A 72,089-nucleotide genomic window follows, 5' to 3' on the forward strand; every position below is an offset into this window, starting at 1 on the left:
TTTGCTTTCTAACCTCCCATTTCTTTTGCTCTTTGTTCCACTCTAGTACCCATGTAATTGCAGTTTCGTTAACCTCTCCTCCGATAAGGGACCAGTTACTCACTAGAGTACACCATTTAGGGTTAGTTTCCTTTTTGTCTTCAGCCTTACAGATTCTAGTCAAAACATGGTTTCCCACAGCTACGTGGGTCAGTTCCCCTTTTCCTCACTCCCTTAGCGAGGTTATGTCTTATATTTGCAACAACAAAATTCGTCTGTCACAGTCTGCATTCTATCCCGGGATCCCCTGACATCTTAGGTGATTTTTTTTTTAATTTGCATCCCTTAAAATCCACTCCTTGTGATGTACATTTGTACGGGTTTTGACAGATACACGTTTAGAGTGATGCGTCTATCACCCTAGTACATGCAGGGAATCCCATCCCTGTGAAGATTCCTTGTACTTTCACTTTATAGGCAACCACTCCCAAAACCTCAAAACCACTCACCTTCCTCCCACCCCTACAGTTTTGCCTTTTCCAGAATATCCTGGAATCGTACAAAATCTTGAGCCTTGTTTCACTTAGAAAAATGCAGGTAACTGTGACCCGTGTAGTTGCATGGATGAAGAACTCATTCCTCATTTGTTTCTGGGTGCTGTTCTGTGGACGTACCACAGTGTGCTCATCCATTCCTCCACGGAAGGACATCTTGGTTGCCTCTGGATTTGGACTCCTTCACTTCATCACATCTGTAAAAACCCCCATTTCCAGGTAAATTCCCGTTCTGAAGTTCTGGAAGGACATACCTTTGTTTTGAGGGAGGAGGGAGCTACCAGTCAAACCAGTTCTCCCAGTTTTCCCAGAACAAATTAAAGCAGAAGCACAGCAGTCAGTTTGCCACTTAGAGGACTGCTCTTTCCTAAATTATTATGCTTTTAAAGACAAATTTGTTGTGATATTGGATATTCACTGTAAGTGCCTGAACACAGGCAGTAAATTCTTTAAAATAAAATTTAAATCCTGGCTTAATGAACTCTATGCTTTACATGTATATTAACATTTTACATCAACCAGCCTGTGCTTTTGCTTTCACATGGTTTAATCTCATTGGAATGGAATTCTGCTGATCAGGAAACTGGCTGAGTTGTAGGTGCTTCTGGGGCCAGGGACCTAGAAATCACAGTTGTTTGTATTGAAGTTGTCTTGCAAACACTCATGTCTTCCCAGGGTCTGTGAATGGGAACTCACTAGGAAACAGGGCCTTTGCAGATGTGATGAAAGGAAGGGTCTGAGATGAGGTCCTCCTGGATGAGGGTGGCCCTACATCCACTGACAGGGTCCTTCTAAGACACAGAAGAGGAGAGACACAGACACAGAGGAGAAGCCCTGTGAAGACAGAGTCAGAGATGGGAGGGATGCGGCCCTAAGCCCAGGGACGCCTGGAGCCCCCAGAACCTGGAAGATGCAGGAAGGACCCTCCCCTGGAGCTTCTGCAGGGAGCACGGCCCTGGGACAGCTTGACCTCAGATGTCCGGTCCCCAGGATGGGGGAGGATGGCCTCCTGATGTTTAAGCCACCTGGTTTGGGGTCACCATCTGCTGTGGGCACCACAGGACACTCATCTACCTGGATGGAGTGGACAAAGACCAGCTAGCATTGCCTCTGGGCCTCTGGGAAGGACACAACCCTTGGGTAGGTGCCTCCTCTGGGCCGCCACATGCCCTACCGTGGACATCGCCTGCAGTGAGCAGAAAGCCACGAGGACCATTCACCAGCCTGATGTGAACTCTCTCCATAAAAGCGTTTCCAAGGGTCGCCCTGAATGTGTTTTGCTACAACAAGCAAATCCACGTGTCTCCACTGGGTCTTTGCTGGTCTTTGCTCCTTTGGCCCTATAATGTGATTATTGGTTTCACTTCCAAATCAGACCCATTTCCTCTCACATGTGGGGGTCTGGGCACAAACCCTCTGTGCAGGGCTCCAAGCTCTACGAGACAAATAGTCTACTTCGCCGCCAGAAAAAAAAAAAAAAAAGCCTGAACTGCTTTTCTTGCCTTAAATAAAAAAGTGCTTATTCACATGAATGTCAAGGGGGGAGAGCTGTTATGATCACACCTACATTTTTGGGCTCGGGCTAAGCCGAGAACATCTCTGAAGAATCACAATAAATCCAACCCAGGAGGATGGATTCCTTAAAAATGAAATTGGGTACTCAGCTGCTTTCCATTATGGGTTTTCAAAAAATAAATGGTGTTTCCTTTGGTTGTTTATGGGCTCATGGAGTGTAATGGTTGTAATGATTAATACCGAATTTCTGAATTTATTCTAAAAAGGCACTTCATAAATATTGAACAGCGCTATTATTTGCAGGTACCTCCATTTATTTTATTAAAATGGAAATTCAGAAATCATCAATAAAACGATATTGTGCCTTTTGAGATGGCCCCAGAGAGTCAGGAGCAACGTTTTTTAACCCTACCGTCATCACCTCCCCACTGAGGTACGTAGGTTGGCTGACTTTGACCCAACCGGCCGTGCGGTTCCTGGTTTTGGGGGGGATGTGTGTAAGCTCTACTTGTATGGATCGGGGAGCGATTCCATCAGCAAGTAGACAGGAAGAGTGGTATCCAGAATGAGACCTGTTTGGGTTTTAATTTTCCACTGAGGAGGAAGAGCCTGCAAGGTTTCATAACAGGCAATCCCAATCGGACCTGATTTGTGGGTATTTTATATCTTGAGAACGTTCCCAGAAGGAGGTGAGCAGCAGGTACGAGCAACCCTTGTAAAACGTTGTCGAGGTGGAGAGGAACCTGTGCCCTGCATGGGACACAGACCAGCTGTGTGACCCTGAACTGGGACCAGGGTCCTGTCTGGAAACATCAGGCTGCTCACGGGGTTGGTGTGGGGTCTGAAGGGATAATGTGACTGTAGACAATGTCTGGGGGTCTGCCATGAGCCAACACCCATCAGGTATTTGTCATCACCACCATTATGACTGTTGGTCAGCCTCTGGCATGAGCCCAGAATGTCCATGTGGGGGAATCCCTACTTCTAAAGAGAAGTGACACCAGAACCTTGGAGATTAGTGAGAGCTGGTGATGAGACAGACCTTGAAAGACCCCCCAAAAAATTTTAAACACCAAAACTGTTCAATTTTTTTTCCTTTCTCTCTCTCCACCCACCCTCTTAGAAACACACCAGCAGGAAGTGTAGAAATGGGAACCCTCGGGCACTGCTGGTGGGAATGTAAAATGGTGTAGATGATGTGGGAAACAGCTAGGTGGTTCCTCAAAAAATTAAAAATACATATGACCCAGAAACTCCAATTCTGGGTGTAATTCTAGAACAATTGAAAGCAAGTCCTCAAAGAGGTATTTGTACCCCCATGTTCACAGCAGCATGAGGTAGACCATGGGATGCCCGGTGATGTTGAGTTCGACTTGGGCTTGCTTGTTGTACATCATGCATTTCCCCCATGAAGTCACGTTTGAATGCCCCCAATTCCAGGCCAACAACTGGTGATGGAATTCCTGGTGAACCCATGATTTTGCTTGAGAGTAATGAAGACCTTCAGTTTGAAGAGTGAGGGGTGACAGGACCAATGAGCAGGAAATGCCTCGTGTGGATGCAAAGGTAACCATTGGAGATGAAGTTGCTTCCTGCAACCCTAGGGGACAAAGGTACACCTAGGGGACAAAGGCACACCAAAGCAGACAGAAGTCATGGCAGAGACAGAAAATTGCAAATGGCGGCTCAATGGATCTAGGGAAAGTCTAACATGCTACAAGCTTTCCCTTGTGGTTTTACAGAGATTCTAGATGAAGTTGCCTCCTGCAAACCCTAGGGAACAAAGGCACACCTGGGATGGACCAAAACAGAGAGAAGTCACAGCAGAGATAGAAAATTGCAAATGGCAGCTCAATGGATCTAGGGAGAGCCTAACATGCTACAAGCTTTCTCTTCTGGTTTTACAGAGAAAATCAGAGAAAGGGATATTTCTGTGCCAAGACGACAACTTATGCTTTAGGATGGTGTCTGTAAACTCCAGCTAGGATGTGTGGGATGTCCCTGGAGAATTTTGGAAATAAACCCACCTGCCATGTATGACGTGGTTGGGGGACACTGGATAGAAACTGGAAAGAAAAATAATACCCTTGAGAAGAATTTTTTTTTCAGGCACGACGGGAGTTAAAGTAAGTAACGCTTTAAATGTTTAAGGGCAAAAGTGACTTTGTGTTTTAAAATTTTCCTGGGGGAAGGTAGGAGAATTAGGCATCGCCGCAGACTGGAGGGTTTTATTGAGTCAGAAAATCAATAAATACTGGGTATAGGCTGGTGACGGGGTGAGCTATTAGAATACAGTTGAGATTATCCGGAAAGATCCTCCTGGATGTAGAAAATGAAATTAACATGGGGCGCAGCCCCTGGGTATGAGTCTCTCGCAAACTCTCCGCATGTAGATTAATTAAGCTGGCCCAATGTCTCTGCCCCCTGGACGGCTGTGGTTCTTAATATCTTCCTTAAGGATTCTACATATTTTGAGGGCTCAAACCTCTCTCTGTATATGCAGGGTTTTTTGAGTTTTTGTTTTTAACTGAAGGGGAAGAATGTTTATTCACATGCATATTTTTTCCAATATATCTTAAAAATAATTTATTGACATGAAATTCATATAAAAAGAATAACGACTTTAAAGTGTAAAATTCAGTGGCATTTAACACTTTCATCATGTTGTGCAACCACCACCTCTATCTGGTTCTAGAACATTTTCATCCCCCCAAAAAGGAGACCCCGTCCCCAGCCCCGGTACAAAGAATCCACTTTCTGTCTCTGTGGATTGGCCTGTTCTAGACGTTTCCTGTAAGTGGAATCACACACTGTGTGTCCTTCTGTGTCTGCTTCTCTCACTGAGCATCGTGTGTTCAAGGTCCATCCACGCTGTAGCCTGTGTCAGTGCTTCAGTCCTTTTCATGGCTGAGGCATATTCCACTGTGTGGATTTTTGCTTATCCATCCATCGTTTTATGGACCTCTGAGCAGTTTTGTCCTTTTGGCTCTTGTGAATAGTGCTGCTATGAACATGGTGTACACATTTTAGTTGACTCTCTGCTTTCAATTCTTTTGGGTGTCTACGCAGGCATGGAATTGCCCGTTCATATGGAAATTCTACATTTCAGTTTTTGAGGAACGTACAGCTAGATCTTTGACTGTTACCTCTCCAAGGTGAGCGGAAGATCATGTGCCTACATGAGTCTACTTAATCCTTGATTTCCCCAAGCTGTCTAGCAGGAGGTGGTGCCGTGACTGGTGGCAGGAACAGGTGACCAAATGACCGAATGACCAGAGCGGGTGGACAGCGTGGACAGTGAAGGACTAAAAGGGAAGGTCTGGGTGTCCAGAGGAGGCAGCTGGTCAACCCCGGATGAAGTGGGGATGTGAACCAGGCTCTCCTCCACTGCCTTCTTGTAGCCACTGGGCCAACGGAGAGGGAAAACATCCCAGAGGCAGTTAGTTGCTGGGACAGACCCAAAGTCAAAATTTCTATCACGTCATAAAACTCGAAATCATGTTTTCTTTTGTGCATTTTTATTTCTTCCCCTGTGCCAAACTTGAGCCGTCTCCCCAGCTCCTGGAGTTTCACTTAATTGCGCAAATAAGAACACTTCCTGGGCAGACGGTTTCCTTTTCCAGATTGGTGTCGACACCCGGGGAGTACAAACATTTGCTCTGACCCGCGAAGCCCCACGGCCGCCGGGTCGCTTCGTTGGAAGCCCCTCACCTTCGTGACTCTGCCCGCCTCAGCACCAAGCATCTCGCTGTCATTTTCGGACGTCTTAAGCCCTGCGGTCGGAGGTGGAAGGAGTACCCGTGAGGCTGAGGAGGAACCTTTGGCTTTTTACCCCTGGAACATTACCAATGGTTTCTCTGGAGTCTCACGCCTGGAAATGGTCCATGTCGTCCTTGACTTCGTGCAACGTCACTTCCAAAGACTCACCCCTGACGATGGAACACTTCGAACACAATGGAATGTTGGGGAACCTAGGCAAATAAGGTAGCCAAGACAGCAGGAAAAAAGAGAGAGGAAAGGAGAGTGAGAACACACTCGAAATACCATTTTCCTTCAAGAAGTAGAATAGCTGACATTCAACGGATCGGGAACTCTTTGATGGCCAAGTGTAGGACCTCCTGAGTGATAGGATCTCTTCTGTCTTGTTAGGTCACTTTGAGGCTGGATACAAGGTCTAATCTGTGGGGATATTAAGTGCAAGGGCAGGAATCTCCCAGCTCTGATGGGAAATTACCTTTCAGGATGTACGAGACCACAGTACAGAGGAGACCCCCTAGATTTGGACCCACTTCTCCAACTGTTTCTGCATTCTTGGACAAGTTACTTTCCCTTCCCAGTCTCACTTTCCAAATCCGCAGAATGGGACCATAGCAGTGTCCTCCGGGGTCTGTGTGTGTATTAAAAAGATGATACAGACCTCTCAGAAGCTCTTCTGCCTCCAAAATCCCTGTGGGACCATTGATCATACAATATATAGATGGAGTAGCTCAGACTTTTGTGTTGGTTCCATTTTTTTTTTCATGAGACATAATTTTTGGTGACTTCTCTTGCAGGGCACCCCTGAGGCATTCAGGCTGCAGTAAAGGGGGTCACCTCAGAGAATGTGACAGGATAAGGGATCTCCAAGGACTGACAAGTGTAAACAAATGGAAAGTCCACCCAAATTAGAAAAGAATAGATGTATTCTGGAGCCTGGGGTAAAAAGAAGAAAGAAGAGGTGGAGGAGGCAGAGGAGAAGAAAACTAGCCCCCAGTATCTCACTGGCCCCCAGGTGCTGTGCATTTCTGTTAACTGACCTGAAAGATTTCTTTGTCCACCCATTCAGCCCTCTTCTAAGTGTCAGCTATTTATTAAATGCCCGCATGGTGTAGGGCTCCATCCTGGAGGCTTTGAAATCCTTGTCTCTCCTGGAACTTCTCCATCCAGTGAGGGAAAGGCAGTTGAGGAAGCAGGCAGATGTTACAAAGGATCCCAGGGGCTGGGATGGAGCAGTTGGAGGTGTAACACAAGCGGATAAACAGAGCATGCTGCCCACAGGTGGCAGCCTCAGAAGCCGCGATGGGGAACTTGGGCTCTGTGGAGAAGACAAGGGAAGCCGTGTGTGTAGTTTCCACAGAGCAGTGCTGTGGTCCTGTGTGTGTTGGAAGGATCTCTCAGGTAGGTGAACTAGAGCCAGTAAAATACAAATCCAGACATGATGAATAGGATAAGTGGACGGCGGGGACAGAGGGGAAAGCTGGGTTCCTATTGCTCTCATTTTTGCTTTTGCTTTTGAAATAATCACCACGTCCAGGCAAGTGGGAAGATGGGCCAAAGGACCCCCGGGTGCCCCTCCAAGAAAGTGGATTTCACCCATTTAGGGATATCATTGCCATACGCTGGGGGTTGTTTGCCCTCAGGAGGCTGATATTCTGGCATTGGAAACATTATAAAAAGATGACTGTTTATGCCATTTCGTTTGACTTGTTAGAACATTTACCATGATGGTCAGTGTGAGCACCTCAGAGAGAGGGGTGTTGGGGGGTGCTGGATTCAGATCACCCTCCCCCAGCACACACACTTCCAACAGCATCTTCCCAGTGTGGGCATGGTCCCATCTTTACATACTCTGAGTTTTGTCTTTGGGGCTTGAGCCACAGTTTCAGAAATGGAGAGGAACCTTGTGTCTCTATGGTCTGTGGACCCGGGGTCTCACACAAAGAAGTTGAAATGGGGGCTTTCAGTGGGAAATGGGTTTGGTGGGTGTAGTGGGGTGAATGGTGTCCCCCTTTCCCAAGAAGATATGTGTGTGTGTCTTGAACCCTGGAGCCTCAGCATAGGACCTTATTTGGACATAAGGTGTTTGCAGATGAGATTAATGAAGGGTCTGAGATGAGGTCCTCCTGGATGAAGGTGGCCCTACATCCAATGACAGGGTCCTTCTAAGACACAGAAGAGCAGAGACACAGACACAGAGGAGAAGCCACGTGAAGATGGATTCAGAGAGGGGACGGATGTGGCCAAAAGCCCAGGGATGCCTGGAGCCCCCAGAAGCTGGACAAGGTGGAAAGGACCCTCCCCTGGAGCCTCTGGAGGGAGCACAGCCCTGTCCACACCTTGACCTCAGATGTATGGTCTCCAGAACTGGGGGAGGGTGGATATAGGATGTTTGGAGTTCCCCAGGTTGCAGTCATCTTATACAGCCAACCCAGGACACTCCTATAGCAGGTATTTTGAAATGCAGAACCATATCTCATGAGTCCACCAGGGCCCCAAGCCGTGTTGCATCTGTGGTCCATGCGAGTCATCATTAGGTGAGACGGTCCACGTATCTAGAGCTGACCCCCACCCAACATCCAAGCATGGGGGGATGTAGTTCCCAGGCTCCCGTCCATCTGGAGAGGCTGTGTGGACGAGGTAGGAACCATCTCCAGGCGGTTTCTCGCTGTCTCCCTGACAACAGGGAAGCCACGAGGAACTGGTGGACCCATGGGGACAGTCACACCTGGAATTCATAATGAGCTCGAGACGATACAGGTTGCCTCATGACCCCTCTCGCCACACTTTGAAATCAACACCCTCCCCCCGTCCGCCGCCAGTGATGCAAACCCACTTAAATCTCTCAGCCATGCCTGCGTCATCTCAGGCTTCAAAGTCCATTTTAATGAGCCACTTTGTCCACGCCCCATCTGAAGAGGAACCCATGGAAACTTCATGTGGAAACACTGTTTGCAAGTGTGTTTCTTTACTGACGTGCCAGTTACATTCTCCAGCTTCAGAGCAAGGAAAATAGCTTTCAAGGGGGAACGGCTGGAAGATGGCTTCTTTCTGTGGTTGGCGGGTATATCGGAATTTGAGACAAATGGAAACAAATCACAGTGTCTGTCCGCTCTTTCTGAATAAGTTTTATTGGGGGCGGGGGCACAGAGGCTTCTTGTGATAAAGACAATACCGCATGGAGAGTACATGGAGTGAACGCTGTGTTCCGGAGCCCCAAACAAAGAAAACCTTTTACAAACCCCCTGTGTCTAATTTCGTTTTAGAAAATTAGATACTCGGAATTTTGCATAAGATAACTGTATTACCGGGATGCAATTTGGTCTGGGTTGCTGGCTTTAGTGCATGCGGCTGCTTAATAAAAAGTGTCAGTTAAAATGAAAATACAGCTTGGGTAATTAAATTTAATTGGATCTTGTCACTTTAAATCGTCTTCGTTTTTGAGGGGTTCCGCAGAATTGCAGCTTCTGGTTTGCTAATTTCTTTATTGCAAGCTGCTGCCGAATCTGACCCACCTCTAATAAACTGAGACCTTGCTTTTTCGGGGGCTCTGAACCGTTAAGGCGACAGCAAACAAAAGGATGGGGTGACTTAGGGCCGGGAGGGAGGGGCGGTACCAGGGGGATAGAGTTACCTGTAGCTTATTGACTTTTACCACCAGCTGGAAGAGTGTAGTTGTTACAAGAGCAGTGCAAGTCCCATGGCTGCACAAAGGCACTGGGTTTGTGGAACAGGCGTGATTACCATGGTGCAGGAAACATAATACCCAGGGATGTTCTCTGCATACGCTGTAGCCACCACGTAGTAGTGCTACCTGCTCAGAGCTAAGTACATAAGGGTGTATGAGCTTCCCTCTTATAAGGACTTTTGTGTTAGGCTAGTCCACCGGGATTAACCAGGATGATCCCCCATCTCAACATCCTTAAGTTAATCACATCTGCAAAACGTCCTGTGCCCACATATTTAAGAGATCAGGGGATTAGGATCTGTATATCTTTAAGGGCCGTTATTTAGCTGGCCACAGATAGTATAGACATTCCAGCAAATATGAGGAAACTGGTGTGTGAGATCCACAGGGGGGTGCAAACTAAAGTCTTTATCCACCAGCTCAATGAGCCCTGGCTGCCGCCTGGCATGCTGACTGCATCGCCTGCTGGTCCTGCAAGCCAGCTTGCAGGGCGAGTCCTTTTGGCCCCAGAGGGATTCTGTGTCCTTGCTACAGGGCCCTAGACTCAGCATCCAAAATCAAGAAAGCTTTACCCGTGAGGGAAGGATTGAGGCGTATGTTGTGGCTCTGGAATCGTGACCATTAAGAGGGTTTGCAAGACCCCTTAGGGCTGATTCTCCTTGAAGGTAGCTGGCCAAGTCACATGTGAGAGGCTTGCTGACCCACTGAACTCGCTTCAAAGCACGCGGCGGACACTGTCCAGTCTCAGATTCCACATTTATAAGGTGTGAATCTTCTGCCTTTCCAGCTTTTCCCATGAGAAGGGGACTTTCTCTTATGTTTTGACTGGGAGGATGCAGAGTGTGGAGACAGTGCTAACTTACATTGATTTTTGCCTGCGTTTGTTTTGGAAATGCCTTTATAAATGCAAGGCTGACTGTTACACTTTTATTATCTCAAACGACCCAGTGTCAGGGCCTCCTTGGGGCTTTCGTGGAGCTATTGGTGTAAGGATTGCCACATGGACGGTGAGATGCAAGCAAAGGTGACGCTGTGTGGTTCTCACGCCCACCTGGGCCCCACCTGGTCTGCAGGTGCTTGGGATGGTGGCCACGGGGCCCAAGCATGTCCTTCCTCCTCCGTTTCTTGTCACCTCCTCTACTTCTACTTGATGTGTCTTGACTCCCCAGAGAGCAGAGCCAGCCCAGTTGGTCATCCTCCTCGGGAAGGATTCCAGCCTCTAAGAGCTACACCTGCCTTGTGCACAGGTGAGGCATCTCCTGTGAAGGTCACATCATGTTTGCACTCCTGAAGCTGTGCTTCCCATTAGTCCCAAGTCTTCCCCCGTCTTTGGTGGAACCGAGGGCCCTGGATGATGGACCTTGGTGGCCCTGGACCAAGAAGCTGTGTTAAGGTAGAAGGCTGCTGCACTGGTGGTGGGCAGATGGGGCTGTTTTCTCAGCCTTAGAAGGAAGGTGTAAGCTGGAGGGACTTTCAGATTTGAAGGCCAATGATTCTGACTAAGGCAAGACACTGGTGGTCCTTTTCTGGGTGAAGACGCACCAAGGATCCCATTATCCTTAGAGATGTGAAGACGGACTTGGACTTGGATGAAAACCCTCCTTCTGGGCCTGTGATGGGGACTGAGGGTGTCATAATGACGCATGTCTTGGCTTTTTCTGGGATTCACCATTTCCATGAGGACATCATGACATCTCGTAGCTAGTTGCAGTGACCCCGGATCTACTGATCAGATTCTGACTTCCCATCCTGTGTCATTTTTCCTGCAGATTCACAGCTACATATGGAGGTGTTTCTGACAGCCTGACACAGCCTGGCTCATGTAAACCCCTGTAATTTATAATGGGTCTCAGGTTTAATATTGCATCTTTCCTCCCCTGTCCTAAATTGTCAATCACTTTAATGACATGCAGAAAAAATAACAAGCAAATCTTAGATGACATTCTTATCACTTATTTTAATACAATTTCCTAAATCAAACACCTCCCTAACGCCAATAAAAAGAAAACCCAAATGTATGCTTCATGAGCAATTGAAGAAATACACTTAGGACAACACTACAATACAGGTCGACTTATGAACCCTTTAATTTTATACAGACGAATTTCTGTTCCTATTAAGAGTTTGAATCTGGGTCCATATTACTGGAAACACTATTGGAGTTGGGAACCATACCTAAAAACACTGATACATTAAATCTCTGGGCTGAGCTGTGGTTTGCTTGGGCCCTTGCAGCTTCTATGGTTCAACACGGTGACTCTCGAGTTGAAACTATTTGTTCAAAGATGGTGTTATGCAGAGGATGGTGTCCACCTAAAAGGTATGCTGAAGTCTTAATTCTGGGTACCTGTGCATGGAGGCTTATTTGGAAATTGTGTCTTTGCAGATGTGATCACGTGAAACTCATCATCATGGGCACTAATCCAATATTGACTAGTGTCCTTATAAGGAGAAGGAGGACAGTGACTCAGGACGGGCACCGTGTGCAACCACAGAAACTGCAAGTGTCTCAGGAAGTAGCAGCTCAGCCCAGAGATGTAACATATCGGTGGTTTCAGGAAGACAGAGGCACGGATTGGAATGAGGCGGCCACAAGCCAAGGAACGCCGATTCCCAGAACCCCAGAAGTTAAGCGAGATGATGGAACAAATGTTCCCTCAGAGTCTCCAGAAGCAACCAACCCTGCAGATACCTTGACCTTGGATGTCTGGTCTCCAGAACTGGGAGAAGAAATGTCTGTTGTCTTGATCCACCCACTTTATAGTATATTATTTTGGCAGCTCTAGGAAATTTATACAGATGGTGACTTTTTTTTTAATTTTTTTTATTTTTTATTAGTTTCTGCTTTATAACAAAGTGAATCAGTCATACATATACATCTGTTCCCACATCCCTTCCCTCATGCATCTCCCTCCCTCCCACCCTCCCCATCCCACCCCTCCAGGCGGTCACAAAGCACCGAGCTGATCTCCCTGTGCTCTGCGGCTGCTTCCCACTATCTATCTACCTTACGTTTGGTAGTGTATATATGTCCATGCCTCTCTTTCGCTTTGTCACAGCTTACCCTTCCCCCTCCCCATATCCTCAAGTCCATTCTCAAGTACCATAATTCAAAAAGAGACATGTACCAAAATGTTCATTGCAGCTCTATTCACAATAGCCCGGAGCTGGAAACAACCTAAGTGTCCATCATCGGATGAATGGATAAAGAAGATGTGGCACATATATACAATGGAATATTACTCAGCCATAAAAAGAAACGAAACTGAGCTATTTGTAATGAGGTGGATAGACCTAGAGTCTGTCATACAGAGTGAAGTAAGTCAGAAAGAGAAAGACAAATACCGTATGCTAACACATATATATGGAATTAAAAAAAAAAATGTCATGAAGAACCTAGGGGTAAAACGGGAATAAAGACACAGATGGTGACTTTTGTTTGCTAAACTGTAAGTTTCTGCATGTTCCGAGGCAACTTAAGCATCAATGAGTGGTGTCTGTGAAGGACGCCCAGCAGCCATCTCCAAGAGAACACACTGTGATATAGACTGAGACCCTTATGGGCATCACCTCCCCGCACCAACAGTGGCCCAGCCCAAATCCGGAAACCAAACTCACATCGTGAAGACCGAAGCATAAAGGCAGCGCTAAATGTGTTGGATGGCCAGATTCACCAAGCCTAAGCACACTCAGGAGACCCTGGTTTCAATGTTTAGATTTACAAGATGACACATTTACGGAAGACAATAGGGCAACGAGGGGGGTGTCCTAAATGCCGCCCTGCAGTTATTTTCGTGGACCACTTTTATTCCCCAGTTCCCAATTGGCGGGGGGGAGGGGGATGAGGATTTAAAGAAACTTGTAAAATGCAAGACTCAGATGGAGTGACTATAAGTGGTAGAAAATGGCCAAAAAGAGAAACTAGGCAAAAACCCACTTGGGATTAATCTCAATTAATACAAGAGGGACTTGGACTTCCCTGGAGGTCCAGTGGTTAAGAGTCCACACTTCCACTGCAGGGCGCATGGGTTCGATCCCTGGTCGGGGAACTAAGATCCCACATGCCACATGGCTCGGCCAAAAACCAAAACAAAACAAAACAAAATGGACTTCATGGAACCCTTTCTTAGCAACTGTTACGAGATTAAAATTCCTAATTCTGACTAACTGGGCGGGGGTTAGGTCAGAAATCCATGTGCATTTGTGAAGCCTGTAAGATATCAGTTCAGACATTTGCTTCTCACTAGATCCATTTTCAAGCAAGTACAGGGATTTAAACTCAACCAACCGTGCTTCTCTGAGGAGCCGCTCAATAAAGGAGACTTTGATGAAAAGATGAAAGTGTGTGGAAATTGTTATATTTGGTAGGTGAAATGCTTTCGCTCAGGGTAGCGGAGAGATTCTCATGCGACCTGTGAATTATTGATTTGTTTAGGAGACTCCCCTTGTCCCGCCTTCCACTTCTTTGCAGGGAGCGGAGCATCCACTAGACTCACCATCTGGGTCTTGTGGTGCAAGAGGTGAGGCTCTGGTGTTGATGGGAGTGAACCTCTCAAGGGAAGGCTGTGACCCAGCTCTCAGAGCTAAGATGACATCGGAATGTCGTGGAGACCAAGCTGAGGAGTAGAATAAGTGAAGGGAATGCGAGATCCCGGCAGGACCCCAGCCAGAAGGAGAATGTGCCTGCACTTCGTTTACCCCAGCACTGAATGCCAAGGTGGATGCACACAGTGGTTCACAGAGGAACCTCGGAGGGTCTTTTTCAGCCCCTTCCTCTGAATTCCAGACCATGATTTTCCAGCTGATTACGAGTTTCCCTTTTCTGAGTGCTCATGACATCAGAGCTGACCCCACCATGTTTCCACGCCTTCCGCCCATTCTTAAATATGCCACCTTAGTTCTCAACAATGGGAGGCAGAATCTTGACCCCTAAAAAGACAACCATGTCCTGCTCCTAGAGCCCCTGAATGTTAACTTACACGGCAAGAAAGGGGATAAGTTAAGAAACCCTGAGATTGATGTGAATTGCTATGAACCCCCTGCTGTTTTCATATAGATTTTAATCATTGAGTTATTTTAGAAGCATTATTTAGACATATATAGTTGTCACAGTGGACATTTTGGTGTTCTATGTGTGTTGTACACATTTTTTCATTCCTTTTCCTTTTTGTGATTGAATCTCACAATATTGTTTTGTTGCATCAAATAAACGTCCTCTGTGGACCAGCAGAATTTTTAAAATGTCCCCTCTTCCACAGTACTTCCCTCAGCACTATTCTCACTTCAAAGGGTCCCTGATTTCAGTTTTCAGCCACGTATTTTATATTGTAAAAAATCCTAAAAAAAAAGCAGTTCTAAGACTTGGAAAAATTCAAATACCATCTTCTGGTGACACATGGGGGAAGAAAGGGCAAGAACATTTGACAGAACAAAGGGGCTCCTGTTTGAACTCGGATGTTTGTTCATCGTGGACACACGTGCCCTGATCGTCTGCCCCTCGACTGGTCCTGCATGGACTCTGGGGGATTCGGGGTGCAATGGCATTGGGCCAAATGCGGTTGGTCCCCATGCATTCCAGGGAGAGAAGGCATTGCCTGTTTTAGGGACAATAATTAAATCTGTTTGAAAAAGGGGTAGGTTTCCATTTAAAACAGAAGGCAGCAGCTTATGGTGAAGGGTGACGATTGTGCAGTCAGGACTGGGCTAGTCGGTCACTCCGATGGGTCTCAACCTCCCTATCTGTGAAATCGGGGAAGTGCTTGTGGGGTGCTTGAGGTGGAAATAAAACCAGGTGTGTGGAAAACCTTGGTCCACGTCAGGCAAGAGCGAACCCTTAAGAAGTGTGGTTATTACTTCTGTTGTAAAGTGTTCAAGTTTCCTGGTGCAGCTGTAACAAATGAGCACACACTGTGGGACTTAATAGGAATCCATCCTCCCCCACCCTGAAGACCAGGCGTCCGAGGTCAAGGTGTCCCAGGGCCGCGCTGCCTCCCGAGGCTCCAGGGGAGGGTCCTTCCCGCCTCTTCCAGATTCTGGGGGCTCCAGGCGTCCCTGGGCTCGTGGCCACATCCCTCCCATCTCTGCCTCTGTCTTCACGGGGCTTCTCCCCTATGTCTGTGCCTCTCCTCTTCCGTCTCTTAGAAGGACCCTGTCATTGGATGTTGGGTCACCCTCATCCAGGAGGGCCTCATCTCAGACCCTTCACTTCATCGTATCTTCAAACACCCTATTTCCAAATAAGGTCCTGTTCTAAGATTTTGCTTGCATGTGAATTTTGAGAGACTCTGCAGCCCAGTAAGTCAGTACACGCTGGTTCTTGTTTTGTGGAAGAAGTTGCCATTTGCTGGAGGAGAAGACGCCCAAATCAAATATGCATGTTCTCCTTCAGGGACGGATTAGAACCTCAGTGGAATGCAGCTCCTTCAGCCTCTGATGCTCTGAAATGACGGGGTTTGATTACAAACCTTGAAGGGACATCCAGCCCGATTTTATGAGCTTCCCTCATTTTTTTCCCCTTTTGATACGCACTGAAGATTCTATGGGAGAAGAAACACAAGTCTTCAATGAACTAAGATAATTACTTTAAAAGGTCAACAGCTAAGCTTATGAAAGGGCTGTATTAACTCAACCCCCAAAAGACAAACAACCCAATTAAAAAGTGGGTAAAGGATTTGAATAGACATTTCTCTGAAGGAGATACATGGAGAGCTGACAAGCACATGGAAAGATGCATCGGTAATCATCAGGGAAACACGAATCAGAACCACAGTGAGATACTGTCTCACACCCATGTGAGTGATGATGACAATAATAACTATGAAAATAACAAGAGTTGGGGAGGAGGTGGAGGACTTGGAACATTCAGACACAGCTGGTGGGGATGTAAAATTGTGCAGCGCAGTGGAAGGCAATCTGGTGGCTCCTGGGAAAGTGAAACATAGAATCACCATGTGACCCAGCAATTTCATTCCTAAGGATTTACCCCCAAAGAATTGGAAGCAGGGTCTCAAACAAATACTTGTATATGAACATTCACAGCAGCACTAATCACAATAGGCAAAAGGTGGAAACAACCCAAGTGTCCATGGATGGATGGATGGATACACAACATGGGGTCCATCCACACAGTGGAATATGACTCAGCCATGAAAAGGAGTGAAGCTCTGACACAGGCTACCACGTGGACGGACCTTGAAGACAGCATGCTCAGTAAGAGAAGCAGACCCAGAAAGACACACAGTGTGTGATTCCATTGATAGGAAACGTCCAGAACAAGCAAATCCATAGACAAGAAGTGGATTCATGGTGCCAGGGGCTGGGGGAGGGGGATGGGGAGTGACTGCTCAAGGGGACGGGGTCTCCTTTGGAGGAGGAGAATGTCCTGGAAGCAGACACAGGTGGTGGTTGCACAACACTGTGAATGCACTAAATGTCACTGATAGTAAATTTTAGGTTACGTGTGTTCTACCACAATGAAAAAAAGTTAAATTGAAAAAGTCTTTTGAAATGGGAATACTGATAATCCCACAGACGGAATGAGGCATTGGCGGGCGGAGCCTACAGCTGTCTCCACTCCATACTCAAACTCTCTGAGTTCGTTTGCTGTGATGTTCCTGTCCTCAGCCCTTCTGCCGGTGGCTTTGTCCCAACTGGAGGCCAGTGCATGGTCACCGTCTATGTCCCGTGCCCCACAGGGAGGTGTCCTTCAAGAGACATAGCACGTGGGGCCAGTCTCACTGCACAGAGCTTGGGCTTGAGATGATTTCCACATACATCGGGTGGATTTGGGGTTCCACAATTTGGCATTTCTTGAACGAAAGGCTCTTGAAAGAGACAGATATTCTCATCTTAAGACGTATAACGGTGCAGAATGTCTTTGAAAGGTGTCATATTTCATCAATTACCACTGCTGAATTATTCACAAGGAGGTCTGCAAGCTTTTCTGGCTGTAGTTGCGTTACCTGTTAGATGCTGGAAATCCGGGGAGCAGTGGGCATGGGGGCTTGGTCTAGGCACTTCCTCCCACTCTGTTTGCAGGGTCAAGACTAATTGTCCCCTAGGCTGGGGACACTGGGGTGTATAGTCCCTCGGGATGGTCCTGCATTGTGCCCTCTACTATGGGGCTTCCAATTTCCATAGTAGGAGCAGCCACCCAGCCCCTGAAAGACTGGGACCTCAAGCACCTTTCAGGATGGAAACCACCAGACATGCATTGGAGCTGGTCCTTTTCAGTATCATCCAAGACTTTTAATTGGACGTTTATCCTCAGTTTAATGATTGGGGTGGTCGGCCATGGGAGTGAAGGCAGGGTATGACATTGTTACTTTAAAGCACAATCAAATATGCCCCTGTCTTGTAAATATGGAGTCGGGGGGGCTGGGGGTGTCCCTTCCTGATCTAAATCCGTAAATCATCCTGGTGCAGATTACACACACACACACACACACACACCCCAACATGTATTATCCATCACCTGGCCCACACCTCCCGCTGGTACCCAAGTGCATATATGCAGTGGATGTATGTATTACGGCTGCTGGTGGCCGCCCTGCGCTCTGTTGGAATATGAAGTGGGAGCCCCCTACCCTCTCTTCACCTGCTTTGATCTGAACACCAGGCTGATCTGGATGCAGGAAAAGCTGCTGTTCTACCCCATTCCCATTCAATCCGTTACACGGCTCACCGTTGGGTCCCTCCTCACCCTGACTCCTAATTTGACAATGACAAAGAACTCCGTGGCGATTTTAAATTTCATAATTTTAATCTGTCAAGCCTGACATTTAATTAGTGCCCTCTCTAACCTGTAGCCATGCACGTGGGCCGCTGCAGTTGGTGTTCCCTCGGAAAAAAAAAAAAATTCCACCCTGGTGGAAGAGTGGATTAATAAATACGGGCATAACTGGCAGGTGTTAAGACAATGTGCCCACGATGGTCTATTAGCCCCAAATCTAGACAGATGAGGTTAATCATATTTTAAAGTGCGGCTTTATCGTATTAGGAGTGATTAAGCCCTGGCTCTGCCCTCACATGCCATGTTCATTGCGAACATGAAATAGGAGGTCTGGGATGCAGGCTCGTGCGAACAAACCATCATCGACACAGGCACCTCGGTCCTGGTCCCTTACAGGATCCTGTGATGCTGGGTTGGCATTGCTGGGGTCTCCGGCCCCTTACGACACCCGAGGATGCCGGGTTGGCACTGCTGGGGATTGCAAATAAGGTGGCACAGGCAGGGCTCTATAAGTGGCTGGAGTGCTCTGGGTGGTCAGCGGGGGTGTGTTGGAGGTCCCTGGTCTGTCACTGCGTCATCTGGGATACAAGTGGGGTTCTCTTGGGGAAAGTCCCCCTCACAGGTTTCCAGGCTGGTGCCGCCATCCCAGGAAGGGCGTGCCCATCCTGACTCCATGATGTGAACCGAGGGTACCCGTCTTGATTTACGTGCAAGGTAGTTTATTTTTTTGACGCCATGACTAAGTCATTTCCTGTTGACCCATCTTAAGCAGGGCAAATTTTTCTAATTGAAACTCTAGGGAAAGCTCTTCTCCCAGGGTAGAAACACTAGCTGCTGTGGCACTCCCCAGAGACGGTCCACTGGGTCTGGAGAGTGGCCAGTTGGTGGCCCCTCCCGCGATGTGGCTCCTGGGTGGATCACAGCAGGGCTGGTGGGGGGTGGTGTTTGTCAGTTGGAGTTTACAGGGGATGTGTTTCAGGCTCCCTGACTCCCTCCTATTTCTGTAGATGCCTGCAGGCCTCTGTGCAGTCAGAAGCTGCATCCGACCAGTCCTTCCTGAAGATGTGCATCTTCCCCGTGTGGGAAGGTGCATCCAGTTGCTGAGATGTTTGGGTCTCTCCAGGGTCACGTGAGCAGGGCTGGGCAGGGTCCCTACCTCTTCTAAGGGGAGCATCTCTCTTCTGGGGTGAGAAAATCAGTTTCACAGACTGGAAGGGCATCCCCCTAATCTTCAGGTTCCATCCATGCATTCGTGCATTCCACAAACTGAACAATCCCTGGGCTGCTTGGAAAGCATAAGGGAATGGAGCCCACCTGTGCACCTGGGGCCCTTGCCTTCCTGGGAGGTAAAGGGCGAGATGGCAGGTGCTTTCACGGAGGGTTTGCATGGTGTTCGGCGGGGCCAGGGAAGGCAGCATCCATTGAAGCTGATGAGGGAGGTCTGCCTGGTGGAGGGGGAAGTGGATGGCACAAAGGCAGGCACATTCTGGTAAACCCTGAGGAGCTGGGTCTTGTGACAGCAGAACCCAGGATGGGACACGTGTCACTGGTGGATGCTGCCAGGAGCTCCCAGCATCTATCCCCACCCTTCCTTCCTAAGGCACTTAGAGAATAACATATTCAGAGCCTCACCTTGTCCCTGGAGGATGAGTAACTTGGGTCACAATTGGCTTTGCTCTCCTTCCCAGGAGTTGCTCCAGAAAGCAGCACATGGCCAAGATCTGGGTACAGGACTTCCCTGGTGGAGCAGTGGTTAAGAATCCACTTGCCAATGCAGGGGACACGGGTTCGAGCCCTGGTCTGGGAAGATCCCACATGCCACGGAGCAACTAAGCCCGTGCACCACAACTACTGAGCCCACGTGCCACAACTACTGAAGCCCGTGTGCCTACAGCCCGTGCTCCACAATAAAAGAAGCCACTGCAGTGAGAAGCCCGTGCACCGCAAGGAAGAGCCACCCCCGCTCACTGCAAATAGAGAAAGCCCGCGCACAGCAACGAAGACCCAACGCAGCCAAAAAAAAAAACAAAAAACAAAAACAAAAATTTAAAAAAAGAAAAGATCTGGGTACAGAGACATGAGGGCGAGGGTGGAGGAGAGTTTCTCTTTGGTGAAAACATTCTGTAACTAGATACATGTGGTGGTTACACAATGCTGTGAAGGTGCTAAATACACACAAATGGTACACATTTCATGCTTAAAATAGTAATTTCTCTGTGCTGTTTTATCACAATTTAAATTTTTTTATTTTAATTTTTTGAAATTGAAGTATAGCTGATTTACACTGTTTTGTTAGTTTCAGGTGTACAGCAAAGTGATTCAAATATATACATGTATATATGTATACATGTATAAGAATATATGTGTATATATATGTATATTCTTGTTCAGATTCTTTTCCATTATAGGTTATTACAAGGTATTGAGTATAGTTCCCTGTGCTATACAGTAGGTCCTTGTTGATTATCTATTTTATATATATGCTAATCCCAAACTCCTAATTTATCCCCCCTCCATTCTTTCCCCCTTGGTAGTTTGTTTTCTATGTCTGTGAGTCTACTTCTGTTTTGTAAATAAGTTCATTTGTATCATTTTTTAGATTTCACATGTAAGGTATATCATATATTTGTCTTTCTCTGACTTACTTCACTGAGTATGATAATCTCTAGGTCCATCCATGTTGCTGCAAATGGCATTATTTCATTCTCTTTTTATGGCTAAGCATATCATAATTTTAAAAAATGGATTATTATTCTGATTCACAGTAGCCCATATTAACACAAAAACCCTCTGTTTAAGTTCCCAGATCTCCTGATAGAATTTTTTAATCTTGTGTTTGCTGGGACCTTTCATGGTCATCTGGTCTACCCTGACTTTCCACTTGGGAATGAGAAACACTTTCAGAGCTGTCTCACATGGCCTGCTCTGGGGCAGTGTCATCCTGGGTGGTCACTCTCTGGACACAAGATCTTCTTGTTAAACGATAGTTTGTTATCCCAGTAGTTTCCAAACCAGGCTTAAAGTTCCCCATTCCCCCATTCCTTGCAACCAGAGAGATCACTGATTCATGTTTATGTATAGTTCTTTCAAGCAACGTTTTGTATTGAGAAGTTTTAAATTAAAAATATAAGGACCACAGCAACCTAAGTATCCACTGACAGATGAATAGATAAAGAAGATGTGGTACATATATACAATGGAATATTACTCAGCCATAAATAAAGCATGAAATTTTGCCATTTGCAGCAACTTGTATGGACTTGGAGGGCATTATGCTTAGTGAAATGTCAGACAAAGAAGGACGAATACTGCATGATATCACTTATATGTTAGATATAAAAAATATAACAAACTAGTGACTATAACAAAAAAGGAGACTCACAGATATAGAGAACAAACTAGTGGTTCCCAGTGGGGAGAGGGAAGGGGGAGGGGAGAGATAGGGGGAGGGGATTAAGAGGAACAAACTACTATGTACAAAATAAATAAGCTACAAGGATGTATTGTACAGCACGGGGAATATAGCCAATATTTTATAATAACTATAAATGGAGCATAACCTTTAAAAATTATAAATCACTATATTGTATATCTGTAACTTGTATAATATTGTACATCACCTATACTTCAATTTTAAAAATACTTTAAGATATATAAGGAGCAGTCTACAAGCCAATTGCTAAAGTCTTTCGGATTTCAAAGTTCTGTGGGTGGGGCTGGGATCCACAGAGGGTCCACACCACAGCACGTGAGTCCACATGAAGAAGTTGCCGTGGGTTGTGTCTCACCTTCCTGTCCTCTGGTTCACCTGATGTAGGATGCAATTGGTCTGCAGCCTCTTGTGTGCAAATCGCTGCAGAAACAATTTTAAGTATCGCTACAAAGAAGGGTAGAAGTTTAGGTAGATAAGTCCATTGTAAAATGCAACGAGCTGGGCACACCTGGGCAGGAATCAATTTGTTGTAGTTGAACTGAGGAACCCTACGACCTCAGACACGTTTGTGAACTTCCATGGTGAAATTAGTATAATCCTGTTTGCAGCACTGTTGGGAAGATGGGTCGTGATACAGGGCTCTCTCGGCACCCAGTCAAAACTCACTCAAGGGTGATTATGTTACCCACCAGGGTTCTTGACCTTCCTTACTCAATAGAAATTGATCAGAGGCCAGACAAGAAATTCAGGCAAGGCTTTACTGGGGTCCCTGCTGCAGCAGGGGGGAGCTGGCTCCTTATATGAGGTGAGGGTACAGGTGGGTCCAGGGGTCGGCCTGGAGGGGAGGCAGCTTAGGTGGTTTGCCCACCCCTTTGGTGGTGTTGAGTGGAGCAGGCATGAGCAGTGCCCTGCTTTTACTCCCTCCCCCCTGCTTTTGCTCTTGGCTCTTCAGAAGTGGCAGTTGGGTTTTTTGTTCTTTTTGTATCTTGTCCATAATTTGCCCCAACTGTGCACGCATGCAGTTATTTTTAGTCCGTTATAGTTTCTTGGTATCTGTTGCTGGAGGAGACGTCTGTCCAGGTGCAAGCCCTGCAGCAAAGGGTCCCAGGTCCCAGATTCCAACCTGTCTCAATTATTATTAAAAGAGGGATGCATGACAGAAGAAAGCCAAGAGAGATGAGGCTTTGCATCCCCATGTCACGCGGTATTAGCTGTTTGATTTGGGACAAGCTACTTAACGTTGCTCACTCCATTTCCCCATCTGTAAAGTAACACTACTCATGTCTGCTTTACAAGGAGGCTGTAAATACTGCATACATGAATCAGGATGGTAAAGAGGCTGGAACAGTGCTTGGCATCTGATGCTGCAATTATTGAAATCTCCCTGAAATTTGGATTTGCTGGAGTAAAATGAAGCATCCTCATACCTTGGTGTCTTACATTTTCTCAGCAGCTCTGTCTGAACACTGATGCTTTGTGTCTACGGAACGTAGACCTAGTGGGAGTAGGAACAAAATGTACACTTTAGAGTCCCCTTAAGTAACATCAAGGTGAGCTTAGGTATGCACACCTGCTACCACTGATACTGCAAAGGCTACTGACTTAGTGTCTGGTACTGGAAACAATGATAAAATTAGAAAAGTGTGTAAGCACAGACATTAAGAGTAACATATATACACTACTACGTATAAAATAGATAACTAATAAGAACCTGCTGTATAGCACAAGGAACTCTACTCAGTGCTCTGTGGTGACCTAAATGGGAAGGAAACCCCCAAAAGAGGGGAAAGTGTATACATAGAGCTGATTCACTTTGCTGTACAGCAGGAACTAACACAACATTGTAAGGCAACTATACTTCAATAAAAATTAGTAAGAAAGAATCTACAAACAGAAAAACAAAAAAGAGTAATGTATTTCTCATTATGCTGGCCCCAACTATGACTTCCTATAATTGGAATTGTTTTGCAATCTGCTCCCCCGTCCACCCTGCTTCACCTTCGGGCTGTGTGGATGCAGTCCATAAAATTTGGATTTTCAATGGGCAGAGAGAGATCGCCTTGGATCCTGAAAAAAATGTATGGGGTGGCTCAGATGTCAGTGTCTGGTTTAACGGTCCACCGAGAAAGTTATTGGGGCCGCTGGGTTCTGCTCTTTCGTTTAAGCCTGTTGCCAAGTCTCTGGTGAAGCCTGGGGCTTTAAATAACAAGTTGCAATGAAGACGGCTTTTCAAACTTTGGGATTTGGCTCTCCCTCTCGCGCAAGGCTGTGCATGGAGAGGCATTTCATAAATCTTATTTGTTGACGATAGTTTTATAAGGCAGCAAGTTCACCTCCCCAGTGATCTATGAGGATGGCTTACTTGCTACTTTGCAGATACACATCATGCATGTTGCCTGTGTAGGTTGTGTGTGTGGTTCCCGTGTGCATAGCTGGTAGGAAGTACATATGCTATTCTGGGGCACACGTCCTCAAGAGCTGTCCCCAAGCTAGATGCTCACCATCATCCCATTCATAAGATCTTAATGCGTCCCTTCATTAACTTTTTAGAGCAAGCTCTTCAGAGGCAAAGGAAAGGATACCAGTAAGACCTCCTTCTTACTCTTGGTTGAAGGCAAATCATTTATTTCTGGAAAATAGTCCTATTTGCAGAGCTGAGGGGCAGATGGTCTCCAAAGTAGCTGCACCATCTCTTTCTTCTGTTCCCAGGTATGTTGGAATAAACCCAACCCATCTTTCCTTTATGACCCTTTTTTAAAACAAGCATTTTTATATTTAGTTTGCTACTATTTTGTATAAAAGTGTTTGTCTTCCTCTATAAATGAGTCGACCTGTAATTTTGCTTTTTAATAATTCCCTGCTCAGTATTGGCCTCATAAAAATGAGTTTGGGAAGTATTCCCTCTTGCTGCAGATGCTGGAAAAGTTTGTATAAAGTTGGCATATTTTTCTTCCTTAAGTATTCATTAAATTTACTAGCAAAGATATCTGAACCTGGTAATCTCCTTGTGGCAAAATTTTAAATTACACAGTAAGTGTTTTGAATTCATGTTTTTATTTCTAAGAACTTGTCCATTTTATCTAAGTGTTAAATTTTGGCCTAAAGTTGTTTTTTATCTCTTTATTTTTTTAAAGAAATATAAAGGATCTACAGGCATATCTTTCTTCTCTTAATATTGCTTTTTAATGTCTCTTTTCTATCTTTCATTTTTTTCTTGATAAGACTTGTCAGGGGTATATAATTTGTATTAGTCTTTTCACACAGCCCATTTTGGTTCCATTGATTTTTTTCTGTGTTATGTTCATTATTTAATTAATTAATTTCTGTTATTTCTTTGGGTTTCATTACTTTTCTGACTTTTTGAGATGGGGTCTTAACCTACTGATTTCCAGCCTTTCTTCCTTTTTATAAAAGAATTTAAAGCTGTAAATTTCCCCCCACAAATCTTCTTACACTGCACTTAAATTTTGATAGGTCATATTTTTATAACAATTCTGATTGAAATACTTCCCAGTGTTTGTTTTGATTTCCTCTTTGGCTCGTGGGTTATTTGAAAGTGCAGTGCTTAACTTTCAAACTTAAGGGATTTTCTAGTTATCTTTTCATTATTTACTTCCAGCTTAATTGCACTGGAGCCGGAAAATGTACTTTATACGATTTCAATCCCCGATGTCTGTAGAAATTTGGTTAATGACTCAGCATATGGTTAAATCTTGTAAATGTTTCATGGGTGCTTGAAAAGGGTAAATATTCTGCAGTCATTGGTTATAGAGTTCTAAATCTACTCATGAGGCAAAACTCAGAGTATAAGATTTGAACAAAATTAAGTTCTTAAACCCATAACTGGATTTTGACATGCTTATTCTCTCTACTACTAAAAAAGTACATTAAGATGTCCTAATAAAACTGTGGATTGCTTATTTTACTTCCTCTAAGTTTTGCTTTATATGTTTTGAATCTTTGTTATTAGGTGTGTACAAGTTTGTAATTGTTCTGTATTCCTCGAGAATTGAGCCTTTTATCATGAAAAAGGTTTTCTCTTCATCTTTAGTATTTATTTAAGTTCTACTTTGATACTAATGTAGCCTCACTAGGTTTTGTTGTTGTTGTTGCTAGTATTTGCATAGTACAGTCATTTATCATTATTCATGGTAGATGTGCTCTATAAAGTCCCCATAAATAATAAAATTAGTGAAAATGGACCCTTTGTTCCTAGGGAAAACACGATATTAAGTCCCTATGATCCTCTGGTGACAACATTTCATCAACAGATCAAAATGTAACCTTATTTTATCATGTTTCTTCTTAAAGACTCCTCATTGAATACATTATTGTGGATTCATCCACACTGAACTCACAACCAACAGCACTATAACTCTTGCCTGAACCAAGCTCATCTAACACACATATTTTCTCTGTAAAGCACAGCACAGCCTTCTTGCACTAAGTAACACCAGCTAGAATTTCTTCACCTTCTTAGGGCCATTTTTAAATAGCAAAATCACCAACAAAAAGCACACGAATGCAAAAAAAACATGTCCTTAAGTAGACCGAGAAAAAGAAACTGGTTTACAGTCTGAGAGTTGAAACAAGAAGACAGAGCATTACTCATCCAACCTCAGCTGGGACCGCACACCTCAGGTGACTCACACTTCCCACCACACCTCACATGTCTACAAGTAAGTGGGAAAACATTGTGAGTATCAATTTTGGGGTTACACATAAATTTTAGCAAGCAGACAACTTTGCAAATACAAAATCTTTGAAGAACGAAGATGGACTATTTATTTTTGCATGTCTTTATTTGAACACTTTCCTTACATTTCAGATGTCTCTTAAGTAGCCTATAATTGTTTTGTTTAAATCTAGTTTGATGATCTCTGTTTTTTTAATTGGTGCATTTAGCTGATTTACATTTAATATAATTCTTGATGTTTTGGAGTTAAAATCCATTCCTCTTTCTCACTAGCCAAACTGCACCAGCTCTGAAAGGTGAAGATGTAGTTTATCAATAGGGCACATGAAGAAAGCTGATGATTCTTCTTGGGGGGATAGTTAACATGTGTATGTGTACATGTATGTGTGTGCACATGTGTGTATAAGATGTGTTACTGTTTTGGGTGTATGTGTGTACCTATGTGGGAGATGTGAGGGTTCCTGATGTGTATGTGTGTGTGAGAGGTGTGTGTACATGTGTGTGCATGTGAGGGTGTTTTTGAGTGTGCATATGTGTGATGGTTGCCAGGAATACCAGATGTGGTCTCAGACCATAACATGGGGTCCCACTTCATCCTGAGATGGTCAGGCAGCTTCTGGAGGATGGCCTGGTGGTGGTAGCCAATGACACACAAACTGGAGGTGAGTGGGACAGTGGGACGGTGGTGGAGACACTTCTAGAATCTTCTGCATTTGGAGAAAGATGGGGGGTCTGGAGGTATTCAGCCCAAAGAATAAAAACCTCCCAGGAAAAGAAGAACTAGGCAAGGCTGTGATGTTTGCCTGCAAAGATTTGAAAGTCAGCCATGTGGAAGAGCCATTCGGGCTGCCCTTTACAGTCTAACATACAGGATAAGGAATCATGCACCCAGGAGACCAATTTCAGGTCCACATGAAGAAGGTGTGTCTAAACACCAGAGCTGTGCAAAGGAGAAATAGCTTCTTAATGAGGGGGTGCGTCTTCCATCATTGGATATATGCAAGCACAGCCTGAATTCGTGCTCAGGGAACACTGACAACAGGTCCAAGCAGGGGTGAGAGGCTGAAGTCCAAGACCCAGCAGGTCTTTCAAAACCTTGCAGTCTGGGAGAAGACAATTCATTGCTGTGTGTGCCAGCATGCTCTCCTCGCTTCTAGGAAAGCCAGATGAATCTCTTCAAAATTGAAAATGCCTCTTTGCATCTTTTTGGACCACAGAACGTCTCCAGTGGAAAGAACAGCCACATCATCCTGGGCAGAGTTAGCAAATTCCTCGTAAAATGAACGATTGTACAATACGGCCTTCGTCTGAAGCGCCACATTATCCGTAATTTTTCCCCGAAGGAAACTAAACAGTTTGTAACAATGCAAGAAACGCAAATCCTTGCAGTCCAATTTCAGTCCAAAAAAAAAAATCCTGAAAGATCAGATTTTCTTTTCTTATGATACATTTAGAAATTTAGTCCAGAATAATCAAGCTTTTTTTTTTTTTAAGTCTGCATTTAATCCGGGAAAGTCGCAAGGGCCTTAAATTTCCAACGTAAAGCCGGGACAACTTTCGGAACTTGGCATGATGCTCTTTAAAGTGGAACAGCCAAGCAAACGAGGTTCTCGGATAACTTCCCGTAATAACGTCTCGGGGCAATTTAGAGAAAGAAAGGGAGACCCTTCAAAATTTCATGAGGGATTAGGAAAAGATAATAGTGATTGCCAGGTGGGGAATATATCCTGGTTTCTTTTTTGCAAGAGGGGTTGAGGAAGGAGATGAGATTTTCAAAAGGTCTTCTCTCCTCCTCAAGACAGACAATGACATCCCCCATCTTTCGTGGTGCCTACATTTCCTTGCATTGTTCTCTTGCACACAATTATAGTTGCTTGCACCTTCTCGCCATTAGACCACTCTTTGAGGACATGGCTGGTGACTTTCTAAGGAGGGTTTACGAAGGGCGTGGTGGGGATGCCGTATTCACCAAGTCTTTCATCTTCTGCATTCAGAGGCTCCAACATCTGGAGCCTCACTCACCCTGGAGGCAACAGCTAGCATTAAAAGGACACCACTGGGGTGTGGCCACTCATCCTTTGATTTGGAGCACAACATCCTTTCTTCCAAAGCGAGCACTTTCTGGTGGATGCTGTCTCACCAATGCTGCCATGAATCATTGGCTGCCTTTCTTTTCAAAGGTTGTGAACAGTTCCATTGGGGCATCTTCGGTTTCCCAAATGAAATAGAGATGCAGTAGTTACGTTGCTTGGTCCGAGTAGCTATTGCCTTGGGGATTCCGTTTTAAAATCCTACTAGTTTGGGAAAGATGCTCTGTTAGTTTCCCAGGGCTGCTGCAACAAAATACCACAGATGGGGCTGCTTAAAACAGAGATTTGTGGTCTCACGGTTCTGGAGCTCAGAGGTCTCTGAAATCAAAGTGTTGGCAGGGTTGCTTTCTTCTGGAGGCTCAGAGGGAGAATCCATTCCAGGCTTCTCCCTGAGCTTCTAGGGGCTGCCCCAAATCCTTGGCTTGCAGCTGCATTGCTCCCATTTCTATTCCATCTTCATATGACGTCTCCTTGTGTGCTCATCTGTGTCCAAATTTCTCCACCTTATAAGGACACCAGCCTTACTGGATGAAGGCCCACCCTTCTCCAGTATGACCCATCTTAACTCACTACATCTGCAATGACCTTATTTCCAAACAAGGTCACTATTTGAGGTCCTGGGGGTAGAACTTCAGCACAGGAATTTGGGGAGGACACAGTTTCACCCCTAGCAGATGAGGATACATGTAAATACAGAATGATAATCCCCTTCTCCCCCTCCCTGCCAAAAAAAGGACAGATGATAAATGCATTGAGACACATGGGCTCAGGCAGTGTGCAAAGTTGGTCTTAGTACTTCACGGAGTGTCTGGGGGGTTGGACCCCAAATGGGCAGAATGAACAGTGTGTAACTCAAAGAATTAGAAAGACAGAGAGAATTGTGGAGCAGAAAGCTAGAACTGAGTGAAAATTGCAAATATTTGTACCTAAGGGTATCATTGACACCAGGACCCAGGAGAATTGCCATCCATGTTGGCTAAGAATTTAGGCAGTACTGCCTGAAACTCAGTGGGATTGGGTACTGTTGGAAGAGTTAATTGATTTTTGGTTGCAATTCTGGGGAAGACAGGGTGTAAGAACACATCAGGGGGTAGGGTGGAGGTGGGCGATGGACCTCAGGAGCTGTCTGGGAAGCGGGGGTGGGCAGTGGAGAGTCAAGGTATATGGAGTGGGCAGGGAGGGGGGAGCCGTGGTCCATGAGGCACAGCTGGGGTTCCAGGAGCCTGGATTGGGGTGGAGGCTGTCTTCTCCATTCCCCCCTTCCCCATATGGCATTGGGGTCCTTAGGTGCCTGCAGTAAGGGGCTAGTTCAGAGCTGCTGCTGCTGCTTTTTTTAAAATCATCTTTATTGAGGTGTGATGGACATATAACATCGTGATGATTTGATCGCTGTTTATATTATGAAAGGATTTCCCCCCCAAAATCTAGTTAATGAAAACATCCGTCACCTCAGATATTTATCTTTTTTCTACTTTGGTGAGAGCATTTAAGTTCTAGTCTCTCAGCAAATTCCAATGATATAAAACACGGTTGTCAACCATAGTCACCATGTTTTACATTAGGTGCTTAGCCTGTATTCCTCTTACAGCTGAAAGTTTGTTCCCATTTACCAACCTCTTCCTGTTTCCCCAACTCCAAAGATGCTTCTGTTTTTTTTTAATTGAATGAAAGATTCTTTAAATTCTATAGGGCTTTGCAAGTTTCAAAACTCTCACACACATGATTTCATATAATCCCATAGTAATCCTTTTTCTCCCCTACTCTTATCTTGCCAGCTCTCTCCCCACTGGGACCCACTAGTTTGTTCTCTGTATCTGTGAGTCTATTCCTTCTTCATTATGTTCTCTGGTTTGTTTTGTTTTTTAGATTCCACAGATAAGTGATATCATATGGTTATTTGTCTTTCTCTGTATGACTTATTTCACTAAGCATAATACCCTCCAAGTCCATCCATGTTTTTGCAAACTGCAGAATTTCATTTTTTTTTATGGCTGAGAAGTATTCCATTGTATGTATATATTCCACATCTTCTGTATCCATTCCTCTTTTTTTTATTAAGGAAATGTGTTTTTAATAAATTAATATTTTTGATGGATATAGGTTGCTTCTATGTCTTGGCTATTATAAATAGTGCTGCTATGAACTTTGGGGTGCATGTGTCTTTTCAAATTAATGATTTTGGGGGGTTTTGGGGTATATATACCCAGGAGTGGAATTCTCAATACTCAATTTCGTAGCATTGCACAATAATGCACACCCATATCAAAGAGGATGGTGCATCTTTGCTACCATGTTATTACATACACCTACATGTTTCTGTATCTGTTTATTACATACATTTATAAAGTATATGTGTGTATCAATTTATATCTGTTTTATTTAGATTTTAAATCCATTAAGGTAGGTTGATTAATACTGATTATATATACACACACATTTATGGCAGCATATATACATATATATCTTTTGTATACATACATGTTTCTTTGTAGAAATACATATAAATCTTTACATAAATACATATATATGTTTCTGTATTTATGTCTATTATATACATATTGCATCTGTATATTGTGTATCTATGTCTATTTTATTTAGATTTTAGATCTAATTTGAAGTTATTTATAGATATAGCTATCTATATATATATCTATATCGATTTCCATATATATGGATATATATGTAACTTTCATATACACATGTATGTATATAAAAATATGCCTTTATATGAGTTCATATATTTTCTGTATTTATGTCTTTTTATATACATATTTTATATATATGGATGGATGGATCTATTTATAGCTATTTTATTTAGATTTTTAGATCTATTAATGTAGATTTATTTATAAAGGTGCCATATATTTTTTATATATGGAAAATATATATACATGTGTATCTTCTATGCATACATGTATATATACACACACGTCTCTTTATATATATACGTGTATATCTTTTTATACAAACACACATATATCTAGAAAGAGGCTTTAGTTTCAAGCTAAGAGACAGATGATATGTACAAGTTGTTTTTGAAGAAACTAGAGCCACAGTCTCCCCATCCCCCCTTCTTCTCGCTCGGGCTACATGTGTTTAAATAACAGTGTGCCCTTAAATAGATATTTTTGAGAAGTTGTGGTTAGTCTAGCTTGTATTACATGTTGAGCTTTGAGGGTAAGTGACATATTTTCCCTAGAATGCCTTGTCCTTCTGTGCGTCCTCCTTGGTAGAAGCTTAATAAATATTACTGGTGAGAGAGCAAGCTCCATGGCAGGGTGATTATTCCAGTGTGTTTATGCAACTTGCTAATTTTAAGCAAGTAGAGAGTTCATTTATAATGAACGGCCCCCGTCGGAAGAAGCATGGATTTGTCACTCCACACTCTCTCCCCGGCATGTCTGCATTTTTAAAATACAAGTCTAACCAAGATCTCCAAAAGGCATCTGAAAAATGTTTTAATGTGTATAAACCCTTCATTTCCCCATGGTCGGACAGCTCAAAAATAGATGAATGGATTTCTGAAACTTTCCCAGAAAATCCCTCTTGGGCTAAAACTAACATTCAGTGCAGAAAATAATGGGAAAGCATAAAATACTGAAAGAAGGGGCTTAGAGGAGAATTATAATTTCAGTCTAAAGAATAGCCTTGTTATACTGACACGAAACTCATATTTCAGGTAGCGTTAGGAAATCTGATCTGGTGATGCAGACACTCAAGATGGTTTTAGTCATTTCCATCACAAATCCAAAGAACACCATCATAGATTTATAAGACCCTGGACCCCTATTTTTGGCAACAAAATGGTATCATTAGGATTTTTTTAAAATAAACTTTTATTAGAGAAAGAGTTACCAGCCTCTAAACTATCAAAAGTCATAGTTTTATACAACGATGCCTTCCTTGCCTTGTTTTATCAAGAAATATTAATATTGCTGCCTCCCTACACTTTGCCAGCTCTGGTATAAGGTGACCCCTTATTTTAGCTCCCAAAGAGTATGATTTTGAAGCTCTTGGTAATCAGAAACCAGGAGTGAGAATCTGAATGCAGAGGAAAACGTAACACAGGAAATAGATTCATCTGTTATGTATATTTTAGATGTTGAAAAATAAAGTGCTTTGGACAAAAAGAAATATCAGAGACGCAAGATGGCAGATTTTTCCTCTCTCCTGGAATGTTCTTCTTACATAGAATTTAAAATGAATTGAAAGAAAAAAGGAGAACTTAAGAAAAAAAAAATGTACTTAGAGTCTCTTTGGAGGGTGAAACTCAGCTAAACAGAGAAACAAATTGGGCAGCTGGGATCTTTCTATTTGGTTTCAAGCTTGTTGATGATATCACCAGAATCCCTTTCATGCTTAAAAAGAATTATGCTAGGTTACCGGTCTTCAATTTCGATTAGATCATGCAAAATGAAAAAACCAGAAGCACTAAGATATTTTTAAGGTTTAGTATTTCAAGCATGCCCAAACATTTACCCTGACCTTCCCTTGTGAGATGGAGGTTGTATTTGACTCTCTGTGTGCCTCCCTTTTCTGCTAATCTTTTTTCCATCTTTGCAATGCAGAAATCTTCCTTCTTGTGGGCTGCTAGAGTTCTTACCCATTTCCAAGTAATTCTATCTTTTAGACAGGTGAGGTTAGAAATGGCAGGTTTATCCTGTGGCTACAGGATACACCATCTATATTAATTTCCTCTTCATTCCTTCTGGCCAAGTCTACTATTTCTCTGAAATATTTTTATTATGATTTAACATGAGTCTTTAAACATTTAAACCACCCCCAAGTGTGTGTATGTTAATTTTCAAAACTGGGGCTGTGTTTTCCATCAATCCTCCCACTCTTTCTTTTTTCTTTTTTTTTTTTCCTTTCCACTCAGTGCTTCAACCATCATCCTTGCATTGGTTTAAGGAATCCAAATCTCACCCCCTCTGTGGCTGGTTGAACTGTTGTCTGGAGCTTTAGTCCTAGAGCTCCATCTGTTCTGGGTACATGCACCTGGTAACCTGTGTAACCAGCAAGCCCAAGATCCCTGGGACTTTTCTCTCCCTCAGGTAACAAGAATCCTGAAGGTAGGCTGCATGAGCTGATGCAGTCTCAAAGATGTTGGACAGATCTCACTGCAATTTTTTTTTTTTTTTTTTTTTTTGCTGTTCCCTGATGGCTTGTCACAAGATGGCTACTGTAGCTCCTGCCATCACGTCAACATTCCAGTTGAGGCAAATAAGGAAAACCAACTGACAACATGGCAAAAACAGGGAAACCATCAAGGGATATTATTCCCCTTTTATAGAATTTGTCTGAAAGCCGCACCTGACAACGTGGCTGCCCTGATGTGGAAGAGAGGCTGGAAAACAAAAGAAAAATATGTCATATGTGGCTGGGCATCTGACAAATCTTACAAGATTGGAGTTGTGGAGTGATGAAGAAGGGGAGCTGGGATAGAGAGGGCAGAGTTTCCTCAGTACACATGTTCAGTCGAAAATAGCATCCTCCTGTTTCTTACATCCGTGTAATATGTGCACATAATTCAACCTACACCTTTGCGCCTCAACTACCCGCCCAGCCCCCTATGAACTAGGGAGAATGACAGACTGTTGCTGCTCCAGTGTATGCGTTCCAGTGCAGGGAACAGACTAAAGAGATAAAGTGAACAAGGTAATGATTCTCGGAAGAAGGAAAACGGTGGCAGTGAGGGAACCTGGTTTCTTTGGGGTGGCTGCACCCCTTAAGGAGATGATACTTCAGGTACATCTTCAAAAAGAGGAAGAAGTATGTCAGGGCAAGACGAGAAGAAGAGCATTTCAGGCAAGAATCAGCTGGTGCCGAGGTGACAGTTGTGAAGAGCTTGGTGTGTCCCTGGGAGGACCAGTGTGGCTGCCACGTGTGGGGCGTGGAGCTGGGGAGGACGGCCATGGCTGGGAGCCGGGTTCTGGCGCAAATGCCGTGGATGACCCTGGACCATTCCAAGCCATGCAATTTCAAGGTCTGCCTTACGAGGTAGCAGGGCGGTCCTGGACCCTCCGTGCAGAGTGTGTGCATGCAAACAGGTGGGTGTGCGATTTTAGGGGCGCCCTGATGGTGGGTGCAGCAAAGCCGTGGTCCAGAGCTGAGCAAGATGGACGGATTTGAGAAACTCTTTGGAAGTGGATCCAGCAGCACTTGCTGGTGGCTTTGGGGGGATGGAATGAGGATGGAGACGGGCTTTTGGTTTTGGACCGAGTTTTACAGTGGCTGGCAGAGCCCCTTCTGAGTTGGAGAAGTCAGGAGCAAGTGCTGGGGTTAGGGTTGAGTTTGGGGTGCATAGCGGTCATGCAGGGGAGATGTCTGCTTGGCGGTTGAGGACAAAATTCTGGAGCATTGGGGATGGTCAAGGAGTGGACCTGTGTACACTTAGGTTCATTCATTCATGTGTGAGCTCATTCTACCATCTTTGGGATGAAGCATGTTTATTCAGCACTTACTGGGCTAAGTGTTCTCCCCGTAACCCACTCAGTAGAGGGACCAGTTGCTCTGTACTGTGTGTCACCGAGCTCCATCTCTGGGCTGAGCTGGGAGCTGGGGTCAGAAGGAGGGGATGACCTGGTCCCTCCTCTCAGAGAATGTCCAGTCCTGGGATGGACTTCTACGGACGTGGACAGCTGTTATGACGTCCAGGTGAGGAGGTCAGGTGTGTCTTGTGGTCAGCTGTCCAGCCCCTTACCAGGAGTGGTGATGACAAGGCACAAATGTGGTCATTAGAGGGCTGGCAGTGTGAAGACACAGAGACAGCACAGGTGCCCATCACTAAACTCTGAGAATCGTTGCCCCTGGTGGTGGCTTCCATTATGGGGTCATGTGGACCCCTTTGCCTTCGAGTGTGCGGGGACTGGAGTAGGTGGAAAGCCCACCATGCTGCTGCTTTTGGGGGCATCAGAGAAATTAAAGGTGCACAACATTAGGTGCTTTAGCGGAGCCTCAGAAGGACACGTGGGCAGGAAAAGGATGATAGAAGACTCACAAAGCAGAGCAGTGAGATGGTGTATACAGTCCCCGATGGGCTGAGAGCTGCCCACAGATCCCTACGGCTGTGTGGTGTCCAGCAACAGCAGCTCCCATACCAGCTGCAAAGTGAGCTCTGAGTCCGCTGCCCCACCCTCTGCTGAGGGCGCCGGGTCTGGCGGCCACCCCTCCTCCTCCTCTTTCTTCACCAAATTCTCCTCCTTTCTGCTCCTCCCCCCCCCCCTTTTTACTAGAAATATTTGGTTCTTCTCCATCAGCTATGGCTGGTATAGTCAAACAAAGACATTTAAATTGCTCCTAAGTTAAGCATTTAAAATAGTTCACGGGGCTTCCCCGGTGGCGCAGTGGTTGAGAGTCCGCCTGCCGATGCAGGGGACGCGGGTTCGTGCCCCGGTCTGGGAAGATCCCACATGCCGCGGAGCGGCTGGGCCCGTGAGCCATGGCCGCTGAGCCTGCGCGTCCGGAGCCTGTGTTCCACAAGGGGAGAGGCCACAACAGTGAGAGGCCTGCGTACCGCAAAAAAAAAAAAAAAAAAAAGTCAATGCACTATTTTTAGGAATAATGATAAGGTAAAAGACGGAAGAGACACATTTCAGAGTTAATTCTGAAATTAAAGAGACATACCCATCAAATATCACAAGAGATCTTTAAAAGACTACTTAAAAAAAACCACATATAAATATTGTTCTTTGGGGAAATATTTTGCTCTCTAAACATTTAATTAAATGTTCAATATGTTCAATAATCTACCAGAGCAATAAGTTCTATATTCTGCACACATTAAAGATCCCATGTATATCCTTCCCGAAGCTCAGATTTGCAGCGGTCTCAGCAGAAAGTAAACGGAATTTAGAGCATTACAAAAGTTCAAAGACAGAACCTCTGTCTTTTCATCATTTTTGTCATAGCAAAGACTACAATAACAAAAAGAGAAGGTAAAAGTCAGCGCATTGCTGAATTTACTGTTCTTACTTTCTAAGATGTAGGAGTCCGTCTAAGAATTCCATAACAACAATGAAGAAAAACCACATTGAGGGTAATTCTATTTTAGATGTCTGTTAACAAATGTTACAGGAAATGCGTGGCACCATGGTACACAGTAGAAGCACACAATTAGGCAATTATGGCCCCTGAGGAATGCTGATTTCCACCCCAGTCACCCATCTCGAAAGAGTGGAAACATCTGTAGTACTTACCGATTCACTTCAATGTCTCTATTCTTGAATTTTCTGGTAATAAATGTAATCTGTAAGAATAAGTCTTTTGGGCCTCCTCTCAATGAGCATTTCTTGGTGTCCCAAGAAATCCTTATAAGACGTGAACCATGGACTTTCTAGTTTTACCTACTTGAATCCACTTCACTGGTGTTTGCTATAATTTTGTCATTTCAAGATCACTCTCTATATGGAATCATGTGCATATAACCCTTTCAGGACTGGCCCTTTCACTCACCACAAACCTCTGGAAGTGCATCTAGGTTGTTGTGTGTATGTAGTTGGTTTGTTTTTATTGCTGAGTAGAAGTCCGTGGTACGGATGGACCATATTTTGTTTATCCATTCTTCCATAGAAGGACATTTGGGTTGTTTCCAGTTTGGAGCTATTTTGAATAAAGCTGCTATAAACATTTGTGTACACATTTTTGTGTGAATACAAGTCTTTATTTTTTTCTGGGATAAATGCTCAGGTTTGCCATTGCTGTGTCATTAGACTGTTGCATGTTTATTTATTTTCTTTAAAAAGCTGCCCAGTGGTTTCCAGAGTGGATTTAACATATTATATTTCCCCCAGCATGTGAGTGTTCTGGCTTCTCTGGACCCTCACCAGTATTCAGTATTCCCACAATTTTGTATTTTCACCATTCTGATAGGCTCATGTTGGCTTTAATTTGAATTTCCCTAATGGGTAATCATGCTGAACATTTTTTGTGACTGTTGAGTTTTGAGAATTCTTTATATATTTGAGATACTAGTCGGTAAGGGGCTTGCAAATATTTTCTCCCCCACTGTAGTTTTCTTTCCATCCTTTTACCAGGGTCTTTTGATGAAGTCCAATTTGTCATTTTTTCCCTTTATGGATGATGCTTTGGGTGTCAGTTCTAACAACTCTCTGCCCAGCCCTACATCCCAAAGAGTTTATACTATGTTTGTTTTATTTTTCCTAAAAGTTTTATAGTTTTACATTTAAGTCCCTAGTGCATTTTGAGTTCAATTTAGAATAAAGTGTGAGACCTATTTTGAGGTTCTTTTTTTTTTTTGCCGGTGGATCACCACCACCATTTGCTTTGCTTCTCCATCTAACTACTTATCTATCTTTGTTAAACTTCTCTGAGGCATATTTGTGTACATTTATTTCTGGACTCTCTATCCTGTTCCACTGACCTATGTATCTATCTCTCCACCAATACCACACAGACTTGATTACAGATTAATGACTTAAAGTTACATAGACTGATTCTTCTCACATGACTCCTAATTCAATCATCCATGGACACCCCCCACACACACCTCCATCCCATCCCCGAGGGACAGCACTGCCCCGTGGGTGTCAATGGGATCAGACATTTCAGACCATCAGGATAACTTTCTTTTGTGAAGTGGGAAGTCCGAGATCAGGGTGCCAGCACTGCCACTTCCTGGTGAGATACTCTTCCTGGTGTGTAGGTGTCCACCTTCTCACTGTGTCCTCACATGTTGGAGAGAGAGAGAGGAAGCTCTGGTCTCTTCTTCTTCTTCTTATAAAGACACTAATCCCATCCTGGGGGTCCCACCCTCACCTAAGACTAATCACCTCCCAAAGGCCCCCCTCCAAATGCCATCCCATAGGGAGTTAAGGCTTTGCCCTATGAATCCGGGGTTGACACTGACATTTAGTCCACAGCACTTGGGATGACCGTGAACTAGAGTCAGTCTCCCAAGTTAATCCAGGGAACAGGGGACAAAGCTTGAGTGGTTTCCTTCCAGCCTCCAGATCCACCAGGAGTGGGGGATCCTTGCTCAAGCTGTGTTTCCCACTGACCTTGGGATCCCATTCCTCTCTCCGCGGCCAAAGTCGGGAACCTTGGAGGAGAGATGACATTATAAAAGTTGATGTCACGCAGATAAAATCCCAGAATGGGACAGATTTTGCACAGCGGGCTGAGCCCAGCCCTTCAACTCCACAAAATCACCACGAGCGGGCAGGACTCGTTTCTCCAACCTCTCCTCCCGCTGCCTCCGAGGGGGCAGTAGATGATATTTTGTGGCTTCTTGCAGGGCAGAGAAAATGTCCATCTGAGAGCAAGAGACGGGAGAAGCCGGTTTCCCTTTTTAAATCCTATTTCCAGAGCGAGACAAAAATATCCCTAAGGGCAGGACAAAGGCTGTAACTCTTGTGTACCTGTGAGGACACCTGAGCCCGTGGTTTGCAATTATTTTCTCGTTAAGAAGTTGGCCCAAGGAATGTGTATTAACACGAGCGTATGGTTTAAAGATTAATCAGCCCAGAAAAAAGCTGGACGACTCCTCAGACCTATGAGTGGCTGAGCCCACGACCGTGGCAGACTCCTGAACTCTTTTTTATTCTCCTTGTCATACACACAGGACGACTTAAAAATAGCGTTTGCATCCGAAATGCTACCATCTATCTTCCTGAAAGATTCCAAATTTCCCCAAACTGTTGCAAAGAGCTGGATTAAAAGTCCAGCCATCAATTCTACCGTGGGCACCATAGCTCACCAGTATGTGTTTCCAGGAAGAACTTGGTGGAACACATCAGCTAGGGAAATGGGCTTCTAAAAATGTATGTCCCCTGTGGATATGTCCAGGGGCCCTGGCTGGCCCACGGGTTATGTCTATAATTTCCCCTAATTTTGGTTTCAGTCTCACTATGCTTCAATTGGATTAAGGAAAATAATCAATGTTCTTAATACAGTATTTACTTGTAATATTTTCAGTGGGCCATGAGTTAGTTTCCCCAGGAAGAAAGATGATTTTAAAAACTGCTAAAGGTAATGACTTTTTATAGCTTAATTTAGATTATATTGAAAATTATGAGATGGGGGAGAGAAAAAAAAAACGGAATCTCTGCTACCTTATTAAGCATCTCCTCGTGTTTGCAATTTAAATACTACCCTCCGTCATATATTTTGTGTATTCATATTTCAACAATAAGCATTCATAGCATGCTAATATATTTATTTCCATACTGTGGCTTTAATATACCACGGGGAGGCTGGAAGCAAAGTTCACCCAATAATTATTTCCATTAGAAGTAGCAGATTTTAGAGAAGGGCTCTGGCATTTCTTCCAAGGTGGAAAGATCATTTCTTTCCACCCTTGGCTTTAGACGAACAAGTGAAAAACACTGGTTCAAAGTAACTCTGCTTTGTCAATCCCAGTCTCCTAATGTATCCCTTCCCCAACGTTTCCCCTCTGGTAACCATGAGTTTGATTTCAAGATCTGTGAGCGTGTTTCTGTTTTGTAAATAAATTCATTGGAATTAACATACACACAATACTATGTATAAAATAGGTAAGTAACAAGGACCTACCGTAGAGCACGGGGAACTCTACTCAATATTCTCTAAAAACCTAAATGGGAAAAGAATCTGAAAAAGAAAGGTTATATATGTACATGTATAACTGATTCACTTTGCTGTACACCTGAAACTAATACAACATTGTACTCTACCCCAATATAAAATAAAAATTAAAAGAATAAAAATAAAAATCAGAGCTGTCCATCCTTTCAAAAGGGAGTTTCTGACGCTCCTGAAGGCACCCCTCTGCTTGTCTGGATTCCGATATTCAAGGGAAAATGGTGATCACATTTGTAGGATGATGGTTGTCTTTTTTCTTGGCGAACAGCTGCCCAAAACGCACAAGGAAGAAAAATCTTTCCCACCGCTGCTCGCTGATGGGCAAAGGGAAACTATACAGGAACTCCAGGAGCCTGAGCTCTGAAGGCTGGGGGTTCTCCACCTTGGTACAGACAGCAGGGCCCCCGCCGGCCTCGCCGTGTTGTCTGTTGAAGGTGTGGTGTGAGCCCCACTTCCCAGACTTCACAGGGACTCCTGGACCCTGCAGCCTTGCTTCAGAGGGGCTGTGCCTAGGCAGCCTGAGCACAGTGATGAGATAGATGGGCGAGGGAGGGCCCGCGGTCCTCACCGACTTTGGCTGCACGTGACCTTTCTCTCTCTCTACCCAGGTCTAGGTGTGATGCCTTCCTATTGGCATCCCAGTGAACTAGGGATGGGAGTCTCCGGGGGTGCTAGCCGAGAGCTTGGGTCGGTGTGCACGGGCACAGCAGGGGTTCTGAGTAAGGGTCCCGTTGCAGGCAGACGGGCTCAGCGTCCAGCCGGCTCGCGTGTCAGTGCCGGTATTCTCTGTCCTGGGCGTCACCAAGCCCGCGAAGAGTCCACTAGTCTGGGGCGTCCAGTGTTTTATCCCCTCAGTGTGTCATTGTCACAGAGGGGTTACCCCACGCCTGTGGATTTCTTCTTTAATAGATATTATCAGGTCATCCATGCCTATGTTAAATAAATGTCCGTGTGCCTGAGACTGCATGTGAGCATGTTTATGTGTATGCATGCACACAAACACACACAGACGCATTTTGTCTCCTGGTTATAACAAATGCTGTCTTTGATTTAGGGTAGAAACAACTCTTCTTTTTCATAGTTGATGTATAATATTATATATGTTACAGGAATACCACACAGTGATTCACTATTTTAAAGGCTATACTCCATTTATAGTTATTATAAAATACTATATTTAATATTCCCCGTGTTGTACAATAGATCCTCGTAGCTTATTTATTTTGTACACAGTAGTTTGTTCCTCTTAATTCCCTCCCCTTATCTTGCCCCTCCCCCTTCCCTCTCCCCACTGGGAACCACTGGTTTATTCTCTGTAACTCTGAGTCTTCTTTTTTTTTTCTTATATTCACTAGTTTGTTGTATTTTTTTAGATTCTACATATGTGATGTCATACAGTATCTATCTTTCTCTGTCTGACTTATTTCACTTACTGTAATATCCTCCAAGTCCATCCATGTTACTGCAAATGGCATTCTTTCTTTCTTTTTTATGGCTGAGTAATATTCCATTGTATATATACACTACATCTTCCTTATCCATTCATCTGTCGATGGACACTGAGGTTGCTTCCGTGTCTTGGATATTGTAAATAGTGCTGCAATGAACATTGGGGTATATGCATCTTTTCAAAGTAGTGTTTTGGTTTCTTAAAAACAATTCTTCAAAGCAAAAAAATATGTATGCTGTTTCTTTAAAAGTAGTCTAGGAATCTAAATATCTTACACAAACTGACAAGACTGGTCTTCCTTCCCCAAAACTTTCATTTTAAACCATGAGACTGAGGAACTGGAAACAGAAGCATGGAACTTAGCATCCATTAAATATTTGCATGAGTCTGTAATGTAGTAGAGATTTGAATGCAATACATTCAGTGAAAATGAGGATTCAAGCTTTTTGCTGCTTAAACATTGACTTTTTAATTTAAAATACTTTGTATTCTTTTGTTGGGTTTCCAGAGTAGAGATGCTTTACCAAAAACACCATCGGTGTGGAATGACCAACGATTTCCCCTTCTTCGGAGAGCAGTAAGAGACACCAGGACCCATGAGTAATGCAATGATTGCCTAATTTTAAAACTCAAGGTCCCCCTGCCCAGGAAGTTGGAGATGCTTCTGAAGTGTTTGCACGGGGTCTTTGCCTCTGTCTGGGAACTTGTCTCTACAGACACTGGCTCACAGTTAGGCTCCAACGAGGTGGTGAGCAAAATGGTCCCATTTCTCTGTTTCACGTGTATGAACTTCAGAACGTGAAAAGGCAGCCCCTCCTGGGGAGCGGCTTCCATCCCAATGTCCGAGCCCGCGCTTGGCGCTGGCTTACTGGTCCTTTCACAGAAGGGGGCGGGATGGTAAGTTTTTATTTTTTCTCTGCTTCCACAGTTCTAGAGTTTTCACGGGATTTCTGCAAAGAATCCCCAATGGTTTTCATCTTAATGGTTAAAATGTGTCTATGTTTATCTTTATCCCTATGTATCATCTATATCTATATTGTTTGTACCTACATCTACATCTATATCAATATTATCTATGTAGATCTAATCACTTAAGTATACCTATATCTAAATCTACAACTGGATCTATACCTATATACCATCTATCTCTATATTGTCTACATCTGTAGCTATATCATCTATATCTGTATCTCTATTTATATCTCTATCATTTATATGTCTCATATATATACCTATGGCTCATCTGTGTCTAATATACCATCTATCTCTATCATATCTGTCTATATCTGTAAATCTGTCTCTATCTCATCTGTGTCTATTATCTGTATATATATATATATATATATTCTATATCATTTAGAGCTATATCTCTCTAAGTCATCTGTTTCTATACCTATATATGTATATATATGTTCTATATAATTTATAGCTATATCTATACCATTTATAGCTATATGTATATCATTTCTATCTGTGTCTCTCTCTATATGTTATCTGTATCTGTATCTGTTCATACATCTATTTATATCATTTATCATTCATATCTGTATCTATATTTATATCTCATCTATATCTATAGCTATGTCTTTTCATCTATACCTACATCTAATACATATAAAGTATAAATATATGTATTTTTAGAAGTTAAAAAATATACAGTAATACATGAATTCTTAGGGAAAAATTTGACCAGAAGATTATATATGACAGATGCATGGATAAAGAAGATGTGGTACATATATGCAATGGAATACTACTCAGCCATAAAAAAGAACAAAATAATGCCACTTGCAGCAACATGGATGGACCTAGAGTGAAGTAAGTCAGACATACTGAGTGAAGTAAGTCAGACAAAGACAAATATCCTATGATATTGCTTATATGGGGAATCTTAAAAAAAGAGTAGAAATGAATTTATATACAAAACAGACATAGACTCACAGATGTAGAAAACAAACTTATGGTTACCATGGTGGAAAGGGGGGGAAGGGATAAATTGGGAGATTGGGATTAACATATACACACTATGTATGAAATAGATAAACAAGAAGGACTTTCTGTAGAGCACAGGGAAGTCTACTCACTAACTTGTAGTAACCTATATTGGAAAATAATCTGAAAAGGAGTGGATACATGTATATGTATAACAGAGTCACGGTGCTGTACACCTGAAACTAACACAGCATTGTAAATCAACTCTAATCCAATAAAAATTTTTTGAAAGAAGATCATCTATTAAAAAGAAAAGTAATTTGTAACACACGCAAGGCCGACAAAGGAGGATCAATTCTGTGGCTTCAGCGTCTCGCGCCAAGTACACTTCTAGTCTTTGGAAGGCTTCCTCCTCCCGCTGTGCACTGCAGATCCCTTTCACTGACTGCTACCTCAGCCCCACGGGCTCTGGGAGGGGTGTCTCCCCCATGACCGGCCTCCTGCCTTCCCCGGGGCGGGAGGAGGAGGGTTGTGGGACCCGCCTGCCACTCCTGCTCTATTTCTGTTCTCTCAGCCTCAGTGACATTTGAACACAGCTGCCCAGACGTAGCTTGGGTCTGCTCAGATGATTCTCTTCTTCCTCCCAGGCCATCAGCGTGGATTGGAGAATGGCCGCCATGAAAGTAAAGTGAGAAAAGCATCCACACTGACCTTATTTTTCATGTCCACTCGAGTCCAAATGACTGCAAATTCCAAGGTGCTTTCTGAACTGAGTCCGGGAGCTGTACCCTCATGGACTGTGCACTGGGAGGGGGGAGGGTTCTTAGCGAGAAGGACCTGGAATATCCCAAACCCTACCATCACCTCGTCTGCAGCCTCATCCCCAAATGCCAAGGGACACAGCAGGGACCTGAACTTTCGGTCCCATAATTTTTCCCTATGGTGTCTCTTGCCTGATTTTGTTGTTCCTCCTGTTTCTTTCTTGATGAATTTCCATTCCTCTAAAGCTTCAGGCTGCTTTCCTTAACTATGACAAATCCATCCAAATCATTAAAAAACATATATATGTTTTCATAGATCCGGATTTCATAATCATGCTAAAATCAGTTTATTTGGTGGCAAAATACCCTGCCTGGATGGAAAGCATTTCTTTTAGAATCACTGTTTCTCTTTAGACACAAAAGTGAGGTATACAAATATTTCCTCCACCCTCTGGCCGACATCTGTGGCTGACCACCCTGCAGGCCAGAGCCATCCAGCTTAGGGAAGGATAAAGGCAGCCAGAATGGTCCGGATTGCATTCCAAGTCTCTGTTTTACAGGAAACGCGGGCATTCTAAATATCTAAGCACGTGCAATCTACAACGCGGAAAAACCCCGCCGTGCGTCACTGTGTACCAGAACGGGAGGTGAGCTCAGACGGGGCCATGTGATGCTTCTTCTCACGGAAAAAAGACTTCTGGAGCCCTAGCTCTCCTGTGACAAGGGATGCCAGATGGCCTCGGCCTGCACGCGAGACCCCCGGGAGGCCGGCAACACACGGGCGGGTGTGCCCAGGTCCTGTCCTTCCGCCCACTCAACCACCGAACTCAAGACTCTTACTCTCTACTCCACGATCCCGCACGCATGTGTGACTTGGCCCAAACACCCAAGGATGAAAGAAAACGGACCCTCTTGTTTTAAGGAACTATGTATTTATTTATTTTTGTCTGCGTTGGGTCTTCGTTGCTGCAGCGCAGCGGTTTTCTCTAGTTGCGGCGAGCGGGGGCTACTCTTCGTTGTGGTGCGTGGGCTTCTCATTGCGGTGGCTTCTCTTGTTGCAGAGCACGGGCTCTAGGTGCGTGGGCTTCAGTAGTTGTGGCTCGCGGGCTCCGTAGTTGTGGCACACGGGCTTAGTTGCTCTGCGGCATGTGAGATCTTCCCGGACCAGGGTTCGAACCTGTGTCCCCTGCACTAGCAGGCAGATTCCTAACCACTGCGCACCAGGGAAGTCCCGGCGCTGTTGTTTTAAAAGCTATTTATCTCCGTGCTATCCAGTAGGACCTGGTTGTTTATCCATTCTATTCAATATCCTATGGTAAACCATCATGAAAAAGAATATTTAGAAAAGAATATATATATGTATGTATAACTGAATCACACTGCTGTACAGCAGACATTAACACAACATTGTAACTCAACTCTACTTCAATTAAAAAAAAAACACAAAAAAATGATATATCTCAGTCACATTTCTGAAGCTGAGCTGGAGCCCTCTCCTGAAGCTGTGATTTGTGGGTGATGAAAACAGACCCTTGAAAAGGACAGGCAGGTGGGTCCAGATAAACACGAAAGGCTCAGAGTCCACTCCTCCAAAAATGGTCTGTCTTGTTTTTTCTTTTAGGGAGAGTTTCCGAGTTTTTGGTGCCTCCTTTTCTTTGTGGATGACTTCCCGAGAAAGCCCCAACACATAGACTAATGCATTGCCCTGTGTGGCCAGGTAGATGTTGGCTAAGCCATGGCAGACTTCACTTTAAAAAAAAAAAAAAATCAGTGCCAATGTGGTTCTCCCCGACGCTGCAAGGAGGGTCGAAAGAAAGCCGATTTTTCCCCCGAGAAGGCCCGTTTCATCCCTGGAACTTAAAATGCCGTATCACCCGATAGGAATGGGTTCAGTGTCGTTAACGGCTCGAAATGAATGAGTCAGGGCACGGGGCCGCTGAATCTCATTTCCCTGTGGCCGGGGTGAGAGGCTTACTTGCTATTTTTCTCTGCAGGAGAAGAAAACAAAAAAGCCAATAAGGTCCCATCGAGCCGGCAGAGGTTGGCAGGGGAGGTTTCATAGGATGGCCGTGTGGTAATTACAATGCAGCAGGGGCCAATTTCCATAGCGGGGGAGTGGCAGGGAGGGGGCCAAGTGCAGCAGGATGGAGGCTGACGCCAGGAGCCGGGGTCGGCCCTGTAGCTGCAGGAGGCCAGGAGGTGAGCCTGGGTGCAGAATTCTCTCCCGCAGGTGCGGCGTCCCCTAGACCTTGGGAAGAACAGGCAGGCTCCCCAGGCCTCCCATTTCATCGGAATGCGCATCCGGAGTTCTGGTCGACTGGAGAGAACTTCCCCTGGCACCCCCCGCCCCCAGCCTGGATTTGCATCTCGGGCCTCATCCAGAATTCGACTAATGTGATTCAATCTCCTTCTCCCGGCGGTACCATTAATATTTTAATGTAATCAGAATTTCTTGAACTTGCTTGCCATCGTGAGTAACCTAGTTACCTGCCAGCCTCCATCAGCTTGTCATATTAGAAGGAATTGTCCCCTGAATCTCATCTACTTTAAATGATTTCAGGGGGTGTGTGTCTATAAATCACCGCCGAATCGCCCTGACACAGGGAGGTGTGCGTGTGGGTAAACACCGCAGGCTACTTCTGCTTCAGCCAGCCGTGAACTTTGCTGTATCAACTTCTCATTGATTCCTTCACTCCAGGAGGTCAAAAAAAATAAAAAATAAAAGTGTTCTCCTTTACATAGAAAAACATGATCACGGTAAGTGCTGCGTGGGAACCACCCATGTTAGGTTATGTTTAGACCTTCCTCGGGGAGCCCGGCTGGGAAACGGGGCGCTCCTCTTTCCAAGAAGCCCCTTCTGGAGTCTGAAATGATTCGTTCATTTCCAAAAGGTTTATTTTGTCCCCTCTCCAAGCAACACAGAGCTTAGGTGGATATTGAGGAACTTGGAGCCTAGGGGGGGCAGAGTTAAGTTCTGAAAGGGACCGTGGACAAGACGATAAGATGAGATGAGCCTGTTACACAGAAGTCTTCTGGGATCACGTGCATGTACACGTAGTTTTGTTTCATGTAATGTAACAGCAGCTTCTAGAACACGGGTAAGAAAATGTCCATTTGAACATGTTTATGTTTGCTCTCAGAGCTGAAGAAGGCTGCAGTGATATAAATATGTGAAAGTGTGGTCCAGAAAAAAGAGATGAGACGAGACAGGATAAGAGAGCTGAGGGTACCAGGAGCTGCAGGAAGGGACCCAGCATCGTGGTGCCTTGATTTAAGGCATTCAGAGATGCCCTGGGAGAAGGTGACATCACATGTGTATGATCACACACACCCCACACACACACAGACGTGCAGACACACACACCACCACATGCACACACGATAGGACATACACACACCACACACACACCAGCACACATATACACACCCCAGCATATGCACACAGTCAAGCACATACACACACAACCCAGACACACACCAGCACACATACACACAGCCCAGCACACACACACACACAGAGTCATGACAGCTCGGAAGATGCAGACAGAGCCTGCACCCCCTTTGCCTGGGTCTGCGAATTTGACTCAGACGTCACCAGTAACCACCCTCAGGAAAGTCATGGCCGCCTGGTCCTCCAAGTCCGAGGAAAATGTACAGCCGGACCGAGATCTTCCTCCACATTTGAACTGAAAGCAGGGCGGGTGCATGTGGAGCAGACAGGCTTCCACGCAGCCCTGCAGACACAAGGATGTTCCTAGAACAGAAGCTTCCCCAAGGGAAGGGAAAAGACCAAGAAATACTTACAGAAATCAAAGACGTAGCAAGTTCTTGTGGAGTGACTCATTCCTCCTCGGCTCCAGGAGGCATGTGTGAAGCTGCAAAAGTCTGAGCGGGGAGAAGGGAGGCACAGAGTTACCAGGGAGCGCATTTCTGTGTTACATATTGAATTATGATACATACATTGATATAAAATATTGAGTTATAACGCCCACCCTCGGAGCCGACTGTGTCCCGAAGGAGCCTGTGTGTGCCTTTCCTCTGTTCCTGATCTGATATCAAGGACATCTTCACACGTTTGACATGAGACAAAACATCGTTTGGGGCATAAAATGCGGAGATCAGAGAGGCATGTTAAGGGTATTTTGAGGTGGGGGCAGTTCTCTTGGTCGGGTGCACGTGGACACAGAAAAACATGCCTGCATTTATTTAGCTGCTCAGAAATGAAAGTGAGCACAGCCATTAGACCACGCCAGGCACAAAATAGACTCACTATGATGTGGATGCAAATATTCATGGAGGGGAGCTGTCTTTTCAGAATGTGTGTTTCCTGTTTGGCTGGTCACATTGCCAGCCCATGCTGAACTGAGATGGAGCACAAAGACACTTCACTGACTGTCAAATAAAAATATTCTATTTTTTTAAAAAGTGAAATTAGGCAGGAGAAGGGACTCCAGCTTGGTTCAGGGAACGCTCATTCGTGTTTTGTAAACTCTGGATGTTTTAATATAACCCACGCCTGCATTTGGATTTTTGGGATTATTTTCTTTGGCTATGATTGACTGTCCTTTCTGAATACCAAGATCTAAAGGGGTTGAGGAGTGAGGTGTGGGGGGAATCTAGGAGTGCCAGTGAACAAGAATTCAGTGTGAATTAGGAATGGGTGCTTAATTCAGGATTTGCCTGGTCTGGGTGGAGCAAGACAAGGAGGGAAAAGGGAGTTTAATAGAATCCATGTGGGCTTTCTGAACAGAGAGGGCTGGCATTGGATTTTCCAAAGCTTAACTGGGTGCTTAACTATAAATTATAACTGCACAGGGTAAGCTGGGCTGGAGTAAATGTGATCTTAAGAAGCAACTTTGCCATATTCTGGAAGACGGGCAAGATGTTCATGGACAAATATTTCACAGGTCCAACCCCCAGCTTCGCCCCCCACCCTCCGCCCCAGTGGTTTTAAACCAACTCCCAAACTTCAAACCATTTATTCACCTCAGTAACTTGGAAACTGGACACGGCTACACAAAAACTGTCACATTATTTTAGGAGGAACAGCAAGAAGATGCTGTATTGCTCCACAGAAACTTAAACACTTACAAAATTTTTTTTCTTTTAGGGCTTCCCTGGTGGCACAGTGGTTAAGAATCTGCCTGCCAGTGCAGGGGACACAGGTTCGAGCCCTGGTCTGGGAAGATCCCACATGTTGCAGAGCCACTAAGCTCACAAGCCACAACTACTGAGCCCACGTGCCTGGAGCCCATGCTCCTCAACAAGAGAAGCCGTGACAATGAGAAGCCCACGCACCCCAATGAAGAGTAGCCCCTGCTCGCTGCAACTAGCAAAAGCCCACGCGCAGCAACAAAGGCCCAACGCAGCCAAAAATAAATAAATAAATTTATTAAAAAAAAATTTTTTTTTAAATACAATTGTTTTGGGAAATTTTCCCAGGCATTTTTCTAACATTTTATTTTACTTTATTGGTGAGTGTAACTGGTTGGGTTTTTTATTATTTTGTTTTATTTTTTAATTTAAGAATAGTTGGCTTACAATGTTGTGTTAGTTTCAGGTGTACAGCAAAGTGATTCAGTTATATATGTGTGTGTGTGTGTGTGCGCGTGTGCTCTTTTTCAGATTCTTTTCCATTATAGGTCGTTACAAGGTATTGAACATAGTCCCCTGTGCTATACAGTACGTCCCTGTCGTTTATGTATTTTATACATAGTAGTGTGTATCTGCTAATCACAAACTCCTAACTTATCCCTCCACCCAACCTCTGACATTTTAAAACAGTTCACTTCCAAACCCTTTATGGCCTTTAGAAACCATAGAAAGCAACTATGCCTGTCAACAGTGAGGGAAGCTGCTTGTCCCAGAAGGCCACTCATGTGCAGAGTTTCTGAGGCACCAGGGAATATTCTGGAACTGTGTTCTTAAGACCCAACTGGAAACCAAGTCAAAGGAAGCAGTAACTTCGTGTTCAAGACAGATGATTCTCAGTACCCTGAGAATTGAGATGAAGTTCCCAATCATAAAAGGACGCAAACATTTAAGGGGGCGGGCATCTTGTCCCTGGAACACAGACCACAGTCAAGGAATCCTAAAAACCAACAGCTTCCCAGACACCGGCCGTGGAGGTCTCTCACAAACTGCATCTTCACAAATCCCATTTTCCAGCTCCCTCTTTCTCACTCACTGCATTTGGTATTCCTCAGGACTCCCGGCGGTATTTCATCGCTTTTATCTGCTCTTTCTGCTGTTTATGTGGACGCTCCAGTAATTCACAAAACACGAAAAGAGCCATGTTGAGCCCTGCAGCCGTGAAGCGGGATTAGTCCTACCTGCTGGAGGTTATGCCAGCACACACGGCCGTAAGCATGTGTCTCGTCACACCCGGAGCAATCCCAGCCCCGCCGGATGCTCGGTAGCGGCCACGCCGGGGGAAATCGGTTTTGTAATATCTGCATTGCGAGACTCAAGGCTTCGCAGTTTGAGCCCACCTGGTCATTCATCCCTCCAGCAAAGCACACAGCTAACAGGGAAATGACACACCATGCCTGAAACCTCTCTGAAAGGGAAGGGTGGGCGCTGAGGAACCAGGTTCCTGAAGACCCTCCACCGCAAGAGAGGCTGCATCTTAAGACCTTTCATAGATGAGCATCAGTTTAACCCCAAAAGGACCGTTTCCTTCTGGGAAACAGGGCTGTAAACTTAGAATCCACCTTTCCTGGGCTTTGGGGTGAAAGAGAACAACATCTCACGTTGCATTTCATGGAGAAAGCTTCTCATTTCTGCAGAGGGTCCCTTGGTTTTTTTTTTCAGGGGGGAGGCTCCTGTTACCCCAGGAATATTTAGACTTTCTCCCCAGAAAGTAGGCGGAGAACAGCGGCCAGGGTGAGAGAAAAGAGGGCAGAATTCTCACATGGCTTTTCGAAGGCATTTTTGGAACTTCATGATGTGGAAACACTGACTGGATGTTTCCTCTCTAAGGCGGGGGTCTATCCGTCGTGAGAGTTGCTTCTAAGGGAAGTTTCAGGAACGCACACCCGTTCCCACAGGGCGCCCTCCTTCTTTGGTAGCTAAATCAACATCGACTGTTTTCACCTAGGGTGGAAGTCCACACGGAGCCCAGACCCGAAGGGTTGCCTATACCGCAGGTGCCAAAGTCTCTCTGTGGCCGCTGACCTTGAAAGATAATGGTCTCTTGTGTTTTGCAATATTTGTTGTCAGATATTTCACTGATTTTTACATCAAATGAACCACCTCCATACCACGTGCATCTTTGACAATTAGTTATTCGATCGTGACGGTGGTTTCTGCTTTGGTCCGTCCGTCCCTTTCCTTTCATGGGCAAAGCAACGCTCCTTAGTAAACATTTTTCTGAGTTTCAGCCCGAGCTGAGCAGATGTGTGTCTCGAGTCTAAACACGTCGGGAGTAAATCTACATTTTAAATTTTTTCCTTAATGATTTTTTTTAAGCCAGAGGAGAGAATAAAGAAGACAAGGCAAATGGTGGAAACTATGATTTCCTTTTTTTTTTTTTCACCTGAGTTTGCTATTCAGACATGTGACCCCAACACCAGAGGAAGTACGATAAATCTGAAAATGCATGTTATTCGGACTCAATGGTTTTGCACTTTGATTTATACCCAACAAGATATTAATTCTACCTCCTCCGTGGTATTGCCTTGGACATTGCCTGGCAGAGTTGGAATCTGGCAATAAACGAAAGTATTGAGAAAGGATGCAAAAATGAGTCCGAACATGGGATTGGTGTTGTTGAGTGGAGCCATGGTGTCCTACATGGTGCTGGCATTTTCCAGAAAACGGGTTGTGCCTTTATTGTATGTGTCATCGTCCCTGGAGTCCAAGGCCGCCCTGATGCTTCTCCAGGTGGATGACAGCCGAGTTGGGGGACAGCCTTTCTCTTGGGGGACTCCCCAAGCATCCAGGCACGTCTGCATCCTGGGTCTCACCCACTGCACTGGGGCTGGAGGCCTCTGTTCCTGGTCCCACGAACGAAGGGGAATTAACTTCTGGGCTTTCATGCACTGAGAATGTGTTTGCAGAGCCGGGAGCCTACCCAGTCCCTAAGCTCCAAAAGATGAGGCAGAGACAGGGGCTCAGAGACAGGGTGGGCACCCTTCCCCAGAAAGCAGACAGGAGTGGAGGTCGTATGCTTCGCCACGTCTCGTGTGCATCAGTCAAACTGGACCCTCAGCAAGCTCCTGGAAAACCCATGTTGTGAAAAACGCACGACACCAACAGTCTGCAGGGCGTCTGAGGTGTGAGTAATGCATGGCGTGGCTGCGGGCAGCTCCATCACCCGCCGGATACGGGCAGCATTGCAGGAGAAGCATCTGACCCTTCCTGGGGACTCGGGTGATCAGGGAGATAGATGTGTCACTCTGGAAACGAGACTTTTATTTTTTAACATCTTGATTGGAGTCTAATTGCTTTACAGTGGTGTGTTAGTTTCTGCTGTATAACAAAGTGAGTCAGTTACACAATGGAAACAAGACTCTTGACGCTTCTCCTTTAATGCTGAGATGTTGTGCTTCTCCCCCCGCCCCATGGAGGCTGGGGCCATATTGCATGAGGAAAATGTCTGGGAGAGAAAATTGTTTTCAGCGGTCCTGGGCACCATTTGAATATTAAAGAGGGAGTCTGTGCTGCGTGGGTCTGCAATCTTTCTGTGGGAGATTTCGAGATGAGCCCTGCCAAGCAGAGGGCCTGCTGCTGGGGTTCAGGAACAAGAGCTTTGGGGGTCGGGGAGCAGCACCCGCACACGCACGTGTGCACACACACACACACACACGCCAGTTGCATTGCTCACACCAACACCATTCTTCCTTTTAAGTCATTTTCCTGCTCTTGTAGAAAGGAAAAGTAGAAACCAGGCATGAGGATGAATTACATTAGTTCATTCCCTCCAGTTCCATTTATCAAGGAAAAGAATGATCATTCCCGAGTCGAAGAGGAATCACCCTTTTGGACCATTTTTTCACGATTTCTTTCATAGTTGGGTTTCCACCTCCTTGGGGGAAAATTACTTGAAGGTTGTTTTTGTTGTTATAATTGTTTTTGCCTACTTTCCCCCCTGCTGGGTCCACGGTGCAAAGGAAAACTACGTTGGGATGAAACTGGGGTTTTTAGCAAAGACCAGAAGAGGTACGCACGTGTGTCCACGGGGGAGGAGGGTATCTGAATATTCCCTCTGGTTGGCTGTCATCGGCTCACCCCAGAATGAAGCGGCTTGGTGCTATACCACCTAATTAGCATGGGTTTTATTGCCTGTCCTTAAAGAGCCAACCCTTGAAAATGTCATAAAACAGTCAGGCACCCACCAGGCGCTGGACTTCTAGAGACGTGAATGCCACACCCTGCTCCAGACCTGCTCCCTTTCCTACCGTCTGCTCCCCAGCCCCCAGGACATGCATTTGGAAACCTGAAAAGTCCTCTCCTCCCTGTTGCAAAGGAGCTTCTTCTCTGGAGGAGCCATGGAGGACCTCCTCAAAATTAACTTTTCTTTTCCCCAGGTTCACCTGCATTTATTATGCCACGCAGAATGCATGAATCAGAAAATGTCCCAAATTTCTGCAGATATGTTTATCATCGGAGGCTGTTTTGGCCAACAAGAAGATGATCTGTTTGTAAACATGCAAAGCGGCATCTCAGGAAAGCGTGTGCACCTTCACGCAGGGGCCGACACGCGGGTCTGGCCACCGGGATTCTGTTCTGAGAGCGATGCCCTGTTTCCCGGCCCGGGCACCCGCCTGTGAGCAGGTGGTCAGCTTGACAGGCAAAATGTTAGGCATCTGAAACAAATGATATGAATAAATTATTTGCGAGCTCAAGTAACGGCAATTTGACTTTTTATGAGCCTGTAACAATGTCCCCAGGGATGTGTGTGCGAATTTCTGGAGATCATTGCATTTTCATAGACTTGGACAGGCTGGAAGGTGCTGCTTTAGGTTTTGAATGTCTCCACTCATAAATAAGAGGCACTTTTTTTCTTTTTAATTCTGATTTTTTTTTGCATGAAATATGTATAGTCTAATCCGCTCTGAGAAGTCTTCAAGGGGGCTTTTTTGGCATGAAATTTGGACTCTGCTGCTTTGAGAAACATCTCGGGTGCCAGAGTCCAGAGCACCCTCACCAAAGCTTCGAGCTTCTGTGGGCTCCTGGCTGTCTGAAGACAGGTTTACAGAACTAAGATGCTCTAGGGGTGAGGGTGATTTATTCCAGAACAAGTGGGGTGAGCCAGGCTACTCTGCCTTTCAGCTGCAGATAAGGACCATGGACAGGGCAGCTGGACTCCACACCAGCCTAGAACCACGCTTGCTGTCTTCACCGAGAAGTTGCATTTCCAATCCAACTGATGGGAAAACTTAGCATGTGCAGAACAGGAAGAATTTCCCCTCTGTGTAGGAGGGAGGTGGAGACTGAGGCTTGGAACTTTGAGGGTCAAGACACGTAGGTGCTGCGCTTGTTTCTTGTAACAAAATACCACAAACTTGAGAGATTAACTTGTGTGATTAAACAACAAAAATTCATCCTCTCTCATATCTGGACACCAGACGTCTGAGGTCAAGGTGTCCCAGGGCTGAACTCCCTCCAGAGGTTCCAGGGGAGGGTCCTTCCCGCCTCTTCCAGCTTCTGGGGGCTCCAGGCGTCCCTGGGCTTGTGGCCACATCCCTCCCGTCTCTGCCTCTGTCTTCCCGAGGCTTCTCCTCTGTGTCTGGGTCTCTCCTCTTCTGTCTCATAGAAGGACCCTGTCATTGGATGTCGGACCACCCTCATCCAGGAGGACCTCATCTCAGACCCTTCTCTTCATCACCTCTGCAAGGACCCTCTTCCCAAATAAAGTCACATTCACAGCGACCTGGGTTAGGACATGGACATATCTTGTTGGAGGACAAAATTCAACCAACAAGGTGTGTAATTGAAGGAGACCTCTGATTTTTTTAAAAAGTGAAGTGGATTCTTTCTTCCTTTCTTTCTTTCTCTCTTTCTCTCTCTCTTTCTCTTTCTTTCTTTCTTTCTTTCTTTCTCTCTCTCTCTTTCTCTCTCTCTCTTTTTCTTTCTTTCTTTTTCTTTTTTGCAGGATTAGGCAGGGTGTCTGAGACAGATGAGACCAGGCAGGGATGAGAAAGCCCAGAATAGGTGGTGATATCAGTGCTGGTGTCTGAAGCAGCAAGTTCGCAGTGGGGAGGGGTCAAATATGGTACACACCCAAAGATCAAAGGGCTGAGTTGAAGATGATTTCAATGGCCAATGCTTGAACCATTTGAACGACCAAGTAAATAATGATTTATGGAATAAAGTGAAAATCTATGAGTCTGGAAAAAAAATCTGTGAGTCTGTACTGATAAAAATGAACAATTGAATATGTAAGTAAATGGACAGAAAGGGTCAACTCTTTGCTAAAGGGCATTTCCTTTCATTAATAGATGCAGGAAAAAAGGAGGGGAATTTTGAAGAGATGTATTGTATGAGGGTTCAACGCTTCCTCAAATGGAGCAAGAAGAAATGAATGGGACGGCTGACAGTGAATATCTTGGTCATTGGTGGGGTACAAGGGATAAAGGGAGAAGAATTCAAGTCTCGGAGTGGAATCATGGGAAAGTGACCAGGCAAATCCCAGACAGCAGAGAGCTGGGAAATAGACTTCATTTCAGAGGCTGAACGAAAGATGTGTCATTTCTCTTGTTCCAATAAACAGGCATTAGTTCCAATATTAGGATGAGTAAAGTACAATGCTTTGTCTTTGGAGGGCACTGTTGGGGTTTCAAAGGGTCTTTTTCAGTAGCATCGTGTTATATCCAAATGAGAACGTAGGAGTTGCATGAGACAAGCTGGAGGTGGTGTTTCTGATTCCTGTTTTACAGCCAGAGACGTGGGTGAACGTTAGCAGGGGCTCCCTGCAGAGGACTCCCTGAGTGGTTCTCCAGGGAGCTGAGTGGGGGTCAAACCTCCCTCCTGTCAGTCCTGTGATCTCCTGGGACAGGATGGAGGTGGAGAGGGTACCTTCTGGGTGGGCGCCATCTGGGACAGCCTCTCCAGCAGCCCCGTGGATGGAGTGAGGGACAGCCAGGTCTGGACAGGACAGACCTGGGGACATTGGGGCCTTCCCCCACTGTAAACTGACTGCTCATCAAAGACACAGAGAGCTCACTTTCATCTGGAGTTCACACCCTGCATCAGGATATTACTTCCTTTTTTTTTTAATAACAGCTTTGTTGAGATATAATTCACATATCATAAAATCCCCCCATGTTAAAGTGTACAATTCCGTGATTTTTCCCCCTAGGATTGTAATACATATTTTTCAGTTATACATATACATGTATCTATTCTTTTTCAAATTCTTTTCCCATTTAGGTTGTTACATAATATTGAGCAAAGTTCCCTGTGCTATGGTCCCAAAGGTTACATACACCCCAATGTTTGTTGCAGCACTGTTTACGGCAGCCAAGACATGGAAGCAACCAAAATGTCCATCGACAGAGGAATGGATGAAGAAGATGTTGCACATATATACAATGGAACATTACTCAGCCATTAAAAAGAATGAAATAATGCCATTTGCAGCAACATGAATGGACCTAGAGGTTGTCATACTGAGTGAAGTGTCAGACAGAGAAAGGGAAATATTGTGTGATATTGCTTATATGCAGAATCTTAAAAAAAATGATACAAATGACCTTTTCTACAAAACAGAAACAGACCCACAGACTTAGAGAACGAACTTATGGTTACCAAAGGGGGAGAGTGGTGTGGGGGGCGGGAGGGATAGTTATGGAGTTTGGGATTGACATGTACACACTGCTATATTTAAAATGGATAACCAACAAGGATATTACCTCTTAACTGAACTAACTTCTGAATTCCCCTCCAGCGATGTCATGCTGTGACCAGATACTAGGCTGAGAAATTAGCTCTTCAAAAAGGGAGGATACATATTCCATTTACCATGTTTCCCACTGAGCTTGGAGCTATAAATATAAGCTCATAATTACATGACGGAGGATTCTCATTCAGCATAAAGTTTCCTCTGTGTGTGTGTGTATGTGTGCATGTGTGTGTGTGCACGTGTGTGTGTTTAACTAAATTCCCTCAGAATGTTTGGCACTCAGGTGCTGATGTTGAATTGTAAGGAGTCTGGGATGGACAATTATTTTGGTAATGAAACTAAATGCCGAGTTTGTAAAAGCTAACCCCCAAACCCAAGGCTTTCCTCTACTTTTCTTAGCCATGCAACCAAAAAAAAAAAAAAAAAACAGGTTTTGCTTCCTTTATGTGGATGAGCACACAGGTCGAGGCCAGAAGTGCCAAGCGCTGTACAGCCTGAGATGAGACAATGGAGTTTTCACTTATGAAAAATGAGGAAGGGACTTTGGTGTTGGGGTTTACCCACAAAAAGGTGATTAATACCCTGGCGACTTTGCTTTATTCACAACCTGAAGTGGCCCTGTTAATTACCTGCTTCCCTCTCCTTAAAAGGACTTAGGATATTAAAGCCAATTTATTAGACAGTTAAAAAATTAACACTCAAGGCTATGCTTATTCTTTTCAATTATGTTTGTAAATGGGAGCCCAAATGGAGAAGGCCAGAGAGATCAGCTGGCATGTTCCGTGACTTTGCTAATTCTATGTCCCAAGTTGTATCCTTTGCTTCACTTTCATTCCTTACATGTCCCACTGCTGAAAACAAACAAATGTGCTGGAGACTCAGGATTCCTGAGAATGACATCTTAAAATTGAAGTTGGTGCCACTGAAGCCTGTTAAAGACTGTTGGTGATTGTTAAAAATATTTTCACAGTGTTTTCTGGTGAAAAAGAAAATCCAGTTGTATGAATATCTGTGTAATGCATTCAAGGACAACAAGCTTGAGCAGCATTCATGGTAAAGTGACAGAGGACAGAGAATGGATGTGGTGCCTTCATGTTGGGTGTGTGTTACCCATTAGGATGTTTAAGGAAACAGAATACCCCCAAAGAGAGGGACTCCCCAGTTTGTGTTATATATGAGAAATGGCCGAAAAACCAGGTTTGAGCAAGTAATAACCTCTAAATATTTGGAATCTCTCTGGAGGAAAGGAATTCCATGTCTCGTCTGGTTCTGTGTGTCTCCATCTGCCCCCAAAGGCACAGAAGTCGCGTTATGTGGAATCAAGACCACCATGGTTTTGGTTCCAAGTGTAGAGAGCTTTACAGGGACGATTCCTCTCCAGTGATGGAACGGATTGCTCTATTACCCATGGCTGCTAGGATGGTGTTTTTCTTATCCTTATCACACATGTATGCTTGATTACAATCATCTGTGCAAATATTTCTCATTAAACTGTAAGCTCCATGAAGCTAGGAATCTGAGTGTGTGATCCACACAAAACCTGTGGCTTCCACTTCCCTTGGATGGCAAGCTGCAGCCACTCCGTTGGGCAACCTGAAAAAAGGAGGACATGATCAGAAGCGGGATGAGAAAGTCCAACCACAGAGGGTCCCAGGCCCCCAGTCTTCTTCTTACAAGGGAAATATGTCCCTGTCGATTTAAATCATAAGATGAAGTGTTTTGCACAGCCTTTGATTTGTTGTGGGCACACCTCTTTCTTGGCACCAACTTCTAGAACTTTTTGTATAATTCTGTGTTTCCCAAATGCGCCTCAGGCAACTCAGAATCACCGAAGAGGGAATGTCTCTCCAACATGCCTTTGGGCTGCCGTACATGTGGCCGGAGAGTGACAAATGACTGAATTTCCCTTGCTGCCAGTTGGCTGTGGGAGGCAGAGAGAGACAAAGAGGCAAGTTGGAAACAGGCCTGCATCTGAACTAATGTCCGTCCGCTAGGTTTAGCGAATTGCAAAGCAACTGCCGTGGGATATTCATGGATTGATGCCAGGCTCGAGTCACATCTTTGTAACTCCTCAGGGGCTCAGAGGAAAATACTCCACGTCACCAGGTGCTCACAGTGCAAAGTCACCTCTCTGCTGAGCTGGAGTCCTTCTTCAAAAAGTTACACTTTCCCGGCACTTCTCCTGGCTGCCATTAGCTGGAGCTTGAAAAGGGCAATAACTCTAATTGTCATTCCTGAGGGGGGCATACAGCCCCGTTCTGACCTCACTCCCGTGCCAAAGAAAATGCTGGATTACATCCCGTTTTCTTCATTCGCATTTTCCTGCCCACTTAACAAAATTATATTCAATGAGCTGTGGGAGAAATCCACATCAACGGGCCATGTAATGCGATTTCTGGTATATATTCAGGAAGGGGAAAGAATCCTACATTTTCTTTCATTTCTGTCAAAATCAATCAAATTGTACGAAACGAAACGTAATCTCTTAGAAAGAAAATGAGGTATTTCCAGCGAAATAAGCCTCCTCTACATGGTAACATGTACATATTTAAGAGGTGTCTGTTTTAGTTTTTTTAATCATGCCTAATTAGTTTTTTTTAATCACCCACACAACTAAGGCTCTTGCCTGCATAATTTATGACATAGAGGGGCCGGTGTCAGAAATCAAATGTTGTAAATTAAAAATAACAAGTTTGAGACGAGTGATTCAATTAAAACCCTAGAAAACATTGGATTATGCATAATTGAGAGCTTGTACGCAGGCATGTGTGTCACGCTTGTCAGTTTGGATGGGAAGATTGGATTGGGGCTGTCAGGGGTATTTAAATCAACTCGGTAAAAAAATTAGAAAACAAAGATGATATTTTTTGCTAACTTCCAGTTTCAAAAATAACACCAAGAGGTCTTTACATTGAACACTCAGATGGCAAGGCTTTATTTTGAGGGTAAGTTCCAAAACTTTGGAGACCTGGCTGGCTGAGTGCTCAAGCCCAACTGGGGGGACTTGATGGTGTCATGTTACAAGCTGTGCAGGACAGCATAGGGTACCCCTCTGGACACACTGTAAGGAACCCTTCGAATTCTCTGCCACCCACCCTGTCCCACCTCTGCAATTTCTCTGAGTCATGAAGCTGTCTCTACACACTGTTTTCCAGAAGCTTGCAGATAGGGTCTTGGCACCAGAGTTACAATGGTCTGGATTGGGTTGCAATTTCCCAACTGGGAAGAGGTAACTCGAATGCAACTCAAAAAGCAGGGAACATTTGTTTTTTTTTTTAATTTTGATTGGAGTATACTTGCTTTACAATGTTTTGTTAGTTTCTGCTGTACAGCAAAGTGAATCAGCTCTACATATACATATATCCACTCTTTTTTGAATTTCCTTCCAATTTAGGTCACCACAGAGCGCTGAGTAGACTTCCTGTGCTATACAGTAGGTTCTCATTAGTTATCTATTTTATACATAGTAGTGTATATATGTCAATCCCAATCTCCCAATTTATCCCACCCCTTCCCCTCCCCCCCCTTGGTGTCCATACGTTTGTTCTCTACCTCTTTCTCTATTTCTGCTTTGCAGATAGGTTCTTCTGTACCATTTTCTAGATTCCACATATATGTGTTAATATACGATATTTGTTTTTCTCTTTCTCACTTACTTCACTCTGTATGACAGTCTCTAGGTCCATCCACATCTCTGCAAATGGCACACTTTTGTTCCTTCTTATGGCTGGGTAATATTCCATTCTGTATTAGAAAATACAGAAATGAAGGACCTTTAAAGCCACCCATAAAGGCACATTTGATAACAATTCGGTGGTGTGTACCTTCCAGTCTCTTTGCTATTTGAACTTAATTTTGAAGGGCAAAGATTTACCTTGACAGTGAAGGCAGGGAGGATAAGATATTGGGTAAAGGCAATTGTCCTTAGGTTGCTTTAAAAACCCTGATGTAATAAATAAAGGCAGGAAAGTATATATTAAAAAAAAAAAAGCAAGGAAGAGACCAGAAACTTCTGCAAGAGAACAGATTCTCAGTGAGCATGTGGAAGGTCAGAAGGGCATCGGGAGCGTCCCTGTGAAGAACGGGTCATGGAACCCCAAGAGAGAGGGGAATGCAGAAATTTGTCCCCATGAAGGATGCTCTGGATCGACACAGAGCACTGGATTCAGGCTTTGGAAGGTGAAGTCTCTCCCTTTCTCCATGGGCAGCCAAGGGTGGTGGAAATGTCATCACCCAGGACACGGAGAATGGACGGAGCATCCTTCAGCCTGGCTCCCTGGTAGGTGGGGAGAGGCAGGGTCCCTGTCAGGAAAGGGACCCTCCAAGGAGACATTTGCGTTCCCTAAGCTGCTCTGAGGGTCTTTGTAAGCTGCCCATTCACAGGACAGCCTCATCCAGGGCAACCTAGTTTGATTGAAGAAGGACCCCGGGGCACAGCTCCTGTAAAAGCAGAAATCCACCTGATGGCTGAAAGGGCTGAGGACACAGGGCAGAAGTCCTCTTCTGCCAAACACAGAGTGGGGTCCCTAGTCCAGCCACCTCATTCTCCCTGCCTCGGTTTCTTCTTCGGTAAATTGGCTCAGTGGTGTGGAGACCTGAGTTGTTACCACTGGGGCTCAGAGCAGAGCCCAGACCATCTTGATTACTGACCTCAAACCATGACTGCTCAGGATGGGTTCTCACGGAGCTTCTGAATGGGTGGATTCTGTGTTCCTATAAGTGTCCACGTTTCTGGGATGTGTCCGGCAGAGCATCCCTGGGCTCACCTGTCTCCCTGCCTCACACCTCCCTTTGTGGTCAGTGGGGAGTGCTGTTTGCAGGGGCTGAGACCTCAGACCAGAGCTCAGCTAGCTCACCTTCGGGCAGTGAGGATGTCTCCTGTGACTGGATTCACAGTGATGGAGCACGTGGAATGCTCAAGGTCCCAGACAAGGGATAAACCGAGGTTTCAGAAGGAGACCCTAAGTAAGCAAGTAAAGGTGTATACAAGTGGTTTCAGGTAGAGGTAAGTTCTAGAAGAATGTGAAATGCCGTGAAGAGTCCCAGGACCCGGTATGCCCCTCCATTTATTATATCTGCTTTCATTTCTCTCCAGAATATTTTGTAGTTGTCAGCCTGCTCATCTTGCTAGCTTTGTTAGACTTTTCTCTAAAATATTCCATTTTTATGCTATTACAAATGGTCTATGTTTTCAAACTGAATGCTTTGTGACGAGGACTTACAACTGTCATGGATGTTTAATATTGATTTTTGTAATACAATGACCTTGCTAAACTGTCTTATTAACTCTAATCATTTAGCTGTAATTGTTAAATGCTTATATCTACACTTATGCATAAGTAATGGCAGTTTTATTCCTTCTTTTCTGATGTATATATTTTTATAATTTTAGTTACTTATATTTTTTGTAATTTGGCTAAGACTTCCAATACCATATTAAATAGAACTATGGGAGAGTGGGGTCCTTGTCTGGCAACTGGTCTCAAAGGGAAAACTTTTAGCATTTCACCATTAACTGTGATGATTACTGTAAATATCTCATCAGATTCAGAACAACTCCTTATATTTCTAGTTTGCCAAGGTATTTATTTGCAGATTGATTTACTTGTTTATATTTTGAATAAATGCTGACTTTTATAAATTTTTCTGCATTCATTGATATAACTATGTAATTTTTCATTTTTATTCTGTTAATTTTTCATTTTTATTCTGTTAATGTTCTTTGAGATAACTATGTGATTTTTCATTTTTATTCTGTTAATGATAATTTACACTGTTAAACTAATCTTTATTCTTAGAATAGACCTGAGTTATATGATCTATCATCTTTTTTTTTAATATTGCTAACATTTTATTTATTATTTTCTGTCTATGTTCAAAAGAGAGATTGACCTGTGGTTTTCCTCCCTAGGTTTCATTGAAAGGGTTATGCCAGTGACATAAAATGGGTCATGACGGCTTCCTCTTTTCCTAACCTCTGGAATATTTTGAGTAATATTACCGTTATTTATTTCTTAAATATTTGGTAGAATATAGAGGTAAAGGATTTTAGGTCTAGAATTCTCTGTGTAAATGTATATCATTACAGATTCTCTTTTGTGGTTATAAAACTTTATATTTTCTATTTCTTTGGGTGTCAGTTTTTTAACTGTATATTTTTACAAATTTGTTCATTCTAGCTACAGTTTTAATTTTATAGGCGTAATGTAGTTCATAGCATTCTCTTATGAAATTTCAAATGTTTATAGGGTCTGTAGTAATTTCCCATTTTTTATTCTTGATATTACTTCTTTATGCCTTCTCTGATTTTATTGATCAATATCTTGGGTTTTTCCCTCATATTATTGGTCTTTTGATTGCAGTGTTCTATATTATGTATTCATTTACCTCTTGATTAATTATGATTTCGTTTTTATTATTTCATTATTCCCACTAATTTATGTGAGTTTTTGCTGTTCTTTTTCTAATTTATTAAGAAGGTTGTTTTGCACATTGATGTTTTTTCAAATATTTTCTAGTCGCTTTTAAAGTACACAGTTTGCACTCAGCACAGTTTTAAGTTACATCCCTAATGTTTTAATGTGTTTTATTTTCATTGTCTTTCAGCTTATAATGTTTTCCAATGCCTATTATGACCCATAGGTTACTTAGAAATTTAATTTCCAGGCATATGAACATTTTTCAGTAATTCTATATCTATATCTTTACTACCTTACTGTGAACTTTCTACTTGTCCCTAAAAGTTTTATGTGTTTTGTTTCTTTTCTTTATTTAGAGTATATGAGGTTTTCTTGATTTATTATAATGACTCTCAGGACCACCATCATTCACTTCGAAGTCAAATATTCTTTCATTATTCTTGGGAAGATTAGCCTTAATATTACAACACATACTCATGGGTTTTCAAAGTCTAATATTAATTGCTTTTACTTTCTTACCAGTCAATGAAAATACCTTAGAGCATTCAAGTTTACTTATTTCCTCCTGATTTATATACCATTGTTCTCATGCATTTTAATTCTTTCTACATTTTAACTCCCTTGAGACACTATTGTTTTATAATGCCAATATTTATTTACAATTACCCACATTCTCAGGCATCTTCACCACTTCCTGATAAAAAGTCACTTCATTCTATTGTTAATTTTATTGTTCTATTTGGGTCACTTCTCTTTGGATTTAAGAGTTCTCTTTATAGTATTTCCTTTGGTGAAAGTCTGTTGGTGGCGTAGTTTCTCAATTCTTGTGTTCTGAAAATGTCTTGCTTTAAGCCCACTGGGAAGTCTATGATAGGATTTTTTTGACAGATGAGATATTTCCCCATACTGAAGGGACAGACCTTGTGAAGAGATATCGAGCAAGTGTCCTGGGATTCGCTGTGTGTTTTATGTTCTATAGGTGATGGTCAAGGCATAAGCCCACAGGTAACCCACCTCCCAGATGAGCACTCGTTCTCCCAGGATACTCCAGTAATAAGGGGGAGAGAGAGAGATGTGGGGGGATGGAGAGACAGACAGAGACAGAGAGAAGAGAGGGAGAGAGGAAGTTGTAGACTGAAAAGAAAAAAAAAACGCACAACCTAAAAGCTGAGAGTTATGTTTTATTCGGTGGGAAATTTTAGGACTTCAAGCCTAGGAGGCAGCGTCTCAAGTAACCTTGAGAGAACTGCTCAGAGGAGGCGGTGGGGGGGTCTGTGCTAGGATATCTAGGAGTTTTGCAACAAAATGCAGGTAGTCGGAACATCAAAAGATTATGATTAATTGAAGAAAACCAGAAATCACAAGTTAAGGAATTTTGCGCTTTCCTATATACGGGAAGATGCAAGAGTGTGGGCTCACTGAAATCATCCCTCTGATATGCACCTCAGCTATCTGGGGCCAGTTTCCTGTGTTTTCCCATCCTGAGTTTTCTCAGGGCTCACCATCGGGGTGGCTACAGTCTGATGGCTGCTAGATAGCAGGTATTCTTTCCTTCCTGAGTGTCCTCAGGGCTCACTGGCTCACCATGTGCTGTGGCTGCAATTGCTGATGATTGTGACATCCTTTGTTTACTGATATGGCAGGAAATATTCCATTTCTCAAAGTCATCTCTGGTTCATAGATAACACCTCTCTGTTAGCACTCCCTGGCCAAAATTTACAGCTATGCACTTAGACCTCCAAGGTACAGAGGAGAAGGTGACAAGAAGTGGAGGTGTCAGTACAAACCCACAGCCCCTCTGGGCACATGTTTTATGCCATCAGGACCTCCTGTAGATAAAAGGGCACCACCTCAGTGGGATGTTAGGAGCCTGCAAAGATTGTGAGGTCCCAGTGGGGATGCCTGAGCCTGGGAAGTTTCCCCAGCAGTGGGGTTTTCTGGAGCTGGGTCGTGGGGTGGCTGTGAGCACCTTCTGAAGTTTCTCCTCTTACAGCGAGCCCTGCTAGTGCAAGGGGATACCCCCGCTTTCCAAGACCGCAGTGACATTTCTCTGGGGTTTTGTTTTTGGTTTTGTTTTTTAAACATTTTATCTTATATTGGAGTATAGCTGATTAACAATATTGTGATATTTTCAGGGGTACAGCAAAGTGATTCAGTTCTACATATACATGTATCCATTCTTTGTCAAATTCTTTTCCCATTTAGGTTGCCGCAGGGTACTGAGTAGAGTTCCCTGTGCTCTACAGCAGGTCATTGTTGGTTACTGCATTAACGCTTCTGATTCTCAGCCTCAGTCCCCATCCCCACCAGCACTAATGAGATTAGAATGGGCCACTCCATGTCCCACTTGGATAACCAGTGAAGGAGATTTTAGCAGATTGTTTTGTGGTGAGTGACCTCTCCCCATTCCCTCCAAATCATGACTATCTTAAAAGATTTCCTGTAAACCCACCATGCCATGGAGGCATCCGCCAACCCACGTGGGCTTTTTCTTCCCCCTCTGTGTGTGTTTCATCTTCCTTTTATGTAGTATGACTCGCCAGATTTACTCTCGGAAATCCTCGTGTTTCCTCCATGTGCAAAATCAAAGTATGAAACGTGTTAAGCTGTAAGGGCCTCTCAAATTTCCCTTCAAATGGTCAGAGGGGGGCATTTCATCAGGAATGCCAAGGAGAGGGACCAAAATGAGATGGACAAGAAAAGTGTCTGTAATTTCTGCTGTCCATGAAATCTGGGTGTTCTGGCTGAAAGGTTAGAGGGGGCTGGAAATGCTATACTGCCTTCAAATTAAAAGCAGTTTCACAGGGCTGAAAATTGCACACACATTGCAGCTACGAGGTTCGTTTTCTTGCCGTGATGAAGGAAGGCTGAGATTCTATACCGAGTCCTCCAGTGGGGACAGATAAAGATCAGATAAAGGTCAAGATTTCAGCAATGGGCAATTAACAAAGAAATGTTCCCCAAAGACTCAGATAGAAGAACACATCACAAAGGTTTTTCCAGGGACCCAAGGAAACTCAAGAGGCTGCAATGCTTTCAGGGAACTCTCTGTAATTTCTGCAAGATCTAAGAAGACGTTCAGACCATCTTGAAAAGAAGAAGTATTGGGAAAGGATGTCATATAACGGCAGTACAAGATGCTAATTTGGGTGTTGACTTATTTTCATTCTTGTAGATTCGGTCACTGTATTTTATCTTTGCAGCAAGTTTAATGTCAGTTGGATTGTGTCCCATCAAAATTCACATATTGAAGTCCTCACACTCGGTGCCTCAGAGCAGAACCTCGTTTGGAAATAAGGTCATTGTAGAAGTACTTAGGTAAGTTAAGAGGAGGTCATTAATTCTTATAAAAAAGGGAAATTTCGACAAAGACTCATGTGCAGAGCTGAAACCATGTGAAGGAACCTGGGGAGGAGACAGCTGCCTACAAGCCAAAAGGGAGAAGCAGGGAACAGAGCTTTCCCTCACGGCCCTCAGAAGGAACCAGGCTTGCTGACACCTTGAGACCTCTGGTCTCCAGAACAGAGAAAGAATACATTTCTGTTTTAAGCGCCCCCCATTTGTGGTGCTTTGATATAGCAACCGCATAACACTCACAGTGGTTTGATAAATCTTTGAGGGATGACTTCATGCAAAGCAAATTCAAACGTGGTGTTGATAAAGCTATTGATTTTATCTACTTGTAACTGATGATGCTCGTTTGTAACGAGATATGCTTGATCTCCAGACAGGAACCCATTTTTCTTCCAGACCTTACCTCTGCTTTACCAGAGAGATTCTCCAATTCTCTGGCTTCCTACCCACTGGGCAAACTTTTGTAGGGTCTGGAGGATTGGGATGTTGAATTAGGATGCTTCAGCATCTATAAGACCCGGATCCTGAAACAAATGAGAGGGCAACATATATCCATGTTTGGGGCATCCTGAATTGAACTCAGGCCAACATTGTCCATCATGGATAAAATATAGATGCACTTGTGTCCCTCTATCTGAATTGCCCCAATGTGCACACACATGCCACACATACATACACCACACACACACACACACACACCCCATGAAACATTTTGAGAGGCAGCACCCACTCTCAGTTGTAAAACAGGACTGCTGAGTACAAGGGATTTGGTACAAGTGTAGATGAGTGAGTCAGTCCTTGAGATGATCTGTTGCCTCAGGCAGCTGGTGTCTGAACCCTCGGGGTTATAGAGTTGTCTTTTCTTAAAAGACCTGGGATGAGGTACCCCCAGAGCACCAGCAGGCTTCTTGTGCTGTCCTCCCAGGCTGACACTGAAAACATCCTTCTTCCTGTTGGGTGTGTGTGTGTGTGTGTGTGTGTGTGTCTCATGCCCACCTGAGTTAAACTCAGAAGCCGCTGGCCCTTTGGCAGGCTTTTATGGAGCTCTTCCAGTGAGGTGCTCCAGGGGTGGGTCTGTACCAAGGCACTGACCCCTTTTGCATGAAAATGTTTCGTAAGGTGGATGCAGACGGTATGGGTATTCCACCAGAATTGATCTCAAGACTTAGTGTCAGGAAACTGTTTCCACTGACCTAAAAGAATGAATTCTCAGGAAGTGATCCTGTCTGGGATGTCCTGGAACAATGGACAGACATCACTACCACAGAAAATGAAATAATTGCTTACAAGAGCAGGTTCCGAAGTCCAAAACTATGCCAACTACAGCAGCGTATGGAATTCCCAAAATACAACATCAGAGAGACTTCAAAGCAAACCACTCTACCCACCGACAACTAGAACAGTGTTAATTAGCAACAATACTCTTTAATCTATAAATAATAAAGTGATCACAGAGGTCCCCAGAGAGGTGTTTAACACACACACACACACACACACACACTCACACACACACACACAAATCCCTTGGAAATCCTGTCTGGCATTCAATGAGAGAGACCCTTTTCAAAGGTGAATGAGGGTTCCCCAAATTAGGCACATTTTAAGGAGATCACCTTAACTTATAAATGGAATGTCTTGGGTGAGATCCAGGTAAATTGTTGTTTCTTGGGCAGTGGGATTCTGGCAGGTGCAAAGCCACCTCCCTACTCAGACTAACTAGAAAAAACAACTACTTTGAATTCATGGAACACCTAGAAAGGACATTTTTAACATCAACAACAAAAATTCCTTTTGGAAAGACACCGCCATTTGAACGAATAATTCATACACATTTACTACGTAGAATTTCTGTCAGATATGTGGCAGTAAGCATGTGTAATTAGCATATCCTTTTTAAACACTTTTTATTTCTTCTAATGGCAAATGGTTTTCTTCTGGAAATCTGCTTACCTCGTGATTCACCAAAAAAAAAAAAAGTCCCGTGTTCATAAGCAAAGGGAAAACTCAATCTAATTCTTTGTGAACAATCATGAAATCTGAATCAGATGTCTCAATTTTGGTGACATTTACACTTTTTAAAAGAACCCCCCTGGAAGTGATGGTTGGGGATGTCCAGGGCTCCTATTCTGGAAGAGAATCAACTTCTAACCTGCAGAGTGTTCCAATGCTGCTCATTATCCTACAATGCACAGGATGTCCCCACAAAAAAAGAACTATCTCACCCTATTATTGACTGAATGTGTGTGTCCTCCCCAATTCATATTTGGAAGCCCTAATTCCCAATGGGATGGTATTAGGAGGTGGGTCTTTGGGAGATGAATAGAGTTAGCTGAGGTCTTGAGAATGGGCCCCCATGATGGGATTAGTGTCCATGTAAGAAATGACCAGAGAGCTTTCCCTCTCTCTCCTTCTCTCTCCCCTCTCTGTCTCTGTCTCTCTATCCACCATGTAAGGACACAGCAAGAATGTAGCTGTCTGCAAGCCAGGAAGAGGGTCTCAGCAGAACCCAACCATGCTGGTATGCTAATCTCAGACTTCCAGCCTCCGGGACTATGAGAAATAAATTGTTATGTAAGCCATCCAGTCTATGATGTTTTTTAATAGCAGCCTAAGCTGACTCATCCACATTTTAATAGTGCTGAAATAGAAAACCCCGAGCTAAATTCTCCTGCAGGGTTTCTTGGGGGTAAGAGAGGCTTAGGACAGGTACAGGCTGAGAAATATCATCCTTGAAAAAAGCCAAGCAACACAATAGGATCAGGTCATGAGCTTAAGAATAGAAACTGAAGAGGCCCCGGGCCACATCTTAATGATCCTAACAAGGGTTAATGGAAGAATAAAAGTACTAAGGTTCAAGAATATAGGGTAGCATCACTCAGCAGACAAAGATTCTGACCAATCCAATGAGTCTGAAGCAGGAGGATACATAGACTGGGTATAAAAAGTGAATGGCAGGGCACATAATAAATCCCAGCCACAGCCCGGTGGTTCAATGAAAAAGCAAGGTTTGTCCATTCAAATTCCTTTCTTGCAACTAGAGTGTGATAACTAACCTAAGTCTCTTCTCTTTTTCAATATGAATAATAATAGTAATAATTAACAATAATAGGAGGCTTCAGTATTAGAGGTGAGTGTGACAGAGGTTAAATGTAACCCCAGAACTCAAGCTTGCAGGATGGGATGAAAATGGGGTTGGGGAAGAATAGAGTCTTGAGACTGGGTCTTCATGACGTCATTTCTTTCCATTTACAAGCTTTTGAGTTGTTTGTTTTTTTTTTTTTCCTTTTTTTTTTTATTAGTTTCTGCTTTATAACAAAGTGAATCAGTCATACATATACATCTGTTCCCACATCCCCTCCCTCATGCATCTCCCTCCCTCCCACCCTCCCCATCCCACCCCTCCAGGCGGTCACAAAGCACCGAGCTGATCTCCCTGTGCTCTGCGGCTGCTTCCCACTATCTATCTACCTTACGTTTGGTAGTGTATATATGTCCATGCCTCTCTTTCCCTTTGTCACAGCTTACCCTTCCCCTTCCCCATATCCTCAAGTCCATTCTTTTGAGTTGTTTTTTAAAACCTACTATTGTGTGCCATGCTATGCATCATCACAGGACATCCAAAGCCACTCTTTCTCTAACATAAATTGTACCAGTATTTTCTTAGGTCAGTCTCCCAAGGCAATAGAAATAAAAACAAAAATAAACAAATGGGACCTAATCAAACTTAAAAGCTTTTGCACAACAAAGGAAATCATAAACAAAACGAAAAGACATCTTACATCTTGCAAATGATGTAACCGACAAGGGCTTAATTTCCAAAATATACAAACAGCTCATACAACTCAATAAAAGCAACAACAATGAAAAAAAATCAAAAAATGGTCAGAAGACCTAAATAGACATTTCTCCAAAGAAGACATACAGATGGCCAACAGGCACATGAAAAGATGCTCAAAATCACTAATTATTAGAGAAATGCAAATCAAAACTACAATGAGGTATCACCTTATTCCAGTCAGAATGGTCATCATTAAAAAGTCTACAAATAAAAAATGCTGAAGAGGGTGTGGAGAAAAGGCAACTCTCCTACACTGTTGGTGGGAATGTGAATTGGTACAGCTACTATGGAGAATAGTATGAAGGTTCCTTAAAAAACTAAAAATAGAGTTATCATGTGATCCGGCAATCCCACTCCTGGGCATATATCCAGAGAAAACCATAATTTGAAAAGATACACGCACCCCCTATGTTCATAGCAGCACTATTTACAATAGCCAAGACATGGAAGCAACCTAAGTGTCCATCAACAGAGGAATGGACAAAGAACTACTACTATATGTAAAATAGATAAGCAACAAGGATTTACTGCAGGACACAGGGAACTATATTCAATACCTTGTAATAACATATAATGGAAAAGAATCTGAAAAAAAAAATATATATATATATAACTGAAAAAGTATATATAACTATATATAACTATATATATATAACTGAATATATATAGAATATATAGAATGTATATAGAAACATATAGAGAATATATATATATATATTATATATATATAATTGAATCACTTTGCTGTACACCAGGAATTAAAACAACATTGTAAATCAACTTGACTCCAATTTTAAAAAGTCACAGTTGAAAGAAGCTGAGCAGGCTCCCTATCTGTACCACGGTGGGCATTCCATTTGGGGGTTGTCAATTCCTGAGGGACACCATGCCATATATGGACCACCTGGCCACACTTTGTGTCATGCTCTTCTCCCTGTCTGGATCTCCACTCCAAATCCATCCAGCAAACTCCTGAAAGTGAGTAAGGAGAGAACGTGGGAGGAGAGGAATTTGTGCCGTCTTTTGCCACACACACACACCCGTCATCCGAGAGCTGTTTACCGTGAGACTTTCACTCACTTGGAGTGGGTTTCAAGGGCAAATGGATGCATTTAGGAAAATAAATCACATCAGCATCCTCACGCACCCAGTTTGGGTCACAAGACAGTAGTTTACATAAGAAATGATTGATAATGGCCTGAACACTTCACTGATTAATAAGCATTTTCATTTGTGCTTTTCAATGAGAAAAATCTTTAAATTAATTAAAGAGGCTTTAAGATGAGGAGGAAGGTTTGCTAGCTTTAGAACGCTTTGATTTCCTAAATTTCCTATCAATATTCTGCATAAGACGTATGATGGCGCATCTGTTTTTGTAAACACCCACTCCTTATGCTGTAAATATTAAATGTGCATGAATGCATTTGCATCTGGCAGCGGTGAAAAAGTGGGGGGAGGGGACAAGG

The sequence above is a fragment of the Hyperoodon ampullatus genome (genome assembly GCF_949752795.1).
Source record: "Hyperoodon ampullatus genome assembly, chromosome: X".
Classification (NCBI taxonomy): Eukaryota; Metazoa; Chordata; class Mammalia; order Artiodactyla; family Ziphiidae; genus Hyperoodon; species Hyperoodon ampullatus.